General features: G+C 38.1%; 2 protein-coding genes across 2 annotated transcripts; both read left to right on the plus strand.

Moving 5' to 3' along the window:
* The first annotated feature begins 3,207 nt into the window (after window positions 1–3,207).
* LOC142836413 (arylacetamide deacetylase-like 2) lies at window positions 3,208–23,947 on the plus strand. The gene is made up of 5 exons (XM_075950684.1): window positions 3,208–3,345; window positions 7,949–8,171; window positions 9,383–9,452; window positions 12,061–12,232; window positions 23,219–23,947. The coding sequence occupies exons 1-5, from the start codon at window positions 3,208–3,210 to the stop codon at window positions 23,819–23,821; spliced, it is 1,206 nt and encodes a 401-aa protein (XP_075806799.1). The 3' UTR covers window positions 23,822–23,947.
* A 10,295-nt stretch (window positions 23,948–34,242) lies between these two features.
* LOC142836501 (arylacetamide deacetylase-like 2) lies at window positions 34,243–48,009 on the plus strand. The gene is made up of 5 exons (XM_075950795.1): window positions 34,243–34,380; window positions 39,176–39,398; window positions 41,526–41,595; window positions 43,197–43,368; window positions 47,407–48,009. Exons 1-5 carry the CDS (start codon window positions 34,243–34,245, stop codon window positions 48,007–48,009), a joined length of 1,206 nt encoding a protein of 401 aa, XP_075806910.1.
* The last annotated feature ends 11,256 nt before the right edge of the window (window positions 48,010–59,265 follow it).

Consider the following 59,265-nt stretch of genomic DNA (forward strand, 5'->3'; position numbering starts at 1 on the left):
ACAAGAGGCTATGGATTCCTTCAGGGTTGATACGGATCATGTTTGAGCAGGAAAGACCTCCTGAATCTTGACACGAATATATCAACAAAGGCTACAACTGGTCTTCCCAGAACATGACCATTTTCTCAATTTTCTCAGAAACCCCTAAAAATACCTTCTCCCACAGACAACAGTAAACAGTCTGGAGAACGTGATGCCCACATTTCCAAGAGATGGAGTGGGTAGTCTTTGGTTATTTGGTGGGTTATGAATCTTTGTTATCATTTAGGGGAATATAGGAATATAGGATAAAAAGGCAACTGTTAATCTCAGACATTTTCCTTTGGCATGCATTTTGGTATATTGATACAAATTTAAGGTTAATTTTGTTGCAAGATACTGTATATATGTTTCTAGTCCTGTTTAATGTATTGTAACTATGAAGCTAATTTAAAATGTAAGGTAAAGTTCTGGTTTTTGAAAACTATTATTATAAACGATTTAGGATAATCAAGAAATACGGGTCAGTAATTAGTCATTTGTAACAATCAGATATGTTTGGTATGTTTTTAAGATCATACAGAGATATATTTTAGGTAGATAAATGATCTTCAAACACTTCAAAGATCTATAGAATATGGAATTTAAAATATTTCACTAATTTAGAGATTTTAATGACAAGGAGACACATCTGCTCCTGGCAGCATCAATTTATTTCATAAAAGGATGGAGGGCATCAAAGAAAATCCACATAGAATTTGCTTTCAGTGAGGCAATGCTAGCCAGGTGGGCAAGAAATTGCTTATGCCTTGACTGTTTGAAAGTATGTTATACAGACTGTACAGGCAAGACAGAAAAAAAGATTTGCACTTCACCAAGACAAGGCAGGGCAGTCCTTGGAGATTCCCATTTCACAAAGGAGTCTCCTTTACATTCTGTAGGACACAGAGGAAAGGAACTGATGACCTTTGTCAATACAACGTGTGACTGTCCTTCCCTTCAGATTTCCTGGTTCACTGAAAAGTCTGCCAGATATTCTTGGCCTGTAGGTCAAAGATGAGTGCTTCAGGGTTGCCAAGCAGCTTATGTGATTGTCCAGGCAGCCAGATATCTCTGTTTTTAGGTTATATTACACCATCCTTCTGCGATCTTTGATGGAGTTAAAAGCTAAATAATTAGAGTTGTAGTTTTCTTTAGTAATGACAGAAAATAAGTTAGGTATAAAATGTTAAAATCACTAAGATGAGATAGATAATAGAATATTTTCTCTGAATTTACTAAATACAAATGAGCAGGATATTGTAAATGTAATTGTTCCTTGATAGATATTTTTGCTGTATTTAGTTTTACTATATTAAAGTTTAAAACTTTTGGCTTCAATTTCAATGAAAAGGGAGAAATAGTGTGAAATATTAATTTAAAATGTTTTACTTTTACTTATATTGTAGAATATTTGCTTATTGATGCAAAGATGTGCTGCAATATTCTATGCTGCATTTGTTTAACTCTGTGAAGCTGTGCTACTTTGTCTGCCCAAAGCACCTGATTGGTCTAATAAAGAGCTGAACAACCAATAACTAGGCATATGTACTCCGGAATGCATAATTATACCCTGCTCTTCTCAGCATATTCTATCCAGCAGCCATATATTTATTCCCAAATACTGAGAAAGAATGACTTTTTCTGATTTTTTTTGTAGTGTTTATCTTTCAGGCTTTATAGCAGGTAGGGGGAAAATGGTCCACAAAGAGATAAGAATGACTTAGTCTGATTTTGTTGTAATCTGTGCTGAAACCAGGACTTCTAGTGTCTGGTCCAGATCATTTTGTTTTAGCCATGTTTAAGCATAGTATAATTTTTAATAAGGTATTCCAATAACAATTAAGTCAGTCCAAAGTGCACAATTTAAGACATTTACGCTGAGATTCCTTACAAAGTACACCAGGTTTCTTTCACAAGAATGGGAAATGTTGTCTGAGAGATACTGCCCATGACTTAGTGTCTAGAAAGCTTGACTTAGGGGAAACATAGTACTTGTGGGTTTTAAGATTGGCCTGGTCTAAAGATAACATAGGAGTCACTTAGGCTGTTGTAAAACACAAGTGACATCATTCATAAGGGTGACGTTTATGGTTTATAAATGATGCTCCAGGTTAAGGAAAAACTAATTCTGGAAAATACAGGCAGAGTCTATCTCATCAAACAGTAATGGATCACCAAATTGTAAGAATACATCATTCCAAGCATTCCAGCGAGAGAGGTAAGCTGTGTGTTTAATTTTCCTGGTTTCTCCAGTGCTTTTCTATTTGCACAAGGCATTTTTGGCCTGCACATGTTTTTGTTCTGGCAGATGTGAAAACAGGGTTGGGAAGAATAGCAAAGAACAACATGGAACAATTAATCATGCCACTAACAGTTTCTGCCTCAAATTTCTTGTAGTAACTCAGAAGTGGCTTCAAGTAAGAAATTCATTCTGTGATAACATGCATAGACAACACTTAGAACAATGAAAAGAAAAGCAAGGAAATTTCATAAAAGAACAGATATATGTCAGGTTTATTCAAATATTTATTTCTTGCTTAATGCAGAACATAATACAATGCTGCTACAAATGTTTGCTTAATATAATGTTCTCATTATTATACAAGTAGCTTATGTATCCCTAAGTTTAACTTCAATGTGTGATTAATATTGCCCAGATATTTCTTCATTAAGTGAATTATTTATATAATTTTGACCAGCATTTAGTTTCCTGCCTTCTAGTGCTCTCCTAGTGCTTACTTGACATAGTAGGTTTTATTTTTTTTTTAAATAATCTGTGCTATAGGCTTTAGCCTTTGGGTTGATTAAATGTTACTCATAAATTATTTTTAAATTCTTGTCACTACTTTTTTTAAAATGACGCCGGAAAGTAGATTTTAATCTTTCCTGTGCTGTGAGTCTCACTAAGATGTGTTTCACTGATGTGAAAGAAATTGATCTTCTCGTGATGGTTTTACTCTTGACCCAATTTTCAATAGATTATTTATGGTACCTTGTGTTACACAAAGAAGCACAGCTGCATTACCTGTTACAACAGTGGCCTGATCTTCTAACTGAATAGTAAATGAGTTGCTTTATTGACGTGTTGTCTGGAAGACTTGGCCTGCTACCTTTGTCTTACTGTTTAGCGATTTATATATGAGGTAGCAATTTGACTATAAGCAGAGAGAGGTTTGGAGTTTTAACATGGGGAATAAAATGCTGCTCTTTGGATTATCTTGCATCCTTCTTGCTTATTATACTTATATACCCATACCAGAAAACATTGAAGAACCCTGGAAAGTGAGACTCATAGATATTCTTACGAAAATAACAACGCTTACGGTAATATATTTTTCCTGGGAAATTGGGAGTCCTTTTTATAAATACATAAAAATGAAGTGTCATTGAGTCAGTAGTTTGAAAGAGACTTTGCTTTTTTTTAGTGCTTTACCTACGAAATAATATTATAGTTAAGATTTTAGTTAATTGCTAACATGATTTATTGTCTAATGAAGACACACAATGCTTGTAAATGTTACTTCTAAAGGTAAGTGTATACTGACAGCAAAAATAACCAATATTTCTAAAAGAATTTTTGAGCAATTGTTCAGATACTTGAATACAATTGATGCTTTTCAGAATGGCTCATACGTTTTCTTAAACTCACATGTATAAATAATTCATATCATAAAGTTTTGAAATATTTTTAGCCTTCTATTGTTTTAGTATCTTTTTTTTTCATTTTTAGGCAGTTCTTAAGCTTCCTGTACTCAAAATTGTACACTCTAGTGCCAAAAGAAGTTTATATTTGGCTTACATCATCAATTTTAAGTGTGCTAAAAATTAACTAAATGGTGATGATGATTGCATTACAGGTTTATATAAGTGCTGTGTTAATATTAAAATAAAGTATCATCTACTCTGCTGGAGACGAATGGCAATCTTCTTATGCTAGACAACTGTTCTGTTTTCACGCAAGTTTCTGTGATAACATACCCTGGTAAAAAGCCAGGTGAGAGTCCACAACAAAGAATACAGGCCATTATTTCAGGACAATCGGGGTGCTATGGTATTGATGTGCCATCACTTTAACCATCAAGACAGGAGATAAAGGAATGCATGCATGATTATATTTACCTAGTTATCAGGGTCCTACCTGGGAAACAGAGCCGCCTACCTTAAGGCTGTGTATTATCATATCAATTAATGTTATCAAGACATTTCCCCCATAAACATGCTTACCAGCTAACATGATCTAGAAAGTTCCTTGAGGAGACTCTCCTAAGATGATCTTGGTTGTATGAAGCTGACAGTCAAACTAATCATTACAATAACTGACACATTTTCTTCCGAGTCCAAAATTAGTTGAGTTATCCTGGTTTGGGCTTCTTAATGCCTCATGTTGTTGACTGACCAGTAGGGAAGTGAGGGTGGACAAATGCCATTTTATAAATGGTTATGACATCATCCCTGACTAGTACATATATCACTGGTTAGTTCTGGAGTAGTACAACCATCACTAGTTCGTATATCACCAAAGCGACTCAATACTTATCATCTATCAATATAAATGTATTTTGAAAGCAAAGAATTGTAAAAAATTTGCCTTTGTGTCCTCAAGTGTAACATAGAATTATGAAATATATAAATATAGATGAAAAGGCTGAAAGATACACAGTAAAAGGAAGTCTAGACAGAAGAACATCTAAACATGTTTTTTTTTTTTTTTTTTTGGTTTTTCGAGACAGGGTTTCTCTGTGGTTTTGGAGCCTGTCCTGGAACTAGCTCTTGTAGACCAGGCTGGTCTCAAACTCACAGAGATCCGCCTGCCTCTGCCTCCCGAGTGCTGGGATTAAAGGCGTGCGCCACCATCGCCTGGCTGCCATAGTCAATTTCTAAAGAAAAGAGGGGATAGGATATAGAAATGAGGAAAAGAACTTAGATTATTAAATCTACCTTAATCCAAAAAACAACTGTTAATATCAAAATACTTTATATTAGTATGGATTTTGGTCTATTGATACAAATTTGTATACTTTGTTATACTATTTCTATATTTCCACTTTTGTTTAAAGTATTGTGCTTATGCAACTTATTTAAAAGTGTAACATAGTTAAGAAATGCAAATAAACAGTCATTTATAGTAGTCAAATTTATAGACATGTTAGGTTTTCTAGATACACAAAGTCATATTTCTGAAAGACAGATAATCTCCAAATATTTCAGAGGGCTACAGAATATGGCAGTTAAAATGCTTTAAAAACTTAGAATTCTTTGGATGTGAGAAATCTGTTCCTGGCAGCACCAATTACTTCAAGAGGATGATGGGCATTGAATAAACTTTTTGTAGAGTTTGCTTTCAGTGTGACAAAGCTAGCCATTTGGACAAGAAACTGCTCTTGCCTGGACTGTTTGACTGTAAGCTGTATAAACTAAAAATGCAGGACCCACAGGGAAATAACTGATGAGCTTCTCAAAAGAAGGAGGGACAATCCTTCAAGTTCCTACTTTGAAATAGTCTGTCAGAAATTCTGTAGGACACAGAAGAAAGTGACTGACAAATTTTACAAAAATAAGTGGAACAGTCCTTCAAATTTCTTACCTCACTGAGAAATTTGCAAGACACTCTAGGCCTGCAGGCTGACTATGGATGCCCCAATGTTACAGAAGAACTTTGCGTAAATGTCCAAGCAGCCAGGTATCTTTGTAATTATAGAATTTTGGAAGTTGCTCACAATGCATTTATTGTTTACTCATTATATTTTAATTTTGAAATAGTCGAAGACAAAGAAGATGGGTTGGTGGGTAAAGCACTTGTTAGGTAAAGATGAGTTTGGAATTCTGGTACCCACATAAAAGTACATATAGTGGTGTCCACAGCTTCTATAGTGGCATGGGAAGAAGGGATGTGAGAATCCCTGGAGGTTTATGGGTTATCTCAACTGGCATATGGAGTGGCAAAGAACAGCAAACCCTAACTCAAATAAGTTGCAAACTGAGATTCAACATCTGAATGTATTCTCTGGCTCCCATTGATAAATATAATGGTACACAGATGCCTGCACACACACACACACACACACACACACACACACACACACACACACGTGCACGCGCGCGCACAGCTAAACTTTAAACACTGAAACTAAATTTAATGAATAAAAATGAAAATTTTGGGAATACACATGCAAAGAGAGGAAGCATAAAAGGCTATTTTAAGTTAGTATTTTTAGGTAAAACTAAGCTAATAAGAACTTAACCCAATGAAAGTACAGTGGCAAAAATTTGTGGTATCAAATGAGATTATCTTAATTTCAATATTTGTATGTTTTGGATTTATTTTAAATTCATAATGAGCTATTATTGTTTGACAGTTTCATAAATTTACATAATGAATTCAACTCTTTTTCTGAAACTGTTCTCAAAATTTCCTCTTTATACTCTTAAGTTTTCTTTGTGAATCCCCACTAATTTAATTAATGTCCTGCCTTAACATGGGGGCGCATAATGTACCAGAACAAGGCTGGCTATCTACCCCACTGAGGAAAATGGAATCTCCCCTCTCAGCAACCAATAAGTGTCAGTATTCCCTGAGGTTTGTGTGGGACCTTCTTTACAAGTCCCTTATCTATCATGAAATGTTGATTGGTCTAATATTTTTTTATTTTTATTTTTTATTTCTTTTCTCATTTACTCATTGCTAAATGGGGACTAATGTTCTTTTTTTTCTTTTTCTTTTCTTCTTTTTTTTTTTTTTGGTTTTTTCGAGACAGGGTTTCTCTGTGGCTTTGGAGCCTGTCCTGGAACTAGCTCTGTAGACCAGGCTGGTCTCGAACTCACAGAGATCCGCCTGCCTCTGCCTCCCGAGTGCTGGGATTAAAGGCGTGCGCCACCATCGCCCGGCTGATTGGCCTAATATTATACATGTCTTATTACAGATGAATTTATTGAGATTTCTAGAGTAAAAATAAGAGTATATGCATCGGGACATGTAATAAGTCTGATTGTTTAGTCTAGATATACTTTCATGTTTTCCTAAAGTAAAGATGATAATCTTTACATATTTAGTGCAAATATTTTCTCATTTTCTTTTCCTTTGTGCTTGACTAATATTTTATTGTTTTGAAAATATAAATAAAATATATATTTACTGATATCTATCTATAATCTCTCATCTATATATATATATATATATATATATATATATATAGTTTTTTCGAGACAGGGTTTCTCCGTAGCTTTTGGTTCCTGTCCTGGAACTAGCTCTTGTAGTCCAGGCTGGCCTCGAACTCACAGAGATCTGCCTGCCTCTACCCCTGAGTGTTGGGATTAAAGGCGTGCGCCACCACCGCCCGGCTCATCTTTATATTTATATCGATATTTTGATCATATTTATTCTACAACTTCTCCCAGACCTGTCATATTGCATAGCCCTCACAACATCATGTCCTTTTTAAAAAATATTTTTTATAACTCACTGCATCCAGTGAGTGCTGCCTATGGTCATAGAGCCATGTGCTGGACACAGTGCCACTTTCCATATCCCTGAAGGTACCTGATCCTTTCATCCCCAGTAGACATTAACTGTCAGTAGCTCTTGAGCTGGGGTTGGAGCTTCTTGTGTTACAAGGCCCCAATAAATGCTTACATATTATCTGATTTGGTCATTACACATCTCATACAGATAACCAGAGCATCTATGAGGTGATAGGTGCAAGTGCCTTGTCGTGTTAGGAAGAATTGTATTTCAGCCATCTTTCCCTTCTGTGTTTCCACACCTTTCTTCTCCATCTTCTGAGATGTGCGTTTCTCCTTTGGTGAAGGATGTGCTATACACACTATGGCATTATTGCAGTACTTACTCTTTTGCCCATTGCATCTTTATGTGAATTTAGTGTTGCTAAAATAAAAAAATAATGCATACATTTGGATGTTGTTTTGATAGGCCACATTATTTGAATATACGGGTCTTATGAATTTTGAAGATCTTTTCTTCATAATAACGAAAACTCAATATATAGGACCTATTTCAGATGAAAACCTTACAGTGATTGACACAGACTTCAGTAACATTCCTGTTCGTCTGTATTTGCCAAAAAGAAAGTCTGAAAGACAAAGATCAGCTGTCGTTTACATTCATGGTGGTGCTTTTTCCACGGGAAGCTTCAGTAAGTGTATTTTGTAATGTGTGTTTTAATTTGATTGCAATTGCTATATGAAATGCAATTCTCTGCATCTCATGATCTTGTTACACCTTCTCCTGAAATGAGTTAATTTTTCCATTGAGCATTTGACAGTAGTCATTATGTTTGATATAATATCACTTTTTAAGTTAATTGGTTTTTGCTGAAAAATTTTGGCATTGTTTTCTGTTAAGATTTTAATCATAATAAATTTATATTTTATCCCTCCTGATATAGCAACTAAATTCAATCCATAGTTAATTTATGTGAAATCTTTGTAAACAAGAATATACTGATTGCTTTTAACTACAATTAAAATTTTCACTTATGTTAAAAAAAAAAAAACAACTTAAGGTTTATTTTAAAGCCTACGCCTCTTATTAGGAAAAAACATTTAAAAAATTATCCTGAGAAGTATATTAGGCTTTAGGTAAACTAAAGTTCCTTTATTAAAAGTCTGAGAACTCTAAAAGATCCTTAAAGATAGATGAATTAAGGTGACTACCTAAATTTATGAATATTATAATGATGATTAAAATATGATCTTCAACGTATTTCTGAAGTTCTGATTTATAGCCAATTTTATGGTATGGACATGGTTACTTTGAGAGAGTCAAGTCATAAACTTTTTCCTCTCCTGTAAAGTAAAATACAAATTCTATGAAAGGATAGCTTGCTACTATTTAAGCTTGGGGACTGTGATCATCACCACTGCTCGTCAGTCACTGTCTGTGAGGCAATGCCTGGTGTAGTCCTTCAGCACTGCTCAGCCACAGCCTCCTCCAGATGGAACTGACCGCAGAAATGAGAGGCAGGAGAGCAGTCACAGCGCACCAGGCTGTGAAACTGGAGTCAGGTGAAGCTGGCAACACAGGAAGACAGAGCAAGTTTTCTGAGAAACCCAAGCAGGTCATCAAGGCACAGCAAGCTTCTTTCATTGTGACCTAGCAAGAGTCTTCTCTTCTGGCCTGAAGGGATTAGTGGGTAGGAGTTAAGGAGGGATTTAGTGGTAGGAGTTAAGGAAGGTTTTCTAACTCCAGTGGAGATTATTTTACATGTGGTGGCCAAAGTGTAGACTGCAAGATTTTCATTAAGTAATCACAATTCTGATTTCTCTTAGGATTCATAGATGTGTCTGGGTTTCCATTGCCTGGCATTTACACAGCTCTGTTCTGTATTTATGTCTTTCATTTCAGAGATGCGGCCCTATGATTTCGTGAACCGAATGACAGCCAGCAGACTTGATGCTGTTGTGGTGGCCCCAGAGTAAGAGACTGGCTATTTTTAGTATTGTTCCCTTGCCCTCCCACCTAAGCTAGTTTACAGTACAAGTTGCAAAATCCTCAGTGGTGGCTGGATTGCTGCTAGGAAATTTGGGTTCAAAAATCTTTTCTTAACCTTATAATATCAAAATTTTCTCAACAAGGCTCCATTTTGCATTCATCTCTGCCATGGTAGACTCTTATGAGAAGCAGAGATGTGAATATCTTTGCCAATAGAGCAGTGGCAGCTTTAAGAACATAAAGCCTACCCAGGTAATATGCCTATAGTGTATATTCATCATACCTAAGGCTGTAATAAAATGGCCCCTTGGTAGTTCCTGGCCACTTAGCTCCGAAATAACCACACAGAAACTGTATTAATTACATCACTGCTTGGCCCGTTATTTCTAGCTTCTTTTTGGCTAACACTTACCTATTAATTTAACCAATTTCTATTAATCTGTGTCTCACAGTGTGGCTGTGCATTACCAGCTAAAGTTCTGGCATCTGTCTCCAGCAGGGCTACATGACTTCTCTCTTATTCTGCCCTTCTTTCTCCCAGCATTCAGTTTAGTTTTCACTGCCTACCTACGTTCTGCCCTGCTATAGGTCCAAAGCAGTTCTTTATTCATTAATGGTAATGACAGCATACAAAGGGAAATCCCACATCATGAGGGGTAGTAGCAATGTATGTTAGAGTTATTATTGGGCTAAGTAATAGCAGTTAGAACCAATGTTGGGACCACTCAAACTACCCAAGAACCTTTCCAATGACAGCTCTTATTAATTCATGACTTTTGTTCGAATGTTCAACAATATAACAGAAAGTTGAATACATGCTTATTGCTTTATGACCTTTTGGGTGTATTCTATACTTCTTATGGCTCATCATGAGGTTGGAGTAAATTGGCTTTCACCTGCAAATATTTTTTCTTTTTTTTTGTTTATTTTATTTTTTTTAGTTGTTGCAAAAAAAAATTTCCCATCCCCTCTTCGCACACATTGCCCCCTCCCCTAACTCCCCTCCCCCTCTCCCCCTTCCCCCCACTCCATTCCCCCTCCCTCTCGAGAATGAAGAGCAGTCCCTATTCCCTGCCTTGCGGGAAGTTCAAGGTCCTCCCACTTCTATCCAGGACCAGGAAGGTGAGCATCCAAACAGGCTAGGCTCCCACAAAGCCAGTTCATGTATTAGGATCGAAACCTAGTGCCATTGTCCTTGGCTTCTCATCAGCCTTCATTGTCCGCCACGTTCAGAAAGTCCGGTTTCATCCCATGCTTATTCAGTCCCAGTCCCGCTGGCCTTGGTGAGCTCGCAATAGATCAGTTCCACTGTCACAGTGGGTGGGTGCACCCCTCGTGGTCCTGACTTCCTTGCTCATGTTCTCCCTCCTATCCTCCTCATTTGGATCTTAAGAGCTCAGTCCTGTGCTCCAATTTGGGTCTCTGTCTCTATCTCGATCCATAGCCAGATTAAGGTTCTAAGGTGATATGCAAGATATTCGTCAGTATGGCTATAGGATAGGGTCATAGCATCGGAATGGATTTACAAAATTGGAGGTTTTTGCTGAATCATTATAAGGAATTTTTGCTGACAGTATAATAGAGTCACGTAGCATAAACTAGTGGGTTCAGTACTGCGGTGCTCATAATCACTGCTTTAAAGCAAGTGGAATGACTTATGTTTGAGAAATTTCTAACTTACAGTAGTAATGTCAGTTTGCCTTTATCATTATAATTTAACCAACTTTATCGTGTTATAATTTACATAAGCTTTTAAGAGAGTAAACGCAGGCAACTTCTGCTCTTCATCTTGAAATAAAATTATACTTTGATGTTTCAAGGTTGATATTATGCTACTGTTAAACACTTAGACACACCTTAAAATTTAAAAATTCACAAGGACTATCTGAATATTGTTCATTATAGAACTATGAATAATTCAAGAATTCTAATTCTAATTGTAAGAGTTAAAAAAATGAGACTGTATAATTGAGACATGATTCTATAAAAGAATGCACAATGAGATGGAATTAAGGATGAGAGAGTAAAGATATTATATATTTTGTCTTAAGAATCACAGTATTTTAGTAATCCTTATTGATATTGCTTACATATTCATATATCAAACTGCTTATTTTAATTCAAATCCTCATGCTTAGGAAATGAAATTCTACAATTCTGTGAAATTTTGGCCAAATAAGTTTCTAATTGAAGGCAACTACCAACACTTTGCTCTCAGATTTTCTGAATTAAATTTCTTGAATAATCTAATCAATGATCATGAATTGCTTTTGAGTCACCAACTCCATTCAGGGCCTGGTGCAGTTACAGACTTCTTGAGGATGAAAATATATGCTATCTTATTCTTCTTCTCACTGGACTAATACCAAAAACACTTTAAACTAGAACCTATGTCTTGTTTTAAAGTAGAAACTATTTATTAGTCAGTCTGGGTTTATTTGATGGGTTTAAAGATTCAAAATAGGGCCAAATTTTATTTATATATCCGCTACTAAAATTTAGAGATAATTAGATACTTGAGCCTAATTATCTGTATCTTAAGTTCTTTGTTTCTTTTCTTTTCTTTTTTCTTTTTTGATTTACCTCTAAAGTTACAGACTTGCTCCTCAGGGTCTATTCCCAGCTGCCCTTGAAGATTGTATTGTTGCGGTCAAGTTCTTTCTCCAGGATAAAGTTCTTAAAAAATATGGAGTGGATCCTGCTCACATCTGTATTTCAGGAGACAGCTCTGGGGCTTCCTTGGCAGGATCAGTGACTCAACTGGTATGTTATGTGTGTTATGTATGATTGGAACCGGCACAATTTAGTCCTAACTCAAAGGAAGAACTTTAGTTATTGTGTTTGAATGATGTTCTTACTGTAATCTATAAAATGTAACACAACCAAATCAGTTTATTCTTTTGCATGATTCTAGATTTAGTTGTGGCATTAGTCAAGAAATTAGGTGATGTTGCATAAGAATTTCATAATCCTACTCTGTGTGTGTGTGTTTGTGTGTGTGTGTGTGTGCACGTGTGCTTATTGGGCACTGAATCTAAGGCTACTTGCTTACTAGACAAATGATCTACCTTGGAACTATGGAACTACCTCATTTTAGGCTCTTCTTGAGTTGGTCTCTAGTTAAGCATCCCAGGCAGAATTTGAATCTGTTCTGTAATATGGCTATGCCTTAAGCTTGCAATCTCTCCCCATCAGTCCCCAGCTACTTGGAATAGAGTCACACCATCCAGCCTTCCTTATCATACTAATTAATAAAAATATAACAATGACTATGAATGATTATTTAGTATAACTTTTATTGCTAGTTTTTCGAAGATAAATTATAAAACTTCCGTGAATTTGATGTCACTGTACTTGATGCAAATTGATTAGTTTCTTATCTCTCTGACTAGAAGACCTAGTAAGAAAAAGGTAAATGGAAAATGAGTTATTTCGGCTTATGGTTTGACATGGTATAGTACCTGAAGGCAGAAAATCCATGGCAGTGGGAGGAGTTTATCTCTGTGGAGCAGACAAGTGAAGCTGTTTTAATACATTTTTTGAGGGCATACAGCAAGGGTCATGAAGCAGAAGCAATGGAGGAATGGTGCCCAGTGACTTATTCCTGGTGGCTTATTCAGCCTGCTTGCTTCTATCATCGAGGATTACCTGTACAGGGGTAGAACCTCCTACAGTGGGCTGGGCACATCAATCACTTGTTTAGAAAATCTTCACAGTCTCACTCACAAACTAATCTTACAAAGACGTTTTCTTTCTTGTTCCCTCCTCTCAAATAAGTCTAGCCTGTTTCAAATTTACAAAACAAAATGAAAGACAAACCAGCCAGAGCTCCTCAACACTTGTCAACTTGACACACAAACACATCATTACTTAACTGCAACCTTCCCTTTCTTGTTTATGCCCAACATCTCATATTAATATCATTATATCAATATGAAACACATTGCAACTTTGAAAGTCCCACAATCTTTACAAATTCAAAGACGTTGATGGTCAGTCACTCTAAAATACCCAGTTTCTCTAAAATTTCAAAGTCTATTACTGTGGCTTCCTATAAAATAATAAATTAATTAAATATTTTCATATTCGAAGAAGGAAGAATTAGAGCAATGTCTCAATCAGAACAAAGTAAAACAAAAGTCTAAAATAGGAAAACTTGGGATTAGACACTGCAGGTTCACTCTATAGGCTCCAAAGGTCTTGCCCCAACACATGTAACATATCTCCTGGGCTCAGGCTGTCTTAATGCCATACTAGCTGCTGTTCTTTTTGGCAAGACTATGGTACTGACATCTCCAAAATGTGTGGTCTCCCCTGCACCTGGCAAGAGCTGCTCATTTGCTCTTTTCAGCTGCTTTGTCCATGATACATGGTTCCAAAACTCAATCCTATCCCATCACACTGTCAATCCCAGGGCTGCTCCTTCAACTGAGGCTTCATAATCACCATTAGCTTCTCTAGGCCCTCATGGTGCCTGCCAAAGCTTGGTTGCTCACCATAACCCCTTCATTCCTTCAACAATCGGTATCACATGGGAAATTACATAACTCCAAGTTCAGATGCCAGCAGAAGGTAGAAACTTAGCACCCTCTGGACTATAACTGCTATGTATTGATCCTAAGGAAACCCTTCCCTGACGATTTGGACTTAGTGATATCAGTGAAATTTTCTGTCCCACCTCCCAGCTCCCAAATAACTACACTGAAATGTTAATCTAATTCATCTTAATCAATAAAACCCAGAGTCAGATATTGGGGTAAAAACCTGGAAGACCAAAGACCCAGGAGAAGCCACTAGTTACTTCCCACCTCTTTTGTTGCTCAGTCAGACAGGCAGAGATCCTGTCTCCACCCCACTTTATCACTTTCTGTTTCCACCACCCAAGTACTCAGATTATAAGGTGTGAGCCACCACTGCCCAGCTTCTATGATTAAGTAGTGGCTGTCTCTGCCCTCTGATCTCCAGGCAAGCTTTATTTTTCAAAACACAAACAAAATATCACACAACACCACACCAAGACTTATGAATTATGAAAGCTTGACTGATAGCTTAGGCTTGTTCCTAACTAACTCTTACAACTTTAACCCATTTTTAACCAATCTACTTTTTGTCTCCTGGGTTTATTATCTCATCTCTCCTATCCTTTCTGACCAAGTAGCTTCCTCTGTGTCTTGCTGGCAACTCTACCCTTTTTTTTTCTCAGCATTCTCTGTCTGGCTCTCCTGTCTAACCTCTTCCTGTTAGCTCTTTATTACCCAATGAGGCAACATATCTTCACTGTATACAAAAATATTGTTCCACAACACAGTAGTAGTGCTAGTCTCTTCTGAATCACAGTTAACTCTTTATCACAATAAATCAGTATTGATTGTCCCAGGAAACCAAAAGATTTACTTTAGTGGTTCTTAATTCACAATATCACATGAATGTCCCTGCTAGCATCTAAGAGGTTTTCAAATTTCTGGAGAAATGCTGCTCACTGGCTTAATCCTCATGGCTTGCTTAGACTGTTCTATTATATTTAAGACCCAAACCCCAGGAGCTTTGTCATTAACATGGGGTAGGCCCTCCCATAGCAATCAGTAGTTAAGAAAATGCCCCACAGGTTTTCCACAGAACAATGTTACAGAGGCATAATCCAAATAGCTCTCTCTTCTCACAGAAGTTTAGCTTGTGCTGAGCTGACAAAAGCTAATCAGGATATCTGTCAAGTACAGTTTGTGCTGCCCATACATGCTTGATATTTGGCTTTATGTTAGAGTGTGGACAAGCCCCCAGAAGCCACATCCTTTAAAACAACCAACTCTTCCTTTTCCAGGAGCATCAAGTGACAATAGGGTCTTAGAGAGCGGTGAGACGTTGTGAAATCAAAAACTTAGTGATGTTTAAAACATATTATTTGCTAAGTGAATTCAACAATATTCACTGACACTAGAAACCTAAGCATATCTGTAGTTCAATCCTTTTACAGGAATGTGGATAACCAATTTATAATGTTCTTAAATTTTTAAACCTATAAATGCGACATTGCTTTCTTTTAAATTTTTTTACTTAACTTTATCTCTTTTATGTGTATGTGTGTTTTTGACTGCATGTATGTCTATGCACCATGTGCATACAATGCCCATGAAGATGAGAAATTGCAGAAATTGGAGGTCCTGACTATTTTCAGCCACCATGTAGGTGTTTAGACTTAAACTTGGCTTCTCTCCAAAAGCATCAAGTACCCTTAACTACTCAGCCATCTCTCCAGCACTACAACATGTTTGCCATTAACAGCAAATTAAAATACTTTTTTACTGGGGAAAAAAAGATATAATTTTAGTTATTCTAAAAGCAATCTATTAATAGCATTTGCCAATTAATTTTGCAGTATATTTTCCTTTTTCACTCATAATTATGTGAGTTTACCAAAGATACCGAGCTTCATCTGAGCTGAGTCTTTAGAACACCACTGACTTCATCCGATGATTTTCCCTATGTCGGGTCTGTTGCATTTCCAAAACTACTAAGATATTTAAGTGTTACCGTATAGTCTTTAGTAGTTTTTGAGAAAAGGTTTTTCAATTGACATTTTTATTTTAATTTAATATTATCATACTTCTTCCCTTTCTAACCTTTATGTAATCTTACTTGTGCCCTACCCAACAAGAATGAAATGGAGCTCATTGTTTCCATCTTTTGGAAAGATTAATGTAATTAAAGAAGAAGAGATTATAAATCCCATGCAGTGAAAGGGAGGCATGGGAGGAGTTGGAAGGGGTAAGGTGTAAAAATGAAATACTCAAAAATAAAAGTTTGAATTAAATGAAACTATACATTATGTCTACTGATATAATCCCCATTTTAAAGACCAGGAAGCCAAGGCTTGACAGGACTGGGTATGTAGCCCAATGTATAGCATTTGTATGCTATGAAGCCAAAACTCAAACTAACACAGGACAGGCTCTAAACTTATTCTTTCAAATACAAGCTGATCTGCTCTGATAGACTAGATATTGGGCATCGTTATTTTTTAATGTAACACAGCTTTGTGTACTGCTTCAAGGAACTCGAGGTGTATTGTGAGATTCTTGTGAGAAGTAGAGTAGGCAAGGGGAAAGTAGAGGTGACTCAGAGAAACAGTCATCTGCACAACACACGGGGATTTTCAGCATCCCAAAGTGTCCTGAACAGACATTATAAAATGTCAATTTATGCTTACATTATATATAATGGCCTTTAAAAATGTGTGAATGTGTGTGTGTGTGTGTGTGTGTGTGAGAGAGAGAGAGAGAGAGAGAGAGAGAGAGAGAGAGAGAGAGAGAGAGAGAGACTGTGGTGTAGATTGTTTCACATGATTTTTCTTGTGTATTCCCATATGCACGTGGAGGCAGATTGACGTTAAAAATTGTCTTCTGTTGTGCATTGCCCTTATCTGTTGAGGAAGGGTCTTTCAGTCAACTTCAGGTCTCACTGCTATAGCTGTTCTTCCTAGCCATCTTCCCTTGATGATGCCGTTTCTGCTTTCCCAGTCAGGACTGGCTGTCATGTAACTGGAGAACCAAACTCGGGTTCTAAAGATTGGTGAGGCAAGCACTTTCACTGTCAATCCCCATCCCCAACACCACAGTGGCCATTCGCACACCAATTAAAGTACTTCATCTTACATGCAGAACCACCAGTATTTATGACTTGCTCTTGGATATGTCTTTTGCTCTTAGAAGAGGACTGGAATGGAATATAAATTAGGCCACTATCACAACTATTATGGTATTGCTATTACATGATGGATGCCACATTCCAACAACTTCTATACTTTTTGGCTTACTGTTGAATAAGGAAGGATAGGTTGTAAAAGAAACTATGGCTGGCTCATTTTCTCATTGTCTTCATTTGCACTGTAAATGGTTAAGTTAGAGGGGTCACATAAGGGAGAAAGACTGTGATAGGTTTACTTGCTGCTGCTTCTTCATTTGAAGTAAGTTTTGGTTTCATTGGGAGCTGAGGTTGTTGCATCTATAGGACCTCCAGTTTTTTAGCATCCCGCATTTAGATCTACATCATGGACTCAGAAGAGTGGATTTTAAAAGCATTGGGAATAATGCCAAGTGTGAAATGGCATAGAATCAAATATTGTATGGAAATGGCATTGCTATTGTGAGTTTTACATAACAACATGGGTGAAACATACATGTCAGCTTCTCTGCTCATCTGCATGATCTACTGTTCTACTAATTTCAGTTGCATAGAAGTTGATATAAGAGTAGTTATTTTAAATTATGGTATCTGGACTTTCAAGAAAGCATGAGGTCTTTCTGCAAGCAAAACGTTCAACAAGTCTTTGGCTCCTCATGCCAGACAAAATAATCTCTAATAAACCAACAGTAAACAAAAAATGTTATGACACTTTTCTAAACCATGTGACTGAAAACTAATATAAAATATTAGGGATTAAAGATGAAAAAATAGGCCGTGAATTGAAACAGAGCAAGGCATAGTATAAGGGATGGTTTGAAAGGGGTAAGGGGAAGGAAGAAATGGTATAATTATATTATAAACTCAAAAAAGTTGAATTAAAAATGGATCATTTCACTAGGGAAGAGTATTATGAATCTTTTATATGAATCTTCAATTCCACTAGTTTAATGTGTTTTAATTGTAATTCTTTATGAGTTTCATAAAGAGGAGGCATGCTGTTGAATGGGGCTTAATTTTTTGTATCCTGAATTAAGAAGGAAGTATTAATTAAACAATTTCAACTTGTCCACACAAGGGTAGAATTATGAGTTATGGTATCTCATCTCTTTTTTGACCTTTGCAAACCAGTTTAAGTTGTTATCAAAGGAATAATATTCTCAGCTTATTGAATCATTTGCTTTCCATCAGTTTGTAAATAGGGAGAGACATGCTTGCCTGTCTACGCTCGTTTTCCAGGAGGCCGTGTTCATTCTGGGTTGTGTTTTCATGTGGCTCAATAGCTGCTTTTTCCTTCCCTGAAAGCCTGACTTCCTCCAGTGAGTTTCTGTGGCACCAGGATGAGTACGCTTAACCACACCTTCTATATTAACCACAAGGCATACATGTCAAAAGCTACTACTTCTTTTCAGATACTGTTTTTCTGATTCAATGATCACCTCGGCCAAGCATAGGAAACTTAAAAAAGTGTTAATTGATTCATACTTCCATGTAGTACCTTCAGAGGCCAAAAATGGGCACTGACTCTCCTGTCTGGAGTTGTGACAGTTGTGAGATGCCATGTGGGTGCTGGGAATAGAAACCAGGTCCTCTGGTAGAGCGGTCAGTGATGGTGACTGAGCCATCTCTCCAGTCCAATACTGCACATATTTTCAAATCATAGTACTATATGTAGTCTTTAATATAAGGTGGAAATTGAACATTTGGCACATTGGATTGAGGTGTATTGAATGCTATGTGAGTTTAGGAGTGATTTTCTTGCTTGGGTGTTAGCATACATAAACATATAGGTGTATGCTTATGGGTAAGATTAAAAATATACTGGAATATCCATAAAACTTGTTAGCAGACTAACAACCTCAATGGTTGTGACTGGTATAGAATCATTTTAGTGGACATTTTATATTCCATGAAGAAGATTAAATTTTACTTAAGTCTTGAAATAAGATAGGTGAAGACATCGGATCCTAGATTAGCAACAGTATAGGGGCTATTAGTATTAATATATTTGTGACAAAATGTGTTAAGTTGCACACCAGCAACAATTAAGGATAATGGGATATTCTAGATTAATCTCTCCCTCCCTCCATCCTCCATGTTTCCTTCCATTTCTCCATGTTACCACAGAAACGATTCTATGCTGGTTCTGGCTTGCTAAGACCTGCTCTGATAGTGCCTACCAGCAGGCCCTCTCCTGGCCTGCTGTCATCCTGTATATCCTGCTTTGTCAGTCACAGTGGGAGGCATGCGGAATCTCTGCTAAACCATTGTCTCTCCTGCTTCTCCAACCCTGGGGTGTCTGCTAAAATTTATAAGGGCATCTTCATGAAAAGTCTAGAAATAATTCAAGCAATTTATGACACAGTGGTTACTATATACCTCTTTGCCTGAGATGATTATTCTAACTGAGGAGGCAGAGGATAGCAATCTAACTGCAGTGGTTTTCCTTCTGAGGTTCTAGGGCAAGGGCAGTGGGAGAGAGGGTCTCCATGTTTATACAAAATTTAACACCACATTGACTCTGAGGTAAGAGTGACCACTCCCCCCCCCCACCCGAAAGCATAGGTGTGACATGGACAACTGCATCCACATAAAGCCTGAAAGAGCTTGGGAAGTAATTCTAGACAAAAAAAGAATAGAGTTAAACACAGCTTATTGATAGCAGTATTTTCTCAGGTGGGCTCTGTTTGCTAGACACAAATGTGTCTCATTTAAGAGAGGCTTCCTGATTCAGCTTTAGCTGTAAAACCTCGCAGCTCTTTTAAAAAGCCCTGCCATGAAACATTTAAATGGTGTTGATGAGAAGCTGACTGCATGCTTTTTGGTTTTCAGCCATAGCAGGAAAAAGGCTGTGCCATTTTAAAATGCTGGCTTTCTGGGCCACCCTGCCATCACAAACTCTGACTCTTTCAGGCAGGAGGCCTGGCTACAGAGCATTTTAATGCGGTTTTTGAGCAGACTGCTGCAGCTTGCTTGGTGGCAGGGACCTTGAAACACCATAGAGTTGTGGCAATAGAAAGCTAAGGAATGGGCTGGATCCAGCCCTCAAAGGCATGGCTTTAATGCTCTCCATATTGCTTAGCAAATTAAAGACTCACATGGTGGAGAAAAAGAGAGATATACAGTAAAGAGAGATTCAAAGATGAAGAAAACCTCTAAATATTTACAGTGTGTTAAAAACGTATGCAGGCTTGGGAGAGAAAGAAAAAGGGAAAAGCCCTTAAAGGAGAGACAGAGAGAGAGAGAGAGAGAGAGAGAGAGAGAGAGAGAGAGAGAGAGAGAGAGAGAGTAGTTGGGTGTGGTGGCACACACCTTTAATCCCAACACTTGAAAGACCATCAGGCAGACCTCTGTGAGTTCACAGTGTTGTGGCACTCCTTTAATCCCAACACTTAGGGAGGCAGAGGCTCATAGGTCTCTGAGTTCAAGGACAGCCTGGTCTACAGAGGGAGTTCCAGGACAGCCAGATATACACAGAGAAACTGTCTCAAAAAGCCAACAATTAAAAATAAAAATAAATAGAGGTTAAACTAAAGTCTTGTAAAGTTGAAAAATAAACAGAGAGTCTGGATACTGTATGTTATTATGTTCTCTTTGAATTGTTTGAATGCTGAGGAAGGAGCAACAGCAGCCAAAAGATATTTGTTTATAAATGCTGCTGTGAGATGTGAAAGGTTGGAAAAGGCAATGGTTTTGCTAAGATGTCTCCGATCTGGACCCCTTTGACCAAGGCAGAGCCCACGGTCTCTCTGGCTTCTCAAGGTATGAAACATTTGTTGTTACTCCACAGAGCTGATAAGACCAGGTAGTGAGACATCTTCCAGTACTCTTCTCTTGCTTAAGAAGGACCCTTAAGCCTGTTCACCAGAGCTTTTGGGGGATCTGGCAGGTGATATTCTGGGAGTGTTTTAGTACACTAGGAGCCACTATTTTGGGGTTTATAATAATAAAGAACAGCAGTTTTAGGAAGGAATTAGAGATAAGGACAAACTTCCTCATATCTTTGCATTTGAAGAAGTAACTGTGTGGCTCAGATTAGTGTTAGAGATACCTCCAATTCCCTGACACTTTTCTCTACCTTGGCTCTTTTCTATTTTCTAACCTATAAACACACTGGTATATCTTTGTTTCTTTTGATTTAAGTCTGTGGAGCTTGAAGTATTCCCGAGAAAGCCACTAGTCTCTCTTAATTTCTTAATTCAATTTAATTCATTTTTTTCTTGTCTTTTTTTGTTTCTGTGTGGATCCATGTTCATGGGAGTATATGTGTGTCAGTTTGCCCTTGTGTGTACATATATATGGTGAACATGTGGAAGTCAGCAGTTCCCGCTTTTACCTTCCATTTTTTTTCTTTCTTTCCAAAATAGAGTCTCGCTGTATAACATTTTAAGGCAAACCAGTTTGGCCTTGAAAATCATAATTTTTCATATAAGTACTTTCACTGTCCCTGGACCTTATTAGGATTATCTATCAGATTAAATGCCAGTGAGTTCAGGAGATATGTCTTTCTTCACCCTAGCACTGGGCGCTAGGCTGACACTATGCCCAGGTCTCTTTTTGGGTTGCCGTCCATAGACTTGTTCTAGCAAAGATTTTACAAACTGAGCCATCTCCCCAGATTTCACTTAATTAATAAGTTTCTCCTATACCTTGATAAACCATGGAAAGTTTAAACTGCAGTATAATCTCCCTGCTTCAAGCACCAACCATGGGCGTTTACTCAACTGGGGACTATTCTAGTCTTTAAATGGAAGATCACCTGCAGGCATTAACTCAACTGGAGACTATGCCTGTTTATATGCAGAAGAGTTATTTGGCTCAGTCTCAGTCTTACTGTTGTGTTCACTGCTGCTTATTCTCTCAACTTTCTGAAACACTGCATTTTATTTGTAAAATTACCAGCATAAAGCCACTGGGAAGGAGGGCCGGAAAAAAACCTCCTCCTCCTCCTCCTCCTCCTCCTCCTCCTCCTCCTCCTCCTCCTCCTCCTCCTCCTCCTCCTCCTCCTCCTTTCTCCTTTTTCTTCTTCGTGGCTTTTCGAAACAGCACTGCTCTGTAGCTTTGGAACTTGTCCTGGAACTTGCTTGGTTTACCAGGTTGGCCTTGAACTCACTGAGATCCACCAGACTCTTCCTCCCAAGTGCTTGGGATAAAGGCGAGTGCTACCACCACCAGGCTAAGGACTTTGTACCTACGGTGTGTTGCTCATTTTGAAGTTGGTCAGATACTTTCCTTGTGATGTGCTGTTGAGATTTCAACTAGCCCTCTCATTTCATATAAATTCGCTTTCAGATGAGGGCGTGACCTTGTACACAGCACATCCTGACCTTCCTGTGGAGGAATGCAGACACAGTTGGGAATGTGGCACTCTGCTATAGAAGCATATGTGCTGCAGGGACCCACTGCAAGGTCTCTCCTTCAGCGTGCTAACTAAGAAATGAAAGGAAAGGGTCTTATGACTGCAAACTCAGGACTCTTCCTGTTTCCGGTAGAGACAGATTACACATGAAATAGTCCATTACTTACTTCTTCTCTTCTGACTTTTGTAAATTATTCTTTGTGTTTTCTGTCATATTATAACACTAGTAGCTAAAGGTAAGGCATATGATAGAATTGTTTGCAACATATAACAACAAATGTTCATGGTCCATCTGAATGGGTTTTCAACATGTTGTTTTACCATATTCATTGTTTCGGTTATTGTAGATTCCTGTATGTCAACATAAGCAAGCTGGGCATGATGACACATGCCTAGGTTAAAACCACATGGGAGGCTAACACAGGAGGACAGTCTGTGATAGATAGATTAAAAACAACTTGTCACCAAAAACTAAAAGTATTTTTAAACATAGCCGTTCTGCCATCTCTAGTAAAATTCTCCAGCTCATGGTCTTGTTTGGCTGCCAAGTATGAAGAAGGTGGAATGAGAGTCTCATTTTTCAAACCATGAGTAAATGTTATGAGACTAATCCTCAGATACTGTTTCAGTTTAATAAATTTATTTACCTTAGGACATTGAAACAAAGCTAAAGCTGTTGACTCATTAACACTCATCATGTGTTTTGTTTACAGCTACAGGATGATCCAGAATACAGAAACAAAATTAAGGCACAAGCTATGATATACCCTGGACTACAGGCAGTTGATACCTGGATGCCATCTTATCGAGAGTATGAAAATGGTCCCTTTTTGACAAGGAAGTTAGCAATTTGGTTGTCAATACCATATTTCACAGAAGAGAGAGAAGCACTAAATGCAGTACTGAGAAATGAGCACATGCATGAAGAATCGAGAGACTTGTTCAAGTTTGTGAACTGGAGTCACTTCCTTCCTGAGAAGTATAAGAAGAACCATGTTTATAGGGAGCCCGTTCTTGGGAAGCTGAATGCTTTCTTACGAGTAGCTCAGGATAGAAGATTGTCACCTTTGTTAGTCAATGACTCCCGGCTACAGAAGTTGCCATTAACTTATGTCCTCACATGTGAACATGACATCCTAAGAGATGATGGATTTATTTTTGTCACCCGACTCAGAAATGTAGGAGTTCCAGTTACACATGAACACATAGAGGATGCAATCCATGGAGCCATATCATTTGTCACAGCACCAATGTATTTACATTCAGGTTTGAGAATAATAGATAAGTATATAAGTTGGCTACGAGAAAATCTATAAATCAATCGTGCATATAGCTAGGTAGTCAATTAGCTAGCAATGCTACCTAAAGATTATATTTTAAAGTATTTTAAAATTAACGAGTTGTTTAAACATGATTTGAACTTTCGATAAACCTAATTTTAAGTTAGAATAAATATGGTTTAGTATATTTGGGAAGTTACTTAACTTTGATAATTTACGATTTAATAAAATGGAGATATTCATTCTGTTGCCATCTTTAACACCATGAGTAGAGATACTCTCTGAGAAATCAAACCTAATAGTTCAGTACTAAAATGTGAGTACTGTTATCTTCAAAAGGGCAGGAGATTCAAGACAGTGACAAGAATGAGGTGATGAATGAGGAGGTAGAACATTGTAGTGGCATTTGTTTGCAGTGATCATTAAACTGTATTTCAGTCACAAGTTTTAGTTGTGTGTTGTTCATACAAAAAAATCAATTTTGTCCTTGTGAATTAGATCAGTATTTATTACATTCACTGTACATGAAGTCTATTTATTGCTTATTATTTACTAATATACTTTTCTGTGTACTGGCCACCAAGGTTAACATCTTCACCACAGATGTCCCAAAGCTTAAATATTTGAACCTTATTTAAACTTTAGTAAGATCAAGCCAGGAATGTGTAGCAGGCTTTCTTGGACTGCCAGCCCCCAAATCATAACATGGAAACTTATTATTATTCACGAATGTTTGGCCTTACCTTATCCTTCTCCCACTTGCTCTTATTACTTAGTTTAACCATTTTTCTTCATCTACATTTGCCTTGAGGCTATTAAATTTCTTAAATTCTGTAAGTCCTACTTCCTGCTTTCTCTCTGTCTGTCTGGCTGGTAGATCCCTTACTGGCTGGACTTGGGCATGTCCCTTTCTTTCTTCGTCATTTTCTCTGGAGCCTAGATTCCTCCTCCAACTTATTCTGTCTGCCCACCAGTCCCACCTACCCCTCTACTGCCTAACTATTGACCATTCAGTTTGTTACTAGAACAATCAGGTGCCTTAGACAGGCAAGGTAAAACCAATGCAACACTTCTTTCCATAGTTAAACAAATGCAGCATAAACAAATGTAACACACCTTCACATAGTTAGAGCAATATTCAACAACAGGAGTGAACCTCCTCATTGGCTATCTGATATCAAGTTGTCAGCACTAGAGTCACATATGTGGAAGTAGCACTAAAAGAACATAGCACATTTTCTTTATATATTTAACCGTTGTGTGTGTGTGTGTGTGTGTGTGTGTGTGTGTGTGTGTGTGTGTGTGCGTGCGTGCAATTTGAGAGGGAATAGGGTACATATGGATTTCAGGGAGAAAATGGACGCTGATGTTAGGCAATTACAATTTGATTTTTTAAAAAGCTGAAACTTCATTCTCTTTTAGACAATGATTCCTAATCCAAGATGATACCTAGCCAACTCTTTATGGAGTCAGAATTATTCATAGTATTGTTTTCATATTTTGAAGTGCATCATTAGCCTACTGCACGCCTGACCTAGGAAGTCATCTGAGCTGTTGATATGTAGGCCTACTCGCTTCTGTTATTATGGGACCCACACCTCTGCCAGTACCAACAAGGGCATAAGTACCTGCATATCCACTGGGAGGCGCTAAAATCATTGTCAAATCTGATGTCTTGTTATTGCTGTTGATTCCAAATGGTTTTCACCTGTTTTTCCCTTTTGCTTACAGCTGAGCAAATTGGAAAATTACTACTATCCGTGAATTCAGTTGATAAACAACCCTTATCCTCATTATTTTCATTAATTTTCTTTCACTGTAGTTTGACATTTTTTGTCACCTTAACAGTGACCTGATCATTGGTCTCTCTGACCTTATCATATGTGATTCTTCTTTGTCCTTTGAACAGTAAATTGTTATAGGAAAACCAGGAAAGCTTAATTACTGTTCCTGTATTTTTAATTTTACTCATGATAACTGTGAATTTAAAACATCCACAGCAATCTTTTGTTCTTAAATGTATAAAACAAAGGGGTCACTAATCAAATAACTGTAAACCAGAACTGACAAAAGATTTTTTACACTATTTACTTTGTCAGACATGAAATAATTTTCAGATTTCTAGTTACATAGTAATTTTTGATAATCATATGGAAAAATTCTTTGTGGAGGAAGATTCTACCTTGAGATTTACAAATGACCATGGATAAAATGATAGCACAAATGTTATGAACAAGAGCAAGTCCTATGTAAGTGGCAAAGGATCGCAACACCCTAGCCCTAGCTAAGACTCTATTGACAGAAGAATGCTACAGGGATGGACAGATTTTATTTACAGCGTGTGGTCCCTGGTAGCTTGACACTGTGTCAGTGGATGGCTCTACACCTGTAGGGTTTATGGGTTGCAAAAATTGGACCTAGTGAGTTGTTCAAAACAAAACAAAACAGAATACATAAAACTGGCTAAGAATTTGGTTGTGGATCTAAGAGCAATTAGAGTGAAGTATGTGGGTTAGTGTGATCAAAATGGATTATGAGAGTCTCAAGAAATTAATAAAAGTATTATATTTTCATAGGTTGAACCATTCTTGTATTTCTAGGATGAAGTCAACTTGATCATGGTGGATGATTTTTTTTAATGTATTTTTGGATTTGGTTTGCCAGTATTTTATTTAGTATTTTTGCGTGTATGTTCATGAGTGAGATTGGTCTGTAATTCTCTTTCTTGTTTGAGTCTTTGTGTGTTTCATTATCAGGATAACTGTAACCTCATAATAAGACTTTGACAGTGTTCCTTCTATTGCTATTATGTAGGACAAGTGGAGGAGTATAGGTATTAGCTTTTCTTTGAAGTACTGGTAGAATTGTGGCCCTGGGCTTTTTTTGATTGGGAAGCTTTTGGAGACTGCTTCTATTTCCTTGCAGGTTATTTAAATTGTTCACTTGCTCTTGATTTAATTTTGGTATATGGTGTCTATCCAGAAAACTATATGATCATATCATTAGATGCTGAAAAAGCATTAAACAAAATCTAACACCCCTTCACATATAATATATATATATATATAATCATGGATTAGTGCCTTGCTCAGTCATCATCAGAGAAGCTTCTGTCTGAAGCAGATGAGAAGAAATACTGAGACCCACATGCAGACAATAGACAGAGAATGAGAAACTTTTAAATACTTAGCCCTAAATGTGATGTCTCCATCAAATCTATCCCCTCAGGGAGCAGAGAACCCTGCAGAAGATGAGGCAGAAAGAGTGTTTTGAGATGTATTATGGCTTTTGATTTTTTTTATGGGATTGTTGGATGTTCTTCTTGTGCCTTTTCTTCAGATTTTCCCCTTCTTTTTGTTTGTTTTTCCTTATTAGGTTTCTTTGGTTTTCATTTTGTATTATTTATACTTTATTCTATTATTCTTTAGAAACCTTTTGTTTTTATTCTATGATGAGTCATAAAGGGTTGGATTCAGAGCGCATGAGAGATAGGGAGGAGAACCTGGGGGAAGTAGAGGGAGGAAAACCATGATCAAAATATATTGTATAAATGAATCTTTTTTTCAACGAAAGAAAAAAAACTTCTTTTTAATTTCAACATCTTTATCCATGAAGGAAATTCAAAATAAAACTGCCCCGAGATTTCACTGTACCCAACTCATAATGGTTAAGATCAGAGAAACAAATACATGGAAACAGAGAAAGGGGACCACTCACCGTTGGTACAGGTGCAGGTTGGCATAGCCACTAGGGCAATAAGTGTGGAGTTTCTGCACAAAGGTAGAAAGAATTTGCCATATGATCCAGTATACCACTCCTGAACATATTTCCATAGAACTCTATATTCTACTGCTATATAACAAGACTCCTCCTAGGGACTCCTTACTGCTCACCTCAAACTAGGAGTTGACAACAGACCAACATATAGGTAGCATCAAAGTCCAGCTTGATGAACTTTGAGTCTGATTAGAGTTATTTATGGGAATATGCGAGAAGGCTTTTGAACAGGAGCAAAAATGACTGAAAGGCAGTTGCATCACCAAAGCCCACACTGGTGTGGTGACAGCTCACAAAAGCTAGGAGCTCGTAGCATACTTCACAGCTTGCAGGCAGTTCAACAGGCTGGACAGTGTTGCATCCAAGTGACTCAGCCAATCTAAACATCTTTCAGGTATCCCTGCCGGTGTCTCCTTCTTCTAGGCAGCTGGTATGTCTGATGCTTCCTTGCATCTTGCCTCATCTGAGAATCTTCTTTGCAGCTTGGCTTTTCTGGAAGTGAATCTCAGCCTGATAGCTTGTTTACATTTTGGAAAAGAGAGGCCTAAATAGTCTAGTCAGTTTCAGCGACATCCTGCAACTATTTTGAGTTGTTTAACTTCCTGTTTTAAGGGGCTTCCCTGTAGGATGAAGTATTCTAATCCCTGAAGACATGGATATACTATACCCTTCCAATAAATACTTACTTATCCGTTTTCATTGCTGATTTATTTATAATAGGCAGGAAATGGAAACAGCCTAGACTTTGCGTTAACTGATAAAATAACTAATGAATTTTGACACACAAACACAATGGAATATTAGTAGCAAAATATATGAAATACTTAAATGCACAACTAAATGGATGGATCTAGAAATAATGGTTGTGAGTGTGGTGACTCAGGCCCCAAAACACAGCTTTTACAAATACCCTTTCATGTGTTCTTGTTAACTCTAAAAATTTATTTTAAAAAATGTGTTTTAATTGGTGTACACATAGAAGTCAGAAACTAGTAAGGCCATGGGATGATTTCAAGAAAACAGATGGTATGAAAGATGAGAGGAGAATAATAGACCAGGAAGGATTTATGGGGTGAAGGATGGAAGAGTATGATAAGGAGAGAGTATGAGGAGGGATGCCAAGACAACCTTTTAAAAAGTCTTCTAGAAATTCACTATTTCAGACCCTTCCTAAAACATATGCATACATGAAATGAATTTAAATGCAGTAGTTTAGGTCTCGGGAGAGCAATGTGTCTCCCAGATACCATTGTCTATTAAAGAAAGGGCTCAGAGCCAGGTCAGGGTGACCATTTTCCAATTTAGTGGTCAGTAAATCCTATAGTTCATTCCCAAATCTTGCAAGATATTGCAATTGCTTTTGGATATACTCCAGAACTTGAAGATAAGACTGTTGCTGAAGACATTTGAGTCACAGGACATGAAGAAATCAAGTTAATACTGATCTGTAAGCTCCAGCCATGCCGGCTAGATTTCCATAAATGCCACTAGGAAGAAGAGTAGCCACCAATCCTTTAAAAATGTGTGAGCCCTGTAATCTATTTTAAAAAAAAAAGACAACCCTCTGATCTGGCAAGTTATGCACCCTAGGACAATAGCGAGCTGTTTGATATATGGATAACCAACAACATTTCAATCCTGAAATTTTCAGCGTCTTGTGGTCTCCACTGCAACTGAAGCTTCATTCTCACTTAAGGCCTGGCCTGGCCTCTGAAGGGAAGCTCTGAACCTGCCACACCGTGCTGAGCCTCAGCAGCTCTCCATGCCCCTCCTGCATTCCAAAAGTACCACTTTTGCACCACAGGGTCTTTGATAGACCAGGCTGACCTTGAACTCACAAAGATCCACCTACCTCTACCTCCCGGGTGTTGGGATTGAGGCGTGTGCCACCTTATTAAGCACTGCTGCTTGCTTTCTACCCCAGACATCTAGCACCAATTATCCAGTAAAGGAAAGCTTTCACTTTGCTAGATTGCTAACCAAAATGTCACTAATCAACCCTGATATGCTATTTGTTTCGCACAGAAACTTTACAGGCTTCCTTCATCTGGACCTCCATCAACACTCCTATCTCCCTAACTGTCATAACAAATGATTAATCTCTGAGCAATAAATGGTGTATTTTAGCCCAAAGCTTCAAAATTTCCCACCTCAGTCCTCAAATAACACAGAAATATCCGACTCAGGGATTGAAGATTTTTGTTCTATTTTGCTTTCTGTTGCTCTGGAGAAAACAACAACAAATGTAGCAAAAGAACAAAAGAAATGTGTGTGTGTTTATTTAAATGCCCAAGCTATAGATATCTTTAAAGGAAGCCAAAGAAGAGCTCAAGACAGAAATTTGGAGATAGGAACTGAATGAGAGACCATGGAGGAACACCTGCTCCCTCACTTGCTTTCCATAGTTTGCTTATCTTGCTTTCTCATACAAACCAAGACAACCTGCCCAGGGATAGCAAGGCCCACAGCAGTCTGTCCCTGCCCCATCACTAATCAAGATGACATTTCATAGATAAGGCTACTGCTACTAGCCAATGTGATGGAGACATTTCCTCAATTCAGGTTTTATCTTCCCTCATGACTATAGCATGTGTCAAGTTGCTACAGACCAAATAGCACACTGGTATTGTCCTGATACCAAAACCAGTTAAAGGTTCCATGAACAAAGAAAATGGCAAACTAATATTCACAGTGAAATATTAACAAAATATTTGTAAACAAAATTCAAGAACACATCAATAAGTTCACTCACGACAAAGGGGCTCCTTTGCAGATGTGAGGCTGTGATTCAATATATATATCAGAAAATGTTGTAAGTAACATAAGTGAATTCAAGAAAAGAAATTGTAGGATTATCTCTGAGTAGGAAAAGCTTCTGACCAAACAACACTCTTCACAATAATATTATTCAAATGGGAAAGAACGTATCTAACATAGTAAAAGATGTATGCGCTAAAACTTCAGTTACCATCACTTGAGTAAAAGGTCAGGTGTGTGCAAATTCTCCATTTCATTTGGTACAGTGTTGAAAGTCTTTCCTAGAGCAAAGAGACAAGATAAGCAAATAAGAATCAATGGCAAGGAGAAGTCAAGCTTTAGTCTTTGCAGGTGGCATGAGCAACTTAAGCTCCATCGGAAGACACTAGACATGACAGGTACGTAAAAGAATGACAGGAGACAAAATTAAAATACAAAGCCAGTAGACCCCCATCTATAAAAATGAAAACACATTGAGAAGCAAATTGTGGAAATAATCTCGCCATTGATAGCTTGTGAAGTTACTACCTTGAAATTCATCTAGAAGCAGAAATGAGAGATTTTACAATGAAAATGTTTAAACTTTAGAGAAAGAAATCGAGGGAGACACTGGAAAAAAACATGGCTATGGATATCCATAATTAATATTAATAAAATGATTATTATACAAAACCCTAATATAGATTGAAAACAATCCAATAAAAATTCCAGTGTAAGTTCTCAATGAGGTAGAGAAAAACAATCTTAAATGACTTGGGATGCACAGAAGATCTTGTATAGCCAAAACAATCCTAGAGAAGAAAATACTGCTTGAGAAATCCCCACGCTAGATTTCTTATAGTACAGAGTCATGTGAATGAAATATTCCTGATACTGATTTAAAAACAGACACATGGATAAAGTATTATAAGACCACAAGAATTAGTTTATGCCACTATATCCTCCTGATGTTAGACGAACATCCCAGAATCATACATTGGAGGAAAGACGAGAGAGGAGTGAGATCTGACTTTTTACCCCCCACCCCAGCACCCCATTTTCTTGATATTGAAAGGAACTCTGCCCCCTGACAGCCTAGTGCCAGCTTCATTTTGTTTATCAATTGGGGGCAATGGAAACTGCAGGAAAATTCCTGGCAGTGATCAAAGATTCACACCAGCAGCTGGGATGCTCTCCTAACCTCTTTTGAAAACTCAGCTTCAGCCTAGCCTGAAAATGCTCAAATTCCCAAGAACATCACTCCAGTATTGCTAGTAGCATTGGAAGCCAGGGACTGATGGGGAGTAAAAACCAGCTAGCAGAAGTGGGCTGCTAGGTACGGATCTTTGGATGTTATACTGTAGTTTTCTATGGCTGTAGATCTAAGGCTTCTTCCTGTCTAAGGACATTTCCTATTTCCCTCTCCTCTCCCTCCTCTCTCTTCTTCTTTGCCCAGACTCCTCTCACTCCTACTGCTCTTCCTCCCCCACTCCCTCTGTCCACCCCCACCTCCTTGCCTCATTTACATTTTTGGGAAAGTTCTTGCCCCATAGTCAGACTGCCCTGGGGCTTGCTGCCCAGATTGGTGGTGAACTCAAAATTCTTCCCTTGAACTCATTATTGCTGGGATTTCAGCTGCACCCACCTGCCTGACTTAACTTTGTTTTGTTTCTTTAAGTTGTTTGATTGGGAACAGCTTTCTCTCTTTTAAAGACTGTCATGTGACCTCTACTTCAAGGGGCAATTGAGAGCCTCTCACATGGCCTCCCTCTTTCCCCTCTCAGGGTTGTCTCACGCGTCTAAGGGATCATGTGATTGGTTAAGCTAACCTATTTAGTCACTTGGCTTAAAAAAAAAAAAAAAAACCCTTGTTTGAAAACTTCATTTCTCTTACAAATTTTTTTCACTAAGCACTAAGATTATTGTTTGACTAGACTGTTTGAGTCTCCCAGTGACTGGGATTCTTGAGCTATTGATGTGGGATTTTTCTCTATATGCTATGAATATGTTTTATTGCCATTGGCTAATAAAGAAACTGCTTTCATCCAATGACTTAACAGAATATCGCCAGGCTGGAAAAGATGAGACGCCATGTAGCCGCCACAGGTGACAGATGCCAGATGGAACCATATCTTAGGCCACAACCAAATAGAAATGGGTTAATTTAAAATGTAAGAGCTAGCTAGGAATATTCTAGTGTTGCAATTAATACAGTTTTAGTGTGATTATTTCGGGTCTGGGTGGCTGGAAATGAACAAGCAACCTCTGCCTACAAGCTATCTTGAAATTCTGCTTACTACAAGGGTTTGTCTTTGTTTTGCCAGCAGTTGCGAGTCTGTTGTGGATTCTTCTGTGTTTATACTGCTTGCTGTTCACTGAGATGTTGGAGTGTGGGTTTGTGTCGTTTGTGTCTTCTGCCAGTTTGACTCTAAGCCACCCTCAATCTCTTCCAGTTCCCCCTTCACTTTTTCTCTCGTGCTTGTGAGAGACATAAATCATGAACCACCAACAATGGGCAAAAGCATGTCTCATATGTCTTCTTACATTTACCTTAATTTTTTCTCTGTTTCTCATGAAATAAGGTTTATTGGCATTCCCGTCATGCCTTCGTATTTGTTTTTACTAAAACCATTGAACAAATCTTTAATGTTATGGCTTCTTTATATTCTTTCCTATTAAGAGAAAATATGGGATTTCAGAAGCCCGACAGTTAAAAAGCTTTTTCTTTCTTTTTTATTGATTATAATTCTGTTTTTGAAAATTTGGGGGTAAATGGAGCTTACCTGACTGGATGGGAGGGAGGGTAAGGTTCGCTGAATTCCGTAGGAGTTCTCTGCAGTTCAGAGCAGAGATGGTGGAGGAACATGTGAAAAGAGCCTGAGATTGTAAATGTTAGATTGGTGTTTCCAGGACGCACATGTGGAATTGATCCCTTCTGCTTCTTTGCAACCTCCTTAGTCCCCCCTCCCCCCCTTTTTTAAAATCCCAATCCATGTTGTTCTAATCCCCAAAATTGGAGAATGACTTTTTACCAATATTCTGGTATTCAGATCAATATCAAAACCAAGTTAAGTTTGGGTTACGACATGAAACAGTAAAGAGTGCCAGAAACAGCTTTTGCCCAGAAGTTAGCAAAGAAGGTGGGAGAATCCTTATCTGAGGAAGATATTCTATGGTATAACTGGTAGAACATGGGTAAGAGAAGAATTTTCACAAAGGAATAGACAATTGCCAAGCTGTACTCAATTTTAAAATCTTCTGTCTAATCTGAATATAGGGAATACCAGGAAACTACATGTGTTTGATTAATCATCTTACAGATTTTCTATGATTATATAAGATACACATCTACAAATTTTAAGTTTAATAGATGGTGAACTGCATACAAATTTAATCATTTAGATCAATTGTTTCCTAGCTTGGAAAAGAATGGCAATTTCATTTGTAATTGCCTCTAATGAGCACTGTCAGGGTAGATCTGAATTTTCTAAATGATATGCATTGTGGGTGTTAGCCTTAAGGTTAGTAAAATGTTACCTAACATTTTATCTTGCTTTACAGTGGTGTCACTATTCTTTGTAGTATGGTGAAAGAGCAAAGGGATCCTTTTGTCTTTTTATTGGTGTGCTTTAATTAGGGTCCTAAATGCTTCTGCTCTTGTGACGTTATGTGGTGACGGGGGAGTTCACGGCTCTCATAATGCCCTTGCCATTGCTGCATTCTTTATTCGATATTTTGTAGTAAATTCTGTTTCACCAAGCTGTACACAGTTGCGTAACCGGTTTCAACTGTGGCTTGATCTTACAGCTGAATGTCAAGTCACAGTTGCTAAAACCATCCTTTTGCTTCAAACAGCTCACCTTCTACCTTTATCTTACTGCTCTGTAGTCTATATATGAGATGCTGTTGACTATCACGACACGCAGGTTTGGAAAAGATTTATCATGGGGTACAAAACTCTGTGCTTCGGATTCTCTTGTGTTCTGTTTGCCTACTCTGTTTATTCTCCTGTTCCAGAGAATATTGAAGAACCCTGGAAAGTGAGATTCATGGATGCTCTCATAAAAATGACGTCACTTGTGGTAACGTATTCTTTACTGGGGAACTGGGTTGCCATGCTATAAGCCTATTTGAAACTTATTTTATTTCAAAGTGTTTGAAAGTGATTTCGGTTTTCATTATGACATATAGACCTGTTACTCTTGATGTTTATTTAATCGCTCATAGGCTGAACTCTCTACAAGCAGAGGGACCCACAGTGTTTGCTAAAACACTGAGTGTTGTGATATTGCAGCATCAGAATAAAGGAAGTAGTATCGTCTGAAATGAGTATCTGGGAATTGTTAGAAACCTTGGATACATCTGATGCCTTTGACAATACCTAGACTCATATGCTCTCTGGATATTTCTCAATTTATCTCCATCAAGTTTAATATTTTGGTAAATTTTAATCACTGTTGTTCTAGCTATTTTTCTCTTTTAATGTAACTCTCAAACTTTCTGTTCACAGAAACATTGCATATTCTTTGTGTTACTGAGACCTCCAAATAAATTTGATTTGGGGCCTAATAACTAATATTGCCAATATTAACTATGTGGGTAATTTTTCCTATGATGATAGTGATGTTAATAAAACTAATATATTTCCAATTCGATGAAATGTGTTTTAGTAACATACAGAAGTGATAGTGATATTCTATTTTCTCAGCTCTCCTTAACTATGTTTGTGTGTGGAAGATAGTTGACTCTCCTGTCTGGGATTACAGTAGTCTGTTGAGATTTCTTATCTGGAATCTTCTGGAAAGCTACACTGTGTACTTACGAGCCGAGTAGGTTGGCATGCACCCTGACACATTGCAGACACCCACAACAGCTCAAAAGCCACCTCTTGTGACCTGCTGCTGTTATTATCTTTCCTGAGGTCTAAGTTGCTGGAGTTCAGACATTTCTTTTTTGGTGGTAATGATATCATTTGAACACAAGTCTGTCACAGAGGGCACACTAGGTTGCCCTTAACCAAGCTATGTTTTAGTCTGGAAGCCTTATGGATACAGAGATAAGAGGAAGCTTAGGCAGAAACAGGAGAAAACAATGAATGCCAGAGACACAAAAGTGTGGCAGATGAGGGAAATGCTATCCAACACACTGCAGAAGGGCTGTCTGATTTCCCATCTGACATCTAACACATTATTCTCAGAGTCGGACATTTGCTGGGTCACCCTGGAACCATTTTCTTTCTCTACAAATCCACAATTCAGTAGAGAAATTGCTATATCTTTTCTGAGTCACTCATGAATATCTGGACTTCAAAACTGACACCTTCTCATCAATAAGAATGCATTCTGAAAACACACAATTGCTGAATTTGACCTTTATTCTATCAATTTCAAAATAGAATGACTCATACAAATATATGTGTCTTTTCTTTTTTTTTTTTTTTCGAGGCAGGGTTTCTCTGTGGTTTTGGAGCCTGTCCTGGAACTAGCTCTTGTAGAGCAGGCTGGTCTTGAACTCACAGAGATCCGCTTGCCTCTGCCTTCCGAGTGCTGGGATTAAAGGCGTGCGCCACCACCGCCCGGCATATGTGTTTTTTCTTACATATGCACATATAGGATCAAAATATGATTCTTTAAATGGTCATCGTAGTAATTGATAAAAATCCATTGCCAAAATTGAATTATAATAGCTTAGATAGTTTCCATAAAAAGTAGATTTTAAAATAAATTTAACAGACTTGATAAATACTAATAAATGATTAAGAACTCAGCTGCAATCTACTCACAGTATAAAATGGTCAAAAGAAATCAACTCACATTATATAACAGTATAATATAGACAAAAACCATTCACATTATATACAGTATAAGATAGACAAAAGCAATCTACTTTCCTTATATATAGTATATGATAAACAAAAGTAATCCACTCGCATTATATACAGTATAGGATTGACAGACACATGTAAGCTTTATTTTTGCTTTGCTTTTATATTTTTGAGATTATAATATAATTGCATTTTCTCCCCTACTTGGCCTCCAGCAGGTCCCTCCATATTGTTTTTTATATTCATTATTGTTGCATGAATATACATTTTACATGCATTTATATTCTTAAATATAGCCTGTTCAATCTGAATAATGGTACTTGTATATATGTTTCAGGACTGGCCATTCGGTTTTGGATAAGCAATTCATGTGGCCTTTGCTAGGGATGACCGCCTCTCCTGCACTCAGCCTTCCTCAGTTGCCTGGAGTTCCTTGTGTGCACTTGAGGCCTTGTGATCCAGAGTAAAAGATAGACAAAGTCTTTCTACCCTGTACACCAGTAGCCGTGCCGTCTACACTGTACGCTAGCATGTCTACTTGTGCTATCCTTGTTGGACAGACATACTGGCGAGACCCTTTATTGGTGAAGATTCTGACATTACTAGGACAAACAATCTCACAACAAACTGTCTGATCTCTCTCTTTAAATCTTTCCACCTCCTTTTCCTCAGTGTTCCTTAACACTTAGGCATGGGAGTGTCTGTAGATGCATCCACTGGGAACCGGCTCCACAACTCTTCCTTTGATTGGTTGTGGTTTTGTCTAGTGGTCTCCATATGTGACAAAGAGAAGTTTCCTTGATGAGGTGTGAAGACTGCGAGTATCTGTGAGTAGAAGACTCACAATTTAGACTGTCTACACTGTACGCTAGCATGTCTACTTGTGCTATCCTTGTTGGACAGGCCCTTTATTGGGTCTTCCTAGATTCATGTCTTCATGTCTTCACTAATACTGAGGAGTTTGCAAGGTTTCTCTATTAGTGAGTTGTTCTTAAGTCCAATTAGAGAGGCAGAGAGCTATTAGCTACTGCCAAGGTATGTGTGCCACCACCACCCTTAGGGTCCTTGTGCCATGCTGATAGTTGATGTGGTTTATAGGCATCATATGTGAGTAGGATTCTTTCTTGCCTTCCTCATTTGGAACCCTGTGTGGTGCCTTCTGTGCAATAAAATCTAGTTCTCAGGGAGGTGACATTCAGATCAGTTCCAGCTTAAAGCTCTCTGGGCCCTGTTTCGGATAGTCATAGTGTCTTCAGCAACAGAGTATTACTTTCCATTCTTAGAAGTAACAAGGACAATGACAATAGGGAATGTTTTGAAAGTCTCTTGGACCACTCTGTTCAACAAGTCAAAAGAGAACTTCTCATTTATTAAGCTAGGGTTTGGTTATGTAGTGCTTCACTCTTTAAGGGATCATTGGCATCCCTACAAAAAAGTTCATTAAAATTTTACATATGTGGTTATTCACAGAATTATGTGTACTATAGATTTATGTGTACTATAGATTTATGTGTAAATAGCTATGATTCTTTGTGGCATTTTCAGATATCCTTACTGTTATTTTATCCACATCCCTGCTTCTTTAGTATTTCCCTCCCCATTTCCCATTTCCCCTAGCAGATCACTTGTACCCTGCTAATTTCCTCCTTCCTTTCTCTGGGTTTACTTCCTTTCCTCTCCCTAAAGTGAACACCTTTCCATGTAAGTATAAAATGAGGGTAGAGCTTCAACAGTTTATGTAACTAATTTGTTTCTCTTTTCTCAGTGGTAATGTATATGCCCAAGAGTGGTATAACTGAATCTTGAGGTAGATCTATTCCCACCTTCATGAGGATCAGCCACACTGATTTCCACAACAACTGTACAAATTTGCACTCCTATCAGCAACGAATGAGTGTTTCTCTTAATCCACATCCTTGTCAGCATGATGTTGAATGTAACCATTCTGACAGAGGAAATCTCAAAGTAGTTTTGTTGTGCATTTCCCTGATGGCCAAGGAAGTTGCCCATTTCTCTAAGTGTTTTTCAGACATTTGAGTTTCTGCTGTATATTGATTGTGGTAGGATATTTAATATGCCAAACTTAACTATCCATGATCATGAATGATCTTTATGGCCTCTTGTATCTTCTTCAATAATTTGAAGATTTTATCACACAAATCTGCCACTTCCTTGGTTAGAGTTACCCTAAGTTATTATATATTGTTTGTGGCTATTGTGAAGGGTGTTGTTTCCCTGATTTCTTTCTCAGGCTGTCATTTGTATATAAAAGGACTACTGAATTTTTTTGTGAGTTAATGTTGTATCCAACCACTCTGCTAAAAGTATTTGCCAGCTATAATACCCTTGCGGAATTTTTAGATAATCACTTATGTAAACTGTCATATCATCTGCAAATAATGATACTTTGACTTCTTCTTTTTCAATTTGTACCCCTTGATCGCTTTCAGTTGTTTTATTGCTTTATCTACGACTTCAAGTGCTATATTGAATAGAAAAAGTTAATGACCTCGTCTTGTTCCTAATTTTACTGGCATTGCTTTGAGTTTCTCTCCATTTAATTTGATGTTGGCTGTAGACTTTCTATAAACTGCCTTTCTTAGGTTTAGGAATACCCCTTGTATATCTAATCTCTCCAGGATTTTCATAAAGAGGTGTTGGATCTTTTTAAAGCTCTGTTCTGCATATAATGAGATGATCTTTTTTTTTCTTTCAGTTTGTTTTAGTGGATTATTTACTATAGCAATGGTAACTTATTAGCAGCTCTGCAAGAAAAAACTCCTCCTTATTAACCTATAACTATCAATATTTTCTCAGAAAGGGATGGTATTTTAATGACCCATTTCTTATTCAAGACAAATTCTTGGTCACTCAATCCTGTTCAGGTCTGATGCTGATAACCACCCTCATTTCCATGCTACCAAAATAACATGCGGCTATAAAAATCTGTTCTTTAGAATATTATCACATTGTCTACTTTTTATCATTGCATCTCTGTGTATTTATTATTATTAAATTAGAAATGTACAGTTTAATTCTTTTTGTTTTTATAGGCCACATTATTTGAAAACCTAGGTCTTATGAACTATGAAGAAGTATTTTTTACTGTAACAGCACTTCAGTTTACAGAACCAGTTTCAGATGAAAACATTACAGTGGTTGACACAAACTTTAGTGACATCCCTGTCCGTCTGTACTTGCCAAAATGGAAGTCTGAAAGACAGAGACCAGCTGTAATTTTCATTCATGGCGGTGCCTTTGTCTTGGGAAGCTGCAGTAAGTGTACTTTTAGTGTGTGTGTGTGTGTGTGTGTGTGTGTGTGTTGTTTATATATTCATATTGAAATAATTGCTGTACACCATGTACCCAGAAGTTGACAATGCATTTGTCAGCACAATGTTGATTTAGGGAATTTATGCATCTTAGCAAAGACACAGTGGGATGTATGGGTCATGGATCACATATATTTCTCCATTTATAATTTGGTAACTAAAACAATAAGTAGAAATTAAGATGGTTTGCTTAAAAATATATTTTAAAATAAACATATTGATACCCTAGGCTTGAAAATTCAACCAATAAACTTGGGAATTAGGATAAAATAACCTAATCACGTTGTGAACCAGGATTTTTAACTGCTGAGTCTGAAAAATATGATTGCTGCCATATTACAGTTAGCATATGTTCAAGTAGTAGACTGATATATAACATTAATGTAGAGGCTGAGAATCCAAAGCATAATTTTGTGTTAAAATGATAAAATAAAGTAAAGCTGAGTAATCAGTTCTTGTCTGTGGATGAGTGGAGTAGCTAAGACAGACAGGTAGGTACACACACACACACACCATATTAGACTTTTGATGACTTATGGATTCACTATGCAGCAAAACGTTGAAATATTATACTGTGTACTTTTGAAACAAGTGATAACCCTCAAAGAACCTGTAGCTTAATTACCATATCCAGTATTTTGTCCTTGTGAACTGTGAACCTTTCAAGAAAAACAAAAATACTACTGTGTTCAACTGGGCAGCCAACTGAGTAAGACTTTTTTAGATAGGCATTATCATCAGCATTTTAGTTTTGCAGAAACAAACGATTAAGGAATGTTTTCAAAGAGCTTGAAAGAGGAGGGAGCAACAGTCCTACCGGTAGAAACCAGGGCTTTGGGCTCCTGCTCCAGACCATCCAAGCTCTCACTGTGGCTGGAATAATGCCACCTCTCAGAAGCTCTTAGTCCCTCTGTTTCACTCCAATGATATTTATAAATTTCCTTTCTGTTTCCAACCTTACCCGCTCCTTCCAACATATAAGTCCATATGTTTGGCATCTCCCAGCCCCTTCTCTCCTTACCCATCTCACACTTACTGGTGTCTTCCTCTCATCTTCTTAATCCCTTCTTCACTACGCTCTACTTACATCCTAGGCAAAAATATGTATATCTTTTGGTCAAGATGAGTCTCTCTGCTTTCCTTGGGATATTTCCTTCCAGATCATCATCTGATTCATGTTCCTTCTACCTGCAATTTTACCCCCTTTGTTTACTCCTAAGTATGAGCTGTTTTTTCTGCCTTGACCTCTGTTGACTCCCATTGCTCTTCCTACTTATTATCCTACCATGTTTTGTTTTATGAGATGTTTCAATATACTGTACGGTCTGTCTTTTTCTCTTCTGATTCTTTTTTAAACTGTGCAATCTGAAAGTGGCCACTCTGCTATACTAATATTCTCTACTGTTACTTTGACTGAAAGAAATTTCTTCTTCCTTTCTCTCCTTAACCTTATCTATTCATTTGCAACTACAGTTTTAAAATAACAAAAAATCCACTAAAACCATGTGGCAATAAGTTATTGTTTAGACTTTACAAATATTAATAATCCCCATATTTTATTATTTAATTCTTTAGGTGTTAATCCTACATTTTCTTCTGCTTTATTCTTCACTGTTTCCATCCTAATCCCCTTTCCATTTCATAGGTATGAGTTCTGCTTTCCATCTCTAGCATTGTTGCTGAATTTATGTTCAATAAATTCAACTGCAGACTGGGATACATACCTGATCCCTCATGTATTGTGTGAATTCCTTATCAGATACCATCTTATTCTTTTCTCAAAGATTAAAGGGGGGAATAGATAAGACAAGAAGACAAGTAATACAGATATCCCACAGTAGTGACCTCCATGCTCGACTTCAACTGTCTTTGTGCTACAGTAATAAGTTGTAGACTATCTTTCTTCCTGGACTCTGACAGAGTGTTGATGCATGTGATAATAAATGTGGAGATTGCTGAGTTTCCATCAATCGGCGGTAATTCACATTTCCATTACATTCATGAGTGTTGCTGGGTTCCCATTGTTTTCTATTTACAGGGCATCATTCTAAATTCATTTCTTTTATTTCAGAGATGTCAGCCTATGATGACCTGAACAGATTGACCGCAAACAAGCTTGGTGCTGTTATTGTGGGAATAGAGTAAGAACACGATAATACTTCATACCACAACATTTGCCTTCACAATTTAGGCCTGGCTTTTTTAGGGCTTGTCACCCAACTATACCCATAACATATGACTTTTTGTTTATAGTAATTTTCTTATGATTGTAATGTCAATATGTTCTCAAAGGCATCAGTCTTTGCTTTTATATCTGCCACTGTGGACACAAATATGAGGCCAGAGGAATAAGCATCTTTGTTATCACAGCTACGACATCTCTGGGACTATGATTCTTCAGGATTCTCAAACACCCAATTTTACCTACAAGTGACATTCCTTGAAAGTTTAGTTACTACATGCTTGAGACATTGGGTTTTAGGGGAGCTGTTTATAAACACTGTGTGCGGTTGGAGTTGTCTTTGGTTCTAATTACGTTAGGTGAAGGTATTTGAGTAATTTGAATGTTTCAAGATACCATCCAAATTATCAGTCTTAATATTTCATGACATGACTTTTGGCAACATTTTCAATAATAGAGCAAAAATATGCGTAATTGCTTATTACTCCAGCATGTCGTATGTGTCCTCTGAAGTACTGAGGCACTCAGCAAGGGGGTGTGATGAGCGCAGCACATCTTCCCAGTCCTTTAATGAAGACACAGAAGTATAGAACTGTAGACCTCAGACAAGGTCACTCTAAGGAGCGTCATGGTTGAGAGTATATTTGGGGTCAGTAGGACATACTAGAGATCAGTTCTGTCCCGCTCCTAATTACTTCAAAAGAGAACCAGACAAATTATATAAGTTTCTAAAAATTTCTAAATTGTGACATTAAATACGCAGTGCCATTATTGCTATGATTTTAGCTAAATTCAACACAATATAATTTTTAGTTAAGTTTTTTAAATAGTAAGTCTGTTCCACATTGTTTACTAATTCTACAGGTTACTTTTTAAGGTATTGGCTGTTCTTTACCTTGAAGAGTATTAATGTTTCTGTACTACTTTGCTCAGATTATACTAATTTCAAATATTTTAGACACAGGTTAAAATATAAACACAAGAACCGTCTGACGAACATTGCTTAATATATCCATGTGAGTTATTCACTAATTATAATGAATTTGAAGTCGATAGAGTTAAAAAGTAAGATGGTCTGGTTAAGGCGTGCTCCTGTGATAGAGCACAGATACACCCAGCCATAAACAAACAAACACAATAGTATTTAGTCTTATTTCAGCCTTAAAAATCTTTGTAAGCGCCACTGGTATACTTAAAATATTCATATTTCAAATTCTTCAAAACAGTCCTATTTACTCTCATACTTTCTTTACTTAAAATATCTGAGTGGTCCCATAAGTAATTCTGAATTGTTTTTGAGTTCCCAAGCCCACTGAGGGCCGGAGAAGCATACGGGATTCACAAGGATAACACACCTGTCTCACTCATTCCTCCTTAGAATCAACACCTGAGACGCTGAACCCAAATCTACTCCTCACTTTTAAGACAGAAGTTACCAGTCATCTAGGTGTTAATTAGTGAGGTTTATTATTCAATATGTCGTTGGTGAGAGGGAGAGATATTTAATTGCATAATTTTAACAAGGGCTCTGTTGTGTTTCTTCTTGATTTACCTCTAAAGCTACAGACTTGCTCCTCAGTATCAATTCCCAACTGCCCTTGAAGACTGTGTTTTTGTGACCAAGTTCTTTCTCCAGGATAAGGTTCTTGCAAAATATGGAGTGGATCCCTCTCGTATCTGTATTATGGGAGACAGTTCTGGGGGCACCTTGGTAGCAGCAATGATTCAACTGGTATGTTGTGTGTGTTATTATTTTCTTTAATCCTAACACGAAAAAAAAAACCTGTGTTTTAGGTGTATTTACATTACTTTTCCACTGCTATCTATAAAATTTCAGATAAACAAGAAAGATTATTCATTTTAATGATATTTACTTAAATGTGGCTTTTTTCGATGCTAAGGAAGGGTTTTACAATCAATCCTAGTATTTTATGGTTTGGGGGACAGGTTTTGGGCATTGCATACAGGACAGTGTGCTTACCAAGAAGATTCTGTACCACAGGGTCATGGAACCTTCTCTTTTTCAATGTCTTTCAAGACGTGCTTTTGATAAGATTCCCTGAACCAATCTGTTGTTTGTGTAGGCCTTGAACTTGTGAGCCTCCTGCCTCAGCAACCCAAGAACTTCTCTGTGTCTCCAGTGTCACTCCTTTGCATTTGGTGTGTTATACTACTGTTGACATTATTAGCACTAAATGAAATAAAGAGTCATGTGGTAAAGCCATAAAAAGAAAAAAGGAAACTGTCACCCTGACTCTCACCTTGATTCACCCTGCCAATGTTAGAGAAAAGTTCACCGATCTCTTGAAACCTACACTAACTCTATTCATCTTAATAAGGGGTTGTTTTGCTTCACGACTTATTGAATTTAGATAGACAAACTATTTTTAAAATTCTCATTTTTTTGTATCAATTGAGGTGAGGCATGTATTAATTGCTTTTTAGTTTCCTCAGAAACTAAACATCTTATAAGAAGCAATTAATGGGAAGAAAGTGTTATAATGTGTTGACTGAGGTTTCTGCCCCTCCTGGTCCCTGCAGTCATTAAGTCCCAAAGAAATCACACAGAGACCTACATTAATTATAAACTGATTGGTATATGAGCTCAGGCTTCTTATTAACTCTTAAAACTTATATGAGCCCATAATTCTTGTCTGTGTTAGCCACATGGCTTGGTACCTTTTTCGGTGAAGCAGTCACATCTTGCTTCCTCTGTGACTGGATGACGACTACAGACTGAAGCTTCCCTCTTCCCAGAATTCTTGTTACCCTGCCTCTACTTTGTGGCTGGTCACCCTGCCTATACTTCCTGCCCGGCTACTGGTCAATCATCATTAAAAAAACAAACAAACAAACAAAAAATAAGTACAAGAAACAAATCTTTACAGGGTCAAACCATTGTCTCACAACAATAATGGATCCTGTCTTGAAATATTCAGTGAAGCAAGGGAGGGAGGAGGCCTGGAAGTTATCTATGGCTGTAACAGTGGGAAGGCTGTGCTTTCTTATTCCCAAGTCTAGTATTCGGAAGGAGGTGCTTGCTCATACTCAGCTCCATTTCTGATTATTCCTGTTTTCAAATAAATGACCCACAGAGACTGATTCTTTCTTACAAATGCCCAGCCTTAGCTTGGCTTGTTTCTAGCCAGTTTTTCTTATCTTAAATTATCCACTCTATCCTTGCCTCTGGACTTTTATCTGTCCCTATTTTTGTATACCTCTCTTTACTTCTTTCTCTGAGGCTTGGTATGTAGTTGGGTCGCTGGCCCCTGATTTTCTCCTCTCCCTGTTCTATCTTGCTACTTCTTCTTTCTTCCCTGATTTCTCCTCCTGTTTATTCTCTCTGCCTGCTAGCCCTGCCTGTCCTTTGCCTGCCTCACTATTGGCTGTTGGGTTCTTCATTAAACCATCAGATGTTTTAGACAGAAAAAGCATCACAGTTTCACAGAGTTAAACAAATGTAACATAAAAAATTCAATACATATTTGCATCATTTAAAAAAAAAGAGTTCCACAGCACAAACAAATGTATTACATCTTAAAATAATATTCTAAAACAGATGTAGCTACCAAGGCTCCTTTCTGTGCTACAAATTTCAGGTTCTTTGGGCCATGTTAGACTCTTTGATCCATCTGAATTGCTAAGGTCAAGATTTCCATTGCTTTTTCTTGGGTCTTTGGTGTCTTAGGTAAATTTAAACACTGCCAATTCTTCTATAATTGTCATCTTCAGTAAAAGGGGACCTTTAACTTGTCACCAGTGTCTCTCTAGGTGATTTGGCACAGGATAGTCTGGAAGTGCTTTAGTGCATTGAGATCTACTATTTTGGACTTTATAATAAAGATACAGGTGTTAATGAGTACTTGCATTGCTATTTATTTGAAAAGTTTTTTATAATGAGTTTAAAATGATTACTTAGTAAAGATAGATATTACCGCCATGAAGTTTTAATAGATTTATTACAGTGCCATTAGATAAAAGAAGGGATTGAGTCTCTCAGGAGAGCATAGGAGTGGCAAAATTTGCAACCCCGATGGTCTCCCTCACGATTCTTCTCCTTAAGGGAGTGTGTTATGGCATTTGTTCCAGCTTCTTCTGATTTAAAAGATTTGGGTTTTCAACTTCACTACCAGAACTACTGTTCTGTTTTCTCACCTTTAAATGTCACAATTTTCATATGATGTCTCTGTGTAGGGGTGCACGTGTTTGTGAGAGTATACACATGTGTGTGCACAAGCATGTGCATGTTTAAGAGTGTAATCACGAATGCAGAAGTCAGAGATTGACACTAGGTGTCTCTCTCTCTTTTCTCTACTTTACTTTTGGACCGTCTTCTCTCAAAGAGGCTGGAGAACACTGACTCAGCAAGGTTGGCTGTCCATCAACCTCAGGGGTCTCCTTGTGTCACATTGACTTACACAGTGCTCGGTAACAAGTATTTGCAGCTGTGCCTGTCTTTCTTGGTTCTGACCATTTGTACTCAAATACTTTACTGACTGAGCCATCTCCTCAGCCTCTGATTTTCCTAATTTCTCATCTCTTCTGTATTCTTCAAGTACAAGAATTTGTACTAACTCACTTGGGAGCACCAATCCTGCTACATAAGAAGGTGTTATCACATGACCCTGCCTCTGTTTTGACACTATGCTTACAATGACTTGTCTGCTAATGTTTTGAGAGGCTCTCCTTTATTTAGAAAATCCCATCCCAAAGTCACTGTAAAGAATAATGGCCATGGAAAGATTCTCATCGGGAGATTTTATTTCTTTATTTCTTCCTGCACTTGTAGAACCTCCTTTCTATTGTACTACAATTTGAAGTTGGTGAGATGGTTAACCTTGTGATGAGCTAATAAGACTTCAGGTACTTCTTTCATCTTGTGCACATTCTTTGTTTTTATGAGGACATGGTCTTGAGAACACTTGTATACCTTGGAATACCCAAAGAATGGCAGTAGATAGAGTCACTGCTGCAGAGCAGCTATAGAGGCTGCTGCTGTTTAAATACTCATGATCACAGTTGAAGACTAGGTTTACTGATGTGGAGTGCACAAGCGTGTAGCTAGAGACTCAGGACTCCTCTTATTTCCAGTAAGAAACAGAGGCTGCATGTACAACATTCCATTTCCTTTTCTGCTCTTCTGGTTTTCCTAAATTCTTCTCTATATTGTCTATTGCATCTAACACACCATACTACTTAGATAAATATTAAGTATTTTCTTAAGCATGCCATAATTCCATTTGATTTTATATGTGAGTTTTGGCAGCTGTATCTCATTTCATTTGTGGATTTTGCTAATTATATTGCTTAGGTCAAAAGTGGTTTTAGGGAAACTAGACTTGGTAATACATGCATGTTATTAGAGCACTTGGGAGACTGAGAGAGAGGGACAGTATGTTCCAGAACAAACTGAGACACACAACACATCTTTATTCTGAACAACAAAAGCTAAATTTCTAAGACAAATGAATGTGCAAAAAATTTAATGTCATAAGCATAGTTACCCTGTCATCGTCACGAGGATGTGGCTGATCATCTTCCTGTTTGATTGTTATTTGTGAATAAATGTGTGAGAAAGAGTGTACATTGTTTCTAGACATATGACAGTGGAATTCCACACTCTTATATCTCTCAGTCAATGTGCAAATATTGTGAGAAATATCACAAAATAGTGTTTCAGATTAGTAAATTTATCTCAGGCTATTAAAGTGAAACTGCAACTCCTTTTGTTTGAAAACTATTGATTAATTAATATCCATTATATTTCTAGTTACAGAATGATCCAGATTTCAAAGGCAGAATTAAGGCACAAGCTTTGATATACCCTGGCCTACAAGTGCTTGATACTTCTCTGCCATCACATCGAGAGTACGAACATGGTCCAATTGTGTCCAGGGAGATGATAATTAAGTTGGCAAGCTTGTATGTGACTGAAGACAAAACTCTGCTCCAGGCCTTACTAAGAAATGAGCACATGCCACCAGGGTCAAGAGACCTGTTCAGGTTTGTTAACTGGAGTGACTTCCTTCCTGAGAAATACAAAAAGAACTATGTTTACAGGGAGCCCGTCCTTGGAAAACTAAATGCTACTTATCCAGCACTTGTGGATAACAGATTGTCACCTTTGATAGCCAATGACTCCCAGTTACAGGGACTGCCATTAACTTATGTCGTCACATGTGAACATGATCTCATAAGAGACGATAGTCTCATTTACATCACACGGCTTAGAAATGTTGGGGTCCAAGTTACTCATGACCATTTAGAGGAAGGAGTCCATGGAGCGCTCTCCTTTACTGGAGCTCCGGTGTTTTTACATTTAGGATTAAGAATAAGAGACAAGTATATTAGTTGGCTAGAAGAAAATCTATAAATTAATGAAATTAATGGTACATGTAGCTAGCTCATCAGTAGAGTAACCTGTACGTTATGTGTTGAACTATTGTATGATGAATTAGAACAAAATGATGTGACTTTTAGATCAAACTAAATTTCAGTTTGAATGAAGATTGATGTGTGTGTTTAAGAAAACTGCTTTATCTTCTCAATCTTAATAACATTGCTTAAATGAGCATACATACATACTTCTTTATTCCCATTAATTGCCATTTGTTGTGAAGCATGTATTCTTGAGTAATCAGTAGATCAGTGAAAGACTGTAAGTGTGATTACATGTAAAAGTGCTGGAGATTCCAGGCAGTTATAAACCAAATTCTGAGTATATTGTATGAAAAAATAATTTTGAACAAAAAAGGAATGTAATCAAGAGGACTGGATGGGTTGGCACATTACTCTCTAGCATTCCAGCGGCAGAAAAACTGGCAGATATCTGTGAGTTCAAGACAAGGCTGGTCTACGTGGCTAATTTTAGATCAACCATTGCTGCAATACAATTGTTCTCAACCTCTGGGTCACCACCCCTTTGAGGTTTGAATGACCCTTTCACAGGAACCATCTAATGCCATTGGAAAACAGATATGTGCACAAAAACACTTTATGTATCAAAAGAAAAAGTTAAGTGGACTGCAACCTGTTCCTAAAGCTTCAACATTTTGGCCTTACCTAAACTTTTGTAAGATCAAACTTGAAGGTGCCTACGTGAGTTGCATTCATTGATAGACAATGCATCTTGATGCATGAAGGTACCCAGCCAACTGTGGAGTGTAGGTAGAGTTATTTGTAATATTCTTTTGAATTTTTGTGGTGAATCATTGTTCACACAGAGGCTGCATATCCGGGGAATTATCTGAGTGGTGACCTCCAGGCCTGTTTGCTTCCCTGTGATGATGTGACCCATACTCCCACCAGCACAAATCAACTCATAAATATCTGTATTTCCACTGGGGAGTGATGAAATCAATGTTTACTTTTTTGATGTCCTGGTGGTTCCGTTGCTTGTGTGTGGTTGTTTGACCTGTTTGTGCTTTTTCTTCATGTTCAATAAACTTTGTGAAGTGGACGTTAAGCGATTTAGTTGGTAATCTGACTTTCCTCTCAAAACATATTTTCATTAGTGCTTTTCTGCAGCTTGAACATTTTTGTTAATCTCGAACATGTCCTTCTCAGCCGGGCAGTGGTGGTGCACTCCTTTAATCCCAGCACTCGGGAGGCAGAGGCAGGCGGATCTCTGTGAGTTCGAGACCAGCCTGGTCTACAGAGCTAGTTCCAGGACAGGGTCCAAAGCCACAGAGAAACCCTGTCTCGAAAAACCAAATAAAAAAAAAAAAGTCCTTCTCACTAATCTCTCAGACTTCATTTTATGAGCCACTTTCCTCTCATTTAGACACTAAGCTGTTTCGTGAATATCAGGAAAGGTTGACTAAAGGGTTTTTTTCCTATTGTTTGTACACTGTAACATCTTAAGTAACATCACTCTGCCTGTTCCATTTGCACAAGAGAGGGAACATTGGTCAACTTTATCAAACCCGACTTGATGAGAATTGCTTGTCTTCATTTACTATTAATCCCAAATTAAGAGAGGGTTAAAAAGACATAGGCAGACATGGAAAGTGAAAGTGGGTTCCCTCAGGTGGCAGATTCTTGTTCCAGATGATATTTGAGGAAGATAGTTGGGGTGGGGACAAAAGTCGGTATCTAAACATAACCAATAGAGGAGAGGGGAGGATGCAGGGGCCCCATAAAGTACCCAGCCCAGAGCCTGATTAGCAAACTCCCAACTTAGAATCTCTCCCATCCCAAAGGGAGCTCTGTGTAATACATCCATTACATCTCTTTATGGATTGGTGTTACGTCATTCCTGGATGGTCAATTCTTTGTTCTTACTATGGAATGTGTACAACAATTTTCTAAACAACCACTTGCAGACTTGTGATAGCAGGACACAGCTAAGCTCACAACGGTGAATGTCCAGGTTCAAGCAGCAGGACACTGGATAATCAATGCTTCAGTGGAGTTGGGACTCGGTAACTAAGACAAGCGAACTGAGACAACCCAATCTGATTTTATCAATAAGCAGGCAATACTCGGGTCTTTGGGCAGATCACTAAGATGCCATGGCCGTTTCAAGCATGTAGTAGGAAAGACTGAAGACATGCCACCATCCACAGCTTTACCTGTGGCTACTGTAGACATCTTCACAAGGTGTAAGATATACTATCCCAGACCTCATTCTGTCCCATACCACAGAGACTCTCTCATCCTGCCAGTGGTCACCTGCATAATTCTGCTCTTGCTACAGCTATCTACCAGAGAATGAGATTTGGATTACCAAGAGCATCTGTCTCTGACTTCACAGGAGGCACCTAGATGAGGCCAGTCTAATTTAATCAACTAATAGAAAATATAACAAAGTCAGAAAAAAAGCCACCCTTGGTTAGCTAATAAATTCAAGCAAAAAGCTGAGAATATATTGGTGAACTATCCAAGCAACACTCATAACAAGGACTTCTCAGGATCAGAGCAAATTAACAAACAGCAATGTGTGAGCAAAACCAATGCCATTTAACTGATTTGAATTATAGCTGTCTGTAAGCCTGTGTTTATTTACCGGGACCAGATTACCTGATATGGCCAGCAAGAAATTAAGCCAGGCTCAAATTGGAGGGACCATGGCAAGACTGGGGCTGTGCGACAAGTTTTATTGAAAGCAATGAGACTTTTTATACCATTATCAGAAACAGAATACGGTGGCAATTGCCAGGATCAATCAATACAGTTGTAGTTGCCAGATACAATGATGTTTGCAAGCTCTCCTGGGCACACAAGATTAATATCTAAGACAAATTGTCCTGCTAAGCTTCCATGCTGCCTTAACTTCTAAGAGACCATATGTAGAAACACAAAGCAGCCTGAAGGCTTCGTTGCCTGAGGAGTGCCTCAGTTCCTCGGGAACTAAAAAAGGCACATGGTACCCAGGACCCATGTCTCTAACCTGAGAAACCTATAACGTATGCCTTTCAAGGCAGCTAGATCAGGCCAACCGTGTGGTTCCCTCCAGCTGTTAATTACCAATAATACCCTGCCGATGAACTTCTCATTGAAGAACAAATTGAGGAAGATGCACTCTGGGCACCCAGAAGCTATACCTTTACCAGTGTCCAGAATCAACTCAGATGCAAGGCTAGCAAGGTGATGCTGGAAAGCCGTGCACGGTTAGATCTTTGTTTTGCCAGCTTTGGGGATGAGGTGAATCACCTGAAGCTGTTTATTAGGCTACTCAGGCCCCTCCAGAGGTATAATTGGCTTGGAGTTTACATGTGTTCAGATCTCTGACACCATACAGAAGAATCAGGGCTCGTGAAAGCATTAAGAAACGCTCACCTGATCGTAGTAGACGTTGCTTGCATCACTTCTACTGCCTGCTACCTCATAGACACACTCTGTTGCTTCCAAGGGATGATTTTCAACATGAAAGTTGCTTTTCCCAGTATGGGCTTAGTGAAGTATGTGGGTGTGTTGTTGCCAAACCTGCGGATATACGCAGATTGGCATTTAGGGGATTTTCAAAACCCGAGTAGAGGTTATCTGGAGGGAGGTCCACCAGATACACAGTGGGACTATTTGAAGAAGCTACTTTGACCTTTTTGGCAACTTCTTACATGGATTTCTGGGTTTCTAGGTTAGGTCACTACCACAGGCAAGCCTAACCATTGTTCTTGCAATAGTTGTTGCTGCTTCAAGTGATTGAAATGTGTTTTGATTATAGCTCAATGGAGTTTCATTGACTGTCAGTTCAGGTGTTCTATCAAACTAATGAGACAATATTTCATACATGAGTCTGGACACATAAAACAGGATCTACTACACAACACCATTTTGCCCTGCTCCCCACATCATGTCCACACTCATTCATTTTTTTTTTATTGTCCTGTTGGGATGCGTCTAACACCTCCTGGAAACCAGGCAAGCTACCACTGAGCTACATCCACAGTTGTCTTCCCCTTGCTTGCTTGAAATTCTCAAGGATAACTCCAGAATGTGTTAGGACAGAGTGTTTTGAGATACGGGGATCTGGTGAAAGTAGGCCCAGCTTTTGGTCCTTCAGTGTGCTAGCCTAGGATCTCCTTACTGTTTCTCAGGGAACGGTATCACGGGAGGCTGTTTTATGTCCTTCGCCTGCATTGTACGTAGGCATGTGGAGTCAGAACATGATTCTTCCAGGCTCTCCTGAGTTCAGGAGAACCACCTTCAAAGGAACCTAAGCTTTTCCTTTCCCTTGTTACCTGGCTGTAAATAGCAGATCCGCTTCAGGTGGCTGGCGTTGCGGTTGGGTTTTCTGTTCCAACAGTGTTGGACAGGTAATTATCAGTGCACAGCGAGCTTGTTTTGGGTGGGGTTAATGTCCCAAATATACAAGAAAAGAAAAAATAATTTGATTTTGAAAAGGTGTAAATGTTTGTAACAGACTTTTCATTGAAGAGGCACAAATGGCCTAGGAAGAAAATTTTTGAACATTACCAGTCCCAGGAGAAATGCAAATGAAAGCATTACTTCCCCTCCTGTGAGAATTTAGGTTACTGAAAATACTAAAGGTAAAAAGCCTTGGTGAGGTTGTGATGAAAATGGAAGCTATATTCTCTTTTAATGAGGTGACGGGTGAGTTCCCGCAGTTATAGAAATTGTGAAAGTAGACTAAAATATTTAGGATAACCATTACCATATAATACATAAATGTCTTCTCTGGGTATATTGGCAAAGGGAATGAAATCAGTATGTTGAAGGGGTATTTACATCCACCTGCGTATTGTGATGCTGTTACAATTGTTAGGATGTAGAGTCACACTAAATGCCTATCTTTGGACAAAGGAATAAAGAAAAGGTAGTACACATACACAAAAGATAAAAACTATTTAAACATAACATAATTGTAAAAGTCTGTCATTTTCCAGGATATGAATGAACATGGAGGACATTGCTTAACTAAAAGACCAGGCAGAGAAAAGCAAGACGTTGTCATCTGTAAAAGTTTGTCTCATTAGGTGTAGAGACACTGCTCAGTGCAAAACACTGGTTTAGCAGGAGCAAGGCCCCTAGTCTAGTACCCCAGAATTGCAAAAAGGAAACAACGCAATAAGAAAGTTGGTCTCATAAGGCAGGCATGGCAGGGAGTATTAATTCACTGTTTGTCAATGGACAAAATTAACATTAGGGGAATAATTTCACAGTTAGTATTATTAGTAATCAAGTGTTGTGACTTTACTATCCCTGAAAGTATACTTTAAATTTTAATCAACTTGAAATAAACATTGAATAATGTGTAGATGTTAAAAAAAAAACCAGAATCCTGTAAAACAGAATTATGTCCAGTTATGGTAAATAATGGCATAATAAAACCATCATCAAACAACATTTAAGGAAAACCAAATGTAATGAGATGACAGATGATATCAAGTCTGATTGTGACATTCATTCTTTCTCAACCCAGAGATAGTGTGACACTTGACCTGGAGTTATAGGTCATAATCTCATCAGAAGCCCAAACCACTGTTTATATATAATGTTCTTAGCAATTACGTTTTAGGACTGAGCAAGAATCACCACTCACTCATTGTTTTCAGCCGTTGTATGCTGTGGGATCTCCTGTAGCCAAGAGTCTTTAAGATACCAGCCCACTTGGGTGTGGTCTCCTATATGCAGCTGTAAAGCTTGTGCCCTGTCTCTCAGTAGCTGGATTCGGCTCCTGTTCCCTGGTAGTGCAGAGGACCCTTTATTAATCTCAGTTCTGAGCTAGTGTGGGACTCCTTTATAACATCCATTTACAGTTGTATGATGCACAACAATGGAACAAAAGCTGTGCAACAGGAAACCCTCATAATCAAGATTGAATCAACAAAATAAAATATCGTAAATCAATTCAAAACATCTACATTCAGTATAAAGCAACATAAAATGTAAAAAAGGTTATAAAATATTTGACATAAAATAAATGTCATATTGACTTGTAAACAGTGCTACGGTAACTAAGGATTGGAATATTCTCTACCTTTAAACCTAATACATAATTTTCTGAAAAATAAAAATTTATGGTTCTCATGGAGATATAAAAATAACTCTAGATAAAGATTATATTTTATCAGGACATGCTATAACTTCTTCAAAATGACATGTATAATTAAATTTTTCAGAAGAGTTCAAAGATAATAACTAGGGTTTTTTTCCTTCATGTAGCCAAAGTAGAGATGCAAAATATTTAAAAGATTTTTCAACTCCATAACTCAAAATATTGAAAAATTGATATTTCCCTTCTTCCTCCCTCCACAACTATTTTAATTTATAAGGCAGTTTATCAAAGAGGAGATAGCTCTTCTGTAAATGGTCCATTTGGTATTGACCAAGTCAGTCACAGTGGATTTAGTGATAAAGAATACCAAGAAAGTGAGATAATGACAAAGAATTTCCAAACAGAAAAAAATGATTGATCAGTAAAATGCTGGAATTCTTTTTTAACTAAGTTTAGTACCCACTGTTCTTTTTTATCATTATTTTTCTGTCATACAATACATCCTGACCACAGTTTTCCCTCCTTCCAATCCCTTCCTCCACCACCACCCTTCTACCCCAGATCCACTGTTCCTCTGATTCTGTTCAGAAAAGAACAGACCTCCCAGGGATATCAACCAAACAAGGCCTAACAAGATACAATAAGACTAGGCACAAACCCTCATATCAAGGCTGTATGAAGCAATCCAGTAGGAGGAAAAGGGTCACAAGAGCAGGCAAAAGCATCAGAGACAGCCCCTACTCCCCGTTAGGAGTCCCATACAAACCCCAAAGCTGAACAACCACAATATACACGCAGAGGACCTAGCACAATCCTATTCAGGCTCTGCGATTGCCACTTCAGTGAGCCCCTATAAACCCTGTTAGTTTTGTTTTCTGTGGACTGTGTTCTGGTGCCTTTGGACCCTCTCACTCCTATAATCCATGTATGGGATTCATCAAGGTTGCCCTAAAGATTGGCTGTAGGTCTCTGCATATACTCCAGCTGCGAAAGGAAACCTCTCTGATGATGATTGAGCTAGACACCAACCTATGAGTATAGAAGAATAAGAATCATTTCATGCCTTTTTTTTTTTTTTTTTTTTTTTTTTTTTTTTTTTTTTGCTAGTCGTATTCAGTTCCACCCCAATTGTCCTGGCCATCCAGCTCCTGGCTCCTGATCATCCCGATAATTTAAGTAACTAGCGCCCTCTAGTGGCCTGTGCATCAAATTAGACCAGTCGTTGGATTCTCGCACAAGTTCTGAGCCATCACTGTATAGATCTTTCCATCTTCCCTAGTCTGTATTGATACTGAGCTGGTGTGGATTTGGACCTGTAATAGCACATCATGTCCAGAAGGCAACATTTCGCAGCTCTCTTCCCCATCCTCCAGTTCTTGCTTTCTTTCCCTCCTTCTTCCAAGAAGTTCCTTGAGCCCTTATAAGGCTATGTGTTAACCCATGCCACTTCCTAGGTGTACTAGGTATATATTTGTCTTAAGTACTGCCTTTTCATCCTTTCATTTCTTTTGTTGAATATAAGATATTCAGTGTGATGTAACTGCAGAGTTTTCAGGAACGTTTAAATTATAAAATCAAAAATAATATTAATATGCACCACACAAATGCATAAGTAATACATTCTCGTTCTATAAATGAGCGTGGAAACCACAATCCTGGTTGAGACACGAAGCACCGAGAGCCATCCATGTCTTTCTTAGCTTATGATCAAATCACTGTTGTCCCCTGAGGCAGGGCAATAGCACAAGCAAGCACGTGCAAACTCAGGATGAGCCAGCGAAACTGGCCAAGACAATCTGTCAGCGGACCAAAGGCACGGTAACTAATGACGCGCGCTCCTAGCCAATCACAGCACACCAGCAGTAACCTCCAGTTTCAAAAGGACCAACCAAAAATGTTTCTGCAGCAGCAGCCTAGTTTCCCTAACCCCATTAAAATCCTCTACCTTATTACAAGAAAGAGCTTCTGCATTGGAAAGGCTCAGATTCTGTGTCATTGCCTCTGCGTCTTTTCACCCCTGCCTCCCAGGAAATAGGGATCGTACCACAGGCAGCAGCAACAAGCCCGCAAAAACTACAGTCCCCTTTCCAAATGTGACTACTCCACTGGATTTTATAGCAATATGTTTACACATTCCTACATAATGTTGTCATCCATTATGCATACCTGAAAGTTCAACATGATTCTTGCACAGTAGAGAAGATGCTATATTTTAAATGTCTGAAACTGGGGCACACTACTCTTTCTAATTATTTGATGAACAAACGTTTTAATTGACCCATGATGTTTCTAAAAGCATCTAGGGTTTTCTAGTACACCCTCCTTTGACGGTTTATCATGTTCTTCTCTGTATTTTTATGAATTGACAAGGAGAACCCAGAGGTTTGGTCAGACTCAGATTCATTGCTTAATCTAGAATATATGTGGTAGAGTTTTAGTTTTAAACCTTTATCTGTATGTGTGTGTTTTTATGTGTATGTGCATGGAGGTCAGAGAACAACTCTCTGGAGTTATTTTTCTACTGCCAGCTTTTGGAATCTGGAATTTGGAACCTGGTGGCCTCAGGTCATCAGGCCTCCAGGAAAGCATCTCTACCCATGGAAGGAACATCTTACCAGCCCTCAGCTTTTTAGCTTAATAAAACTTTATTGTAAAGAACTTGTAACTAATGAAACATCACAGCATGAAATGAGCCAGAACCAAAGTTTATACAACTGTGTACCACTTCTGTACAGACAGAACAGCTGTTCTGTAGCTGTGGGCATTCGGTGAACTTCTGTACAGTCAGAACAGCTGTTTTGTAGCTGCGGACCTTCAGTGAACTTCTGTACAGTCAGAACAGCTGTTCTGTATCTGCGGGCATTCAGTGAACTTCTGTACAGTCAGAACAGCTGTTTTGTAGCTGCGGACCTTCAGTGAACTTCTGTACAGTCAGAACAGCTGTTCTGTAGCTGCGGATTGTCGCATTGAGCTTTATGGTTCACTATCAAATATACTGCATGCACTTATCTACCACTCAAAACTGAAAAAGGTTTACATGGAGCTTAAACTAGAAAAAGGAAAAGCTTTGCACTCTGTGTCTTTCATGACTCATTTCCTTACCTGCATTCAGTCCATATTTACCCTTATATGGAATAGTGAGACAATCACTGTATTTGGAATTGTCTTAGATTATTCAGATAAAATATTGTAGAAAACATATATGAAATGGACAAGAAACAACAAAGATTTGTTTCTCACAGCTTTGGAGGATGAAAAGCCCAAAAATCAAAACAAGAAACCAAAACAAAAATGGGATTCGCTGTCTGATAAGGGAGCCTTGTGTTAACTCCTTTTCTTGTTGCTGTTATAGAGCATCTAACAAATGACTTAGGGAAGAAAGGTTGGTTTGGTCTCATGATTGAAGAAGATACTTCTGTAGAAAACAAGCTGTCGGCTTCTAATACATGAAACACACCCGCATATAAAGCAGGGGTCTATATAAAATACTTGGACTGACTGATGTTGTTGTAGAAGCAAAGTTCTGCAGTCTTCTATTTACATGTTGGAGAACAAGAGATGCCACTGATTTAAGTCAGTACAAGCTTAAAGTCCTGAGGACTCAAAGGACAGGGGCTGTGGTGTAAGTCTGTAATTCTTACATACGAATAGCCAGAAACTTGGACATCCAAGGACAGGAAATAAAGAGTTCTTATGTGATTTTTCTAAATGAAAGACAAATAAAACAAGGTTATTTACTTAATGATCCTAAAAGGGGAGAAATAAATTACACAGGGACAACAGTAATAGAGTGTCCTTCAGGTATATGGTCTTTCAATTAGCCCACAGGTAGCAAAAGGCAGAGGAGTGGGCATGTGGACAGAATCCTTTGTTGAAGTGTGGGGGTGTATGTAGGCAGGTTTCCTGAGATTGGATGGCACCACTTAATTCAAAGAGAACAAATAATTATTACTCACAGGATACATGAATTACATCAGGAAGTTCACCGGGCTCAAAACTAACGACATAAGGAGGTTGAGAGCTTCAGGGTGAGGGGGACTTAAAAACAGGAACTGGGTGGAAACATTCTCAAATACATGGATTAAAGGTGACAAGCTCAAGACAAGAACAGCAGGGGGAAGCAACGTTAATACTATTAGAGTTAAAACAAGACATGCTCAAGAAGAGAGAAAAAGGAGTGAAATAATGCTTTCTTTACATTTTTCTCCGATTTGCTCTTTCTTTTTTAAATTAATTAATTTAAATTTTTAAAAAATGTATCTTTTCTCATTTAACATACCAACCTCAGTTCCCACGTCCTCCCCTCATCCCACTTTCTCCACCTTCCTCTCCATCCCACCCTCTGTCCACTCCTCAGAGAGGATATGGCTTTCCATGGGAATTCAATAAAGTCTAGCCACATTGCTTTGAGGTAGGACCAAGGCCCTTCCCACTCTACCTAGACTGAGCAAGGTATCCCTCCAAAGAGAATGGGGTAAGTCATATAAATCCTGGTCCCACTGACAGTGGCCCCACATTCTGCCCCAGACACAACCATATGTGCCTAGTTTGGTCTTAAGCTGCTCCCCTGCAGTCAGGCTGGATTGGGTGAGCTTCCATGAGCTCAGGTAAGATGCTTCAGTGGGTATCCTCATCAAGGTCTTAAGTACTTTCAATACATCAGATGATAACCGCCCACAACTGTGAGTCATGCTACCAACTAAAACATCAATGTTCTGGAAACACCTTTGCAGGCACACCCGGGTATAATATAATATCACTCTATTCAGCTAATTCAAGTCGTGTTGATTCATAAATTCAAATCATCATATTATGCAACCTTCTAAACACCAGAATGTTTGCTGAAATACTTGTCCTGAACTTTCTGGTAATTCTGGTCTAGGTTTGAAATTCTAGCTTGCTGAGTGATGGAGCGTGGAATAAGTCTCCACACCCTCTACCTTTCAGTCTAAAGCTTGTTCACACTAGGTAGTGTCTGTTAGCATAGGGAATAATCCTTAGTAATAATATTAGCCTTTATTTTTACTGGATATCAAGTAGCCTTCTATAAACCTCTTATAAAAAAAATTGCAACCCCAAAAGATAACTTCAAGAATTATCCAGTGCTCGTACTGGTTCTTTCTGCTGATCTTGGTGTCACAGAATGAAGGAACACTTTACGGAATTTTA

This window comes from Microtus pennsylvanicus, chromosome 16, assembly GCF_037038515.1.
Source record: "Microtus pennsylvanicus isolate mMicPen1 chromosome 16, mMicPen1.hap1, whole genome shotgun sequence".
NCBI classification, from domain to species: domain Eukaryota; kingdom Metazoa; phylum Chordata; class Mammalia; order Rodentia; family Cricetidae; genus Microtus; species Microtus pennsylvanicus.

Bases quoted from the DNA above. Each gene is read 5' to 3' on its own strand.
- LOC142836413 (XM_075950684.1), top strand. From the start codon at position 3,208: ATGGGGAATAAAATGCTGCTCTTTGGATTATCTTGCATCCTTCTTGCT. The intron at 8,172-9,382 runs GTAAGTGTATTT...CTTTCATTTCAG, and splicing joins TTTTTCCACGGGAAGCTTCA to AGATGCGGCCCTATGATTTC. The intron at 9,453-12,060 runs GTAAGAGACTGG...TTACCTCTAAAG, and splicing joins GCTGTTGTGGTGGCCCCAGA to TTACAGACTTGCTCCTCAGG.
- LOC142836501 (XM_075950795.1), top strand. From the start codon at position 34,243: ATGGGGTACAAAACTCTGTGCTTCGGATTCTCTTGTGTTCTGTTTGCC. The intron at 34,381-39,175 runs GTAACGTATTCT...TTGTTTTTATAG, and splicing joins TAAAAATGACGTCACTTGTG to GCCACATTATTTGAAAACCT. The intron at 41,596-43,196 runs GTAAGAACACGA...TTACCTCTAAAG, and splicing joins GCTGTTATTGTGGGAATAGA to CTACAGACTTGCTCCTCAGT.